This window comes from Muntiacus reevesi, chromosome 15 (assembly GCF_963930625.1).
Source record: "Muntiacus reevesi chromosome 15, mMunRee1.1, whole genome shotgun sequence".
Lineage (NCBI taxonomy): Eukaryota > Metazoa > Chordata > Mammalia > Artiodactyla > Cervidae > Muntiacus > Muntiacus reevesi.
The window spans coordinates 32,586,107-32,642,666 of NC_089263.1; the positions used below are offsets into that span (position 1 = coordinate 32,586,107).

Sequence of the window (56,560 nt, forward strand, 5' to 3'; positions counted from 1 at the left end):
ACTTGGAGGCGTGGTCTGACACCCCGAGGCTGACCTGCAGGAGTAGCTTACGGGCTCTCCATGCCACATGTGGGCCAGGCGGGAGAGCATCCCCATTTTGCTGATGGGGAAACTGAGGCCCAGAGGTGTTGCAGGCCTTGCCCAGTCACACAGGTGGTGAACAGGAGACCCGGCCCTGGAACTCACAGCCCTGGTTCTTGGACCAAATTTCTTTCCCTTTGTCACTACTGTCACTGCCCTGGGAAGGAAGGGAGCTGGCAGGAGGCAGGTGGGTGCAAAGGTGTTCCAAGGGCTTGTAGGAGGAGAAGGAACAGGGTAAGTGCCTTCCTTTGCTCCTTCCGGCCCGGATCCAGGGTCCAGGAGCTCAGGGTACCGCTGCCAGCACAGGAGCGAAAGGGCCACTGCCTCCATCAGCCTCTGCCAAGTAAACTCTTCTCCCTTCCCTTCCCGGGCTCCACCACTGTCCCCCGGGGCCGTCTTACTAGGGAGGGAATGTTTTCGCGTTGGGGGGTGCACCCCCTCCAGCCCGTGAGCAGGAACCGTCTCTGGCTCTAATGTGCGCTCAGTTCCACCGTAGGCTGGGCATTCAGTAGGCGCTCAATAAGCGAGAAGGGGGCAGGTGGCTGGTGGAGGGGGTGACTGTGTGAGAGCAAAGAGGGGGGGGTGGGTGGTGGTGGAGGATGAGATGCCGGGGGCCTCTCCCCACGCGGGCTTGGCGCCGAGAGAGGCCCTGTGGGGTTCCGGCGGGGCTCGAGGCCCTCTGGGTCAAGCTGTGGTCCTGGCGGGTGGTGGCTGCCCTTTCCACATTCTGCTGCGAAGGATGGAGCCCGAGCATGTCCCCTGAGCCCAGCCTAGCTCTGGTCATCCCGGCCGGCAGGCCACATGCAGAAAACCACGGATTAGAAAAACCTTGTTTTATTCAGCCCAGGCCTGGGCAATCTTACTCTGTGGTATGGCCAAAATATAAAAAATAAAAACCAACAACCAACAAAATAACGTGGTGGGGGAGAGTTAAGTACATAGTGGGGCCTGGCATCCGGAGTCCCTGTGGTTTCGGTCCCCGTTCGCTCCCTGAGGCGGGCAGGGAAGGATGCTCCCGCGGTCCAGCTGCCCCTGCCTGTGAGTGGGGGCTGGGCCCCTCGGCCGGGCTCATCCTGGCGGGAGGCTGCCTGGGGAGCAGGGCCTGCTTTGGGAGGTGAGGAGGTGGGCCGGCTGTATACACCTCCCTGGGATCAGGATCTAAGGAAAGAAAGAGAGCAGGTCAGCGGCAGGCTGAGGGGCAGGGAGACCTCACTCAACTGTCAGCCAGGCTCCCCGCCCCACCGACCACCACCTCCCCAGCTGAGCAGTTCCCCTCCACTCCCCTCAGTCATCGGGGCTCAGGGGAGGCGGTCTTGCACCCCCAGCTCTAAGAAGAGGGGTTTCATGGGCTCCCACCCAGGGTGTGGTCTGGGCAGCACACCGCCCCTTGCCCTGAGCTCCAGACTCTTTTCTGGGTCATTAGCAGAGCTGCTACTGTCTGAAAATACTTTCTTATTTCTTCTAACTCAGTACTTTTGGGGAAAAAAAAATGGCCTCCTTTTTCCTCTTCAGAAACATGATTGAAACCCACAGGCGTCAGTCCCGTGGCCTTTCTGGGAACGCTCCTTCCAGCTTCCTGTGTGCTGGCCCAGCCGCCTGCCTGCGGTCAGGGTCGCGGAGACGCGCTAATGAGACCTGAGCCTCTCCAAGCACTTATGTAAAGGGCTCGGAAGGAAGGGCCTTGGCATTCCTGGATTCCTGGTGCCCGCAGGCCCCGGGGGAGCTGGAGAGGGCGTGGGGCAGCTGCTCTGTCCCCCCCCCCCCCCCCCCCCCCCCCCCCCCGCTGAGGGGCCCAGCTCACCGTGCCTCCCGGAAAACAGGGGGCTGTTTGGATGCTCCCTCCCCAGCAGCAGGAGCGACAAGAGGGCGTGTGGGCCTCCCTCGCTCCCCCCTCTGCTCCTGCCTCCGTCCTGCCCGCCCATCCCACTCCTTCCTTCAACTGCTTCCCAGAAAACCTCTACTGTTTAGGTGACCCCTGGACTTTTAATGGATGAAAGAGACAAGCCCTGAGGAGCAAGAAGGTGCTGGAAACCCAGGCCTGCCCAAGGGCTAGGTTGCCAGGGATGGGGCAGGAGTCGGTCGTTCCCAGGTCACTCTGTGACCTGGATAATTCTGATCTAATCCCACTAATGAGGAACAGAATCTCTGAATTGAACCAGAGGCTACTGTTCTCACAGTGCGGTGGGGGGCTGTGAACAGTTAGCTTAGTGGTAGCAGCCAAGGGTGAAGGGGCTATCTGTAAACACACACGGAGCCCTCACATACCAAGCCCTGACCCTGGTCACATGCTGAGCCTTAATCCTGGTCACACACTGGGCCCTAATCCCGGTCACACTCTGAGCCCTGACCCTGGAGATAGGCTAAGCCTCTCATATCTGTGAACCATTAATAAGCAGGCGTGTTTGGGGAAAAGTGCTTCTCTGGGCCTTGCAATCCCTGCCACTTGTCCCCTAGCTGACGGACTACAGTTCTAGAAGACTATTCTTTTTTTCTTTATTTTTTTAAATGGAAGAGAGTTGCCTTGACCCGATCAAGCATTTAAAATTCACACAGAGTGTGACTGCATTTTCTTAATGAGTTTGTAAGCAGGCAGTCCCTCTGCAAAGTACTTCACATGAGGAATCAGGAGAGAGGCTGAGGACAGCCAGCTCGGGCAGCTGAGGAGCCATGTGCCAAAGGCCTGGGCGCAGAGTTTATCAGCTCCCTCCACAATGGGGCCCAGGGGCTGATGACCGACTAGAAGTGACTCCAGCCAGAGTCCCTTCTAATTTGGGGCTGCTGCATTCAATCCACCTTACAGGGACGCTAAGGCTCACACAGCTGCCTATTACTGAGCACCAGTGTAAGGGTTCTGGAACACACGGATACAGCTGTCAGGCCTTTCAATCTGCCTCACAAGCCTGCCTGGGAAGTGTCGAAGAGGAAAGATCAGAGAGGTGAGACGAGCTGCCTGAGGTCACAGAGCGAGGGAGTCACAGAATGAGGCCTGCAGGGCCCTGCACTTCCTCGCTGCCTCCTGCCAGTCTCCAGTTGAGAGATGGGGGGCCACGTCCCAGATCAGCGCCCGCAACCTGAGCGCCATCCCCATCCTGAGCACTGGGCTCGGGGTGGGCACAGACGAGCCTCCTCCTGCACAGCCTGGGGGCTGGTCCAGCTGCAGCCGTGCATGGCCACCAAGGTGACCCAGAGGGCACGCATCCTCTGTGTTTTGGGTGGCCCCACCTGCTCCTCGAGGAGGAGAAGGGCTGGGGCAGGGAGCGGGGTGGGCCAACACTTACTGGACGATTTTGCAGTTTGTTGTAGAAACATAGCGACCTGTATAATGGATGTTGCATCTCACTACATTGTTGGTGAAGTCAGACTCCAAAACGATGTACTTTGGGTTCACATGCACCTGAAGAAGGAAGGGAACAGATGGAAAGGGATCTGATCAGGGAGTTGTGCTTCACTTGGTCGCCAAGGAAGGTGGAGAGGCAGATGGGCAGACACAGAGGAGACAAAGGGAGAGAGACACAGAGATGGAGAAAGACCACGCCAGACCAAGAGACGCACTGATGCAGAGACAGGAGAAGATGCAGAGAAGACAGAGAGAGGAAGGAAGAGACAGCTCATAGTCAAACAAAGCATCATCAGATAACCCTTCTTGGAAGACAGGCGGCTTCCTCAGTCAGAGCTCAGGACAGGGGGCCTGGCATGGGGCATTCAGAGCCACTGCCCCAGGGAACCCAGCAGTGAGTGAGGGGCTGGGAGGGATCCCACGCCTAGTCTCCCTGACTATGAAGCCCGTACCCTTTCACCATGTGTGCCCATCTAGATGACCCACTGATGGCCTATCTGATGCCAGGAGGCATCTCCTGGCCTGGAGCCCAAGGCACCTGACACTCAACTGAGGTGATGACCCTAGCATAACCTGGCTGAAGAGGAGTTGTTGGGACACAAGGAAGTCTTTAAAATGTTGGACTGACAGGAGAGGGCTTCACTGGGTTAGGCCACACCCAGCCTTATCTGCAGAACATTTAAGAAGAGATGCAGTGATATTGTCTTTAAGTTACATTTATTAGAGGCAGGAACTGGGCATTACATGTCTTGAATCCTTGGAACCTAGAACTCAGAAGGGCTTTTGTGTGAGTTTGTTGAGTGGATAAATGAGGGAAGAAAAAAGATACCCTGAACAATGCTGGCCCCTGGGTGAGGCTGAGCAGAGGCCTCACCAAGCCCAGTGAGAGGTGCTCATTCAGGGCTGTAACCAACAGCTTCTGGGTTGCTTGGTTCTGAATGCAGCCGCCTAGCAGCCCATCTTTGTGCAGGTTAAAGCTGCTTTCCAGGCCCACCTTCTCTGCTCTTCTTTTACTCCAGAGTAGAGAAGAGCCCAAGGAGCTCTTCTCCTTGTGACAGAGAGGTCACAGAGTGAGTCCCACTCTGGCTTTGCACCTGCAAGGAAGAGGCTAAGATTTGGCTTCCCCAGGTAAGGCTGTGATGACCTGGCCCCTGCCCAGTCTGCATGGAGGCACCATGCTGGGTTCTGTGCCCCTGACGCACTTTTCTACTTGTGCCCCCAACCAAGGGGCATTGGGGTGATCGGACGTGGAGAAGGGGTTCAGGCCAGAGGGGATAAAGCCCTTGGCTTTGCAAGGGGTCCTGTGAGGAGCTGTGTCTCAGGGAAGGGCAGTGTCCTCTCCCAGACGGCACAGAGCCTGCCCTGCCCACATACAGGGGGATGGACTACATGGCTCTCCAAGTCCTCTGTCACTTAGGGAAGAGAGTCACCCCCTCCTCCAGCATTACCACACCTGGGCTGCAGTTTCCTTGGAGTTTTTATGGGAGGAGGCTGTGTCTGCCTGAGACTAAGACCTTCAGATGCGAAGTGCAGATCTCAGGGGACATCATTAGTTGCAGAGCAACAGGAGTGTGAAGGAGGAGACTTAGCCTGGAGATACTGGCCTCCTCTTCCCCCTACACCCTTCGTTCCCGCTTCAAATACTGCTTCCCAAACAGACTTAACTCTTTCACTTCTGTTCACTTGACCCAGAATCCACCCAGCCTTCTAGACCCAATTCAGGTCCCCTCCTGCAGGAAGTCTGCTGTGATTGCCCCATTTAGAGTGCTCTTGACTGCCTGTGAGATCTAACACCCAGAGGGTGTACACCCAGAACGTGAAGCTTATGTCAGGGGTGGGGGCATCAGGCTGGAGGAGTGCCTCCAGGGGCCCCACCTTGAGGATGTAGTTCCCGGGCTGTACATCGGTGATGTCAATCCACTGGCAATCGATGTCTGCATTGTATGTGTCGTAGCAGCCTGGGCTCAGGCCCTAGGAGAGGGGACAGGAGCAGAGGTTGGGGTGCTGTGCATTCCTCAGAGAGCCACCCCATGCCCACTTCAGCAGCCTGGGGCCTCCTTGCTCTGTGCTTTGTCCTGACCCTGGGCGCCCCACCCCCCACCCCAGGGAGCGGCTCAGCATGGCTCTGCCCTGTACTAGGCCCACTGGGCAGATGGACCAGAGCAATGAGAGATGTAATAACCAGAAGGAGGGGTGAAATGAAGGTGGGGGGATGCCTGGGAGAGACGGATGGATGAATGGACAGAGAGAGATAGGCAGGATAGGTGGACACTGGACAGAAAGATGGATTTGGGGGCCCAGCTGGACAAATAGAACATTAAGCCATCCAGACTTCCTTGGAATGTTTTCCTTCCATGAGCAGACACCCCTGGAAATGGAGGTGCAGGATAGGCCCCGAGGAGTCCTGTGGTGGCCTGAGGACTGGCGAGAAGACCTGCACTCCGGAGGAGCAGAGTGGCCAGGAGCCTCGGCGCTAGCTGTCTTCAGGGCGGCCCAGCCTCCCATCCCCAGGCAGCTCTGCCCCGTGGTCCGGAGCCCGGCCCCGCCTCTCCAGCCCGACCTGGCCTGACCTGTGTGTGAGAGGTGCAGGCATAGCGCTTGAGGTTGCCGAAGTCACAGGTGCTGTCCTCCAGGCAGAAGCTGGCCTTGTGGCCCTCGGCCACCTTCTTGCCTGTGGCTGCGTCCAGCAGGTCGTAGTGGCTGAACTCGTCCATGCTGTGGTAGTGCCTGGGGCGGGAGAGGAAGCAGGAGAAGAGGGCCTGGGCGGCCCTGCCCAGCCCGCTCCCCTCCCGAGATGGCCCAGGTGACCCTGCCTCCTGACCCGCCTGGGCTCCTGGGTCCCACAGGCAGCATCTCTGGTGTCCCCTCCGAGCCAGGCACCCTAGGAGGGCACCTCCGCAGGACCCCTCACCCCTCCCTATCCTGGCCTCCCTGGGGCGATGCCCTGCATTCTAGACACTTTCATCTCCTATCCAGACCGATCCTTCTATATCCCGTCTTCCAGCCCAGTTGCTGAGGCTCTGCTGAAAAGTTCTTGCCCCAGTGATGGACTCTCGGCAGAAAACCCCTCTCGGGGCCCTCTCCCCAGCCCCGCCCCTCCCGAGTGCTCGCGGGGGCACGGGTCCGGGTCCGCGCCCAGCACGGGGGCGGCAGCTCACTGGTGGCAGCTGTGCCACTCCCAGGTATGCCGCGGCCGGTTCGGGAGGAAGTCCGCTGTGCCCTGGTTCTTCACGCGCTGGGGGAAACGCAGCAGCACGCGCACGTCGTAGTCGGTGGCCTCGGGGCCGTAGGCCGTGCTGTGGGGACAGGTGGGGAGAGCGGAGGGCGCTCAGGCACCAGCCAGAGACACCCCGCGGGGGCCGTCTTGTCCCTGAAGGTTCTCACAGCTGATCCCCGTGTTGCCGCCAAGGCTCAGGCCTCCGCTCCTCTCTGCTGGCGGCCCCCTCCCCTCTGCCGTGTGGCTGGAGGCTGCCGGTGGGGACGCTCTAAAGCAGGGCCTGATAATGACGCTCTGAGGGTCCCTGATGCCTGCTTATGACTCTCAGTTAGGGACAGTCTCTAAGTGTGGTGACTCAGATGGTTAAGAATCTGCTTGTAATGCCAGAGATCCGGGTTTGATCCCTGGGTTGGGGAGATGCCCTGGAGAAGGGAATGGATAACCACTCCAGTATTCTTGCCTGGAGAATCCCATGGACAGAGAAGCCTGGTGGGTTACAGTCTATGGGGTCGCAAAGAGTAAGACACAACGGAGCGTGGGGCCATATCAAAATCTTCGGAGGGCTTTTTAAAAAATAGCCTTGTCCAAGAGATTCTGACTTTCAAATACTGTTTCCCAAACAGACTTAACTCTCACTGATCTCTACTTTTGTCTGTTCTGTTCACTTGACCCAGAACCCAATCAGCCTCTTAGCCCCAACTCAGGTCCCCTCCTCCAGGAAGTCAGCTGAGATTGCCCCACTTAGAGGGATCTTGACTGCCTGGGAGATCTAACAGCACTGCCTCCAGCACGCCCTGATACCACACGCAGCCTGAGCCCGGCCTGTGTGAGTACTCTCCGTGATTGTGTGGCTTCAGGGCCAGCTACCTGACCTGTTTTGTTGGGGGAACACTGGTTGCAGGCTGCCTGCTCACAATTCACTTGCTGTCCCCCAGCTGCCAACTGAGATGGGCCATGTGAGGAGGGAAGGGAAAAGAGAGAAAACTCGGGGGCAGCAGTGAAGGGACACATGTCCACACATCCCGTAGGTAGGAGAAAGGGCTGACTGCAGGCTTCCCCCTCTTCAGCTGACTGCGGACAGCTGTCTTGGCCAGTCTCAGGGGCACTTCCCTAGCAATCATTAAGGGCTGGGCCCTGAGGCCAGAGGCAGGAGGTGGCCAGTCATGGGGATTAGCTCTCTGTGAGAAGATGTCTGGACACCAGGCGCTGCAGGCTTCTGTCTGCCAGGACGTAAGTCCCTTGGCCTTGTCTGAGGGAGGCTTGGAATTTGTCTCTGTCTGCGCTGGAACAGAACATCCTCCTTCCCTCTGTTCAGCTAAATCCTGCCCTTCTGTTGGGCTCGGCACACCGTGGGAACCCATTAGGGTCTGGGTTCTAGGCCCAGCTTGGCCACAAAGCCGCGGTGAGACTTGGAGCAAGTCCCTTCCCTCGTCTGAGTCCCGCCTACTGTCTGTGAACTGGCACCGGTCTGTGGCCCATGCTTTTGGCCATCTCCGAGGGCCCTGCCGCTCCAGGGCGTCGGTCCTGCTGCATTTTCTAGGTCTGTATCCCACGCCCAACCTCCATGGATGCCTCAGCCCCTGCCAACCTCCCCCTCCTCTGGCTTCGCATGGCTCTAGCCTGCCAACCACCCCTTCTAGCTCTCCTCCACTCCCTGTCACTTGGGTCTGGGTGAGCGGCTACCTTATCCAGCTAGATCAAAAGAGCCCTCGGACGGAGCCCCGGCTGCCTCCTCCCCAGTCCACCTGGGGGCCCAGGTGTGGGCACACAGGATGTTCCATGAAGATGGAGTAACAGCTTGGTTTTGACTCAGACTCCTCAAAACTCAGCCTCAGTGGACAGCCATGGAGACTGCGCTCCTGGTCTCTGAAGGCGCTGTAGTAAGAGCAGCACTATGATGCTCTGCTCCCAGGCACGAGACCTGAGTGCGCAGGCCAGCTGAGGGGACTCATGTGTGGTCCCTGGACCTCTGCCAGCTGTCACACTGTCTGTGGCCAGTTTGTAAGGAGATAAGGAACTTCCATCAACATGTAAATCAGCTACATCACTAATCACACAGTCTAGTTCAGCTGATACTTCTGTTTTGAAGCAAGACTTTCTCGATGAAGGAAGTGGTGAATTGAGTGACATTCCAGTGCAAGTCCCTCATTTCATTACAGATAGACAACAGTCTGTGGTCAGCTACTCTTGAGTGGCAGTGAATGAGATGTTCCCTCAATGAAAAAATGCTGAGATCCCCAAGGGCTTCCCAGATATGCAGAAGTGAAAGGAGAGTTCAACTGCTTTAAAAAAGCAAATAATTAAGAAAAATAGGTGCTTTCAACACAGAGGGATGTAAACAAAAGAAGTAAGTCAATGTAACCTTTAACTAGTTGTTTTAGCATGGGGAGATGTCCTCAACGCATACATATTTGACCAGAACATTCGCCATCAAACTGAGAAGCAAGCTCTGCAAGAGGCAGAATTAATCAGGTATAATGGAGAGTCGGCTGTGCTCACCTCCTGGGTTCAAGTGAACTGATGACCTTCCCCTCTCTCTAGTGCAACACACAATGGAGGTCTCACTGTCACCTGTGCCCTTGGCCCCTTCCATCAGCCTCCCTCATCCTCTGTAGAGATGGCTCCATAATCCTGCCCTCTGTCCTGACAGCAGCTAGACTTGCCTGGGACCTTCTCACGATGCAATTCCTCTCCCTGCTCCTCAGTTACTGATGGGGCAACACAGACTCTTTGGGGTTGGTGTGAAGTTGCATGCTAAGTTGCTCAGTTGTGTCTGACTCTGCAACCCCAAGGACTGCGGCCCACCAGGCTCCTCCATCCATGGGATTCTCCAGGCAAGAATACTGGAGTGAGTCGCCATTTCCTTCTCCAGGGGATCTTCCCCACCCAGGGGCAGAACCCATATCTCTTATAGCTTCCTGCATTGGCAGGCAGGTTCTTTATCACTAGTGGGTGTGAAGATGAAATGTCATTAAGTTCCCTGCAGGGTGATGTGTACATAAAAGCTGGATCTCCCCACTCCCTTCCCCACCTGATACCCTGGGGGAAGACCAGGCCCACCAATGAGAAGGCCAGGGTGGTGCGGCCTGCAGGCAGGTTCTGGGTGACTCCCGACGACTGTCCGCACTTCATCTTACCTGGCCAGGCACTTCTCCTCCGCAGCACAGCGCAGGGAGTACAGGTGGGCTCTCTGGACGTAAGTGGACGCTTGCACGTAGTTGGGGTCTGGGACCAAGTCAGGGAGGCCTGGAGTCAGGAGTGGGAGAGAGAGGAGGGAGCGACAGCTTGGCATTGAGGAGGGTCGGGGTTAAAGCCCAGAGACCTCCCCAACCCCAAATGTCCTTGGTCGTTCTCAGTTCTCTGCACTGGCTGTCACCTCCTCCTGGAAGCCTCCCAATGTGTGTGTGAACGAGGTGTGTGACATGAACCATTCTCTCTAGGCTCAGGTGGGGGGTCAGGGAGGTCAGGGAGCAGGGGCTCACCTCTGGAGCCCCACGCTGTGGGGACCACTGAGCCTCCTGGGAGACTGGGGGGAGCGGATTTGGAGAACCTTAGGAGACAAAAGAGTGCTCTTGGCAGGGGGAGTAGCATGAACAAGGGCCTGGGGGCAGGACCGAGTGAACCAAGCAATTTCCTGACGCAGACACTCCCCTTGGTGTCCTTATTTCCCAGGCCACCAGCCCCCAGACACTCTCTGCTCCCCTCTCCCCTGCAGCTGGCATTCTTCGTGAACCGCCCTGGGCTTCCAGCCCTCAGCGGGTACAGAAGGCTGCTGGGCAGAGCCAGGTGAATGGCGGTTGGCAGAAGTGAGGGTGGCCAGGAAGGGAAGGGCTCACAGGAAAACACGTCCCTGGAGCAGGCTGCTGACAGGGCAGGATTTTCGGCTTGGGCACCCAGCCCGCCTTGCTCAGGATTCCTTTCATCCTGTCATTGGCCCCCAGAGCGGACCACACCTTCCCGTCTACAGCCTCTGGCCTCCAGTCTGAGGAGGGCCTGGGGCCCAGTGCCCAGGGGAAGTCTGGAGTCTGGTCCAGTCCCCGGATCACTTGTTCCTCCGGTCAGGCTGCAGCCAAGGGTCTGTTCATTCTGCTCCCCACCCCCACCCCCGTACATAACTTCATCCCAGTGAGTTATTAGGACTAAGCAGAAGCTGAACTCAGGTGTCCAGACCCTAGCCACACAGAGTAAAGACGGAAAGATCTTGATGTTGGGTGTGTGCAAGGGGTGGGGTGGGAGGTGGGCAGGGGGACTCCAGAGCCCTGGGCTCCATCCCAGCTCAGCCACCAGCTTAAAGGGGAACAGGCCTGGGCCTCCATGTCCCCTCCCCTCTCATGCCGCAGGGCTTCTGGCAGATAAATGATAAAATGAAGCTGTAAGCTCTTCTTAGCTTCTTTCAAGCCCTCTGGTTTTTGGGGGGCAGGCACAGTGAGGGGGCTTGAGTCACATGGACAGGCTTCTAGCCCCTTCTTCTTGCTGCCAAAACCCTCTTGTCAGCTTGCAGGTCCAGAAGATGAGACAGAAGAGGGGGACGCTGGCTTCTGACCCTTTCCCAGAGGTTTCTGCCTGCCTGTCACCCCTCTCAAATACATCTCTGGGGCTCCCAGACCTTACCCCTGTCTGCCTAGGGCCCAAGCCTCAGGCAGGAGCAGCCAGTGTGACCTCACCTGCTTGGAATGAAGAGGAAGCAAGGAGCACAAGGGTGGGTGAGGATGAGGTGGCTCCTGGCTGATGGGGGCTGTCTTGGCCAGCCTCAGCCCCGTTACTCAAGCCCCTAGGAATGCTTGCAGTCATTTCCCCAGGGAGCGTCAGGCCCTGAAAGCAAGGGCCACCTCCGTATCAAGCTGTTTCTCACTTTCTCGTCCATAGAAGCTTGTGTGTGGGGGGGGGAGCGGGGTGAATGGCCAGGAATGGTCCCCTTCCCATTATCAAAGAGGCTTTCCCTCAGCAACATGTGGTGGTGGGTCAGCTGGGCCTGAAGCTGCATGAGACCCACATTTGGCACCAGGCAGCCTGCCACCCCCACCCCAGGCCGGGTTTCAATAAACACTGCACAGATGACTGTACAGCGCTTTCTGGCCCGACCCTTCCTCGTCCAGGGAAGCTGGAAGAGCCAGCTAAGAGGCTGGGGATACTTGGGACTGGTGCCACTCCTGGCCTCTGACTGCGCCTTGAGTCTGACCACATACTGAATTCTGATCCTGGCCACACACTGAACCTTGGTCCTGGTCCTAGGCTGAGCCAAAGATGACCATTTTTCTCCTCCTGTTGAGGAACCTCAGGTTCAGGCAGGCGCCTCCTGCTCCAGGAAGGCTTCTCTGATTGGCAGTGACATTCCAAGCTGCTCACACTTCTGCCTCACTACTAGATTTCGTCATATTTACCTGTGTCTGCTCCCCTGCAGTCTGTACTCCCCGAGGGCAGGGCTCAGGCCCCACTCACACCCTCAGCGTGCTTCAGGGCTGGCTGACTGTTAAGCTGTCAGTCTCTGTCAGGCAAGCTTCTTTAATGATCAGTGGCTTCATACTTTACTGCTCCACTCATCCACCAGCATGCTCCTCACCCTGTCTCCCTCAGGAAACCACAGCTCACAGCGGTGCTAGAGGGAAGGGAGGCTCAGAGAGAGCAATGAATTTGCCCAGTCACACCGCAGGTCAAGGAAGCCCCAGGAAGAGCTTCCAGGTCCCAACCTCTCCTTCCAGGACTTGACGTGTTAGTTTTTCTTTTTTTTTAAGTTATAATTTACACAGAGTCAAATGCACAGATTTTAGGCATCCAGCTTGATAAGCTGTGACAAATGCACATAGGGTGTTAGAGCCGCCACAATCATGCTGCGGTCTGCTTCCACCATTCCTGAAAGTTCCTCCCTGCCCCTTCTCAGCAAATCCTCCCTCCCTCCTCCCCACGTAACCACTGATCTGCTTTTGAATCACTTTAGATCAGTTATGCCTTTTCTAGGACTTAAATGGAATCCCCCTGATCATTATTTTGTGTGCTTTGTTCTGCATCTCTGACCATCACGGGGGTCCTGTGACTCCCCTAACTGGCTTCCCCTTGTCCGCCCTCCCCTGTCACACCTTCACTGCCGTGGGGGAAGCTACTGGAAAAGGTAGAGTCTAGGCTGGGTCCCCCCAACCCCCCTTAAAATCCCCCACTGAGGTCTCTGGGAACAGCAGGCCCCCTCCCTCAGCTGGTATGTTTTCCCAGGAAGGAACAATGCCTCCTTCTCTGCTGCTCTCCCAGGAGGCATTCCACCAGCAGCCAGGCCTGCAGGCTTGGGCTCTCAGCCTCTCCATAGGGGCTTGGGTATGTGGGTGGGCTGTGTGATGCTGGAAGGGGGCTGAGGGAAGGCTTGAGTGTGCGCTTGTGGATGTAGGGGTAGGGGTACCGGTTTGTTCCCTCTGGCTTGTGGGGTACATCCAGGCCCTCCAGACAGAGTGGCCAGTGTTGGTTAAAGTTCAGTTCCAACAAGACCTGTGCTCACCTCTCTTCCCCACCATCCCAAGAAATGTGCATTTTAAAAGTAGGTTCCTGGTCATCGGGTCATCAGAAGGCAGGGAGAACCATCAGTCATGGGATGTAATTTTGTGTGTGTGTGGGGGGGTGGGGCTGGGACCTCTTATGCAGAATGTATGGAGTCAGTCAGCCTGTGGACCTGGCACTGGAGACATTATAAAATAGTGTAGTGGCAAGTTTTTCTGGAGACACTTGTTTTTATAAATGCAGATAACTGAATTCTCATTTCAGAGCAAACATTATCACTGGTTTGTGCAAGGCCGTTCTCATAATTAAGTTTTTTTAACCTTCATCCTTACCCTGACCCTTAGACATGTCTTTGAACATCTGTGTCTCTGTATAAAATTGGAAGTGGGTATTTATCCATGAGGTATATAAATGATATTACCTTGTGGGTCTCATTCTGTTTCTTGACTTCCAGTCAATGTTAACTTTTAAGATATGTCAAGTTTATTGCTTGTCATTATGAGTACGATTCCACAGTTTATACCCTCCATGACCGATCTAGCCAGTCTCCTGGGGATGGGGTTGACCCCTCAAAGGCTGGGCGATGGGCTTGCTCAGGTTACCCAGGGAGGCCTGGTCACCTTCAGTGCCCTGCCTTCCTTGCCCAGGAGGTAGGCAGGAGCCCGACTTCTTACTCTACTGTCACAGGCCTTCTGCAAGGCCCTGGGCCAGCCTGGCCCCAGTCTAGGCCTCACTGCTTCCATTAACACAGACTGACTGTCCTCTACCTCACTCAGGGCTGGGAGCCTGGGGCTGACCCCCTGTGAACACTCTTCCCCAGGAACAGTGTGCTGGCCACGGGGGTTCAGGCTGTACAGGCTGGACGAGGATTGGGAGGACTGAGTCAGAGGGCCAAGGCCCCTGGGATGACCAAAGCTAGGCTGCTCGGCTGGTGGGGGGGGGGGGGGCTGGGTGTGAGTGACCCAGGTCCCAAGGCCATCTGCAGGCAGCCTCTGGTCTAGAGGCAGTCCCTTGGCCTTGGGGGCTCCGTTGGACCCTCCAGGCCTGGGAGGACACAGAATGGCGGGACAAGGGCCAGCACTCGGCATTCCTGTTCTCCTCTCTGTGGGACCCAGGGCCCCTTCCACTGCCTCTTGGGGGTCTGATGTCCTCCTGCCTCCCCTGGGCTGAGCCTGGAGCTGCCGGCTGGCCCCCACGCCAGCCCGTGGAAGGCTGAGCACTGTCTTCCCGCTCCCTGGCAGGACGCAGCTGGGGCCTTCTGGTGGGATAGAGTCCAGCAGGCGATATCTGCCATCTCGCCCCGCGCCTCGTGTTCCAGGTCCCGGCCCTTCTTTAGGCTCACTTTCCCCACGTGGATGACGGGGAGATTAGAGTAACTGTCCCTTGAGAGCAGGTTTGATGGCTCCATAAACACTTGGGAGATTAAAATATTTTTCAGGAGCTATTCAGGCCATTCCCCAGCTTTGGGCAAGAGCCCAGGACCTCTCACAACCTCTGCAGACGATACTCTAGCTGCCAGGAAATTCTCCCACCGTCTGACCTAAATCCTTCCTGCTTTAGGAGGAATCTGTTCCCTCCTGCTCAGCGGTTCCTGGCGACCGCCCAGAGCAGAGGGTCTGAGGTTACATTCCCTCCGCGTGCCTACACCTCACCTGTTTTCCTCTTGGCTTCCTCTTTCCTGTGAGTTTCATAAACCTCGTCTCCTTTGAAATCCTTCTCCCCAGCCTCCTGCTCACACGAAGCAGCTGAAGGCAAATGGAATGCCAAAGAGCCCTAATCTCTGGAGCCTGGGGCTGCAGGATAAACAATGTCCAGCAGGAACCGGTCAGTGGGTTGTGAAATATGTACAGAGAGGGATGTTTTGGCCCAAGCGGCCCGACTCCAGAGCAGCCCCTCGGTGGGGAGAGCAGGAAGCTCAGAGAGCATGGCCTGGAATAAGGATGGGCCAGGAGGGCCTCCGGGGCGGGAGCTGGCAGCTATAGGTCCTAGGAAATGATGGTCTAATAATCAGGACATTAAACTGTCGGCGCCACACCTGGGTGACTAGTAGGCAGGCAAGGTTCTGCAGGATCCACTGTGGCTTACCGTGAAGGGCAATACAGTCCAGGCAAAGGAGCTAGGATGGTCACTGAGCCTAGCCAAGAACCTTCTGTGGCTCCCCATCACCTACAGAATCAAGTTCAGATTTCTCAGGGTGGCGGCCAAGGCCTTCTGCAGTCTGAGCTTAACCTGGCCTTCCAGGGCTCTCAACCCTAAGGATCAGGAGGCAGCTCCTAGCACAACTGACCTTTTCCGCCCCTGACTTCTGACCCCATAGCGCCCTTGCCCTGGACTTCTCGCTACACAGACACACAGACACACACCCTTATACTGGGTACAGTCTCGAGGCCCCAAGGCCTACCTCACTAACCCTCCTCTGCCACCACCCGGTTCCCCTCCTTCCTTCTTCCAGCACCCATCTGCTGCCCCCACCAGACTCGGAGAGGCAGTCCAAGGGCAGTGATGGCCTCGCTGCTCTGAGTGACAGTTCCAGACTCAGAGGAGGGCAAGGGTATTTGTTCAACTGCGCAAACTACCCAGAAGTAGCCGGGGCAGAGCTGGAGGAGGCTGCCAGGGAAGGTGAGCTGCCTTCTGCCTCCTGCTGCCTCCTCACACCTCTCCATCACTCACACTCCTCCCAGTGTGAACACGCCTGCCCACCCCACCCACGGGCCTCCTCTTGCAGGCCCTGCCTAGGGCCCTGCCCCCACCTCTAGAAGGCTCTGAAGATCCCGTGGTCTCCTGGGATCCCTTGCTACCCCTCAGATCCTTCTCAGTGACCTGAACTATTTATCTTTCTTAGAAAACCCATGGACTGCCCATCTCAGCTTATGGTGACTTCACCCTTTCAGCCACACAGGATCCTTTCCCGACATGCCTGACCCCTCTCTTTCTTTTACACCCCACATCCAATTCATCAGGAAAAGCTCGTTAGCTCTATCTCCAAAATATATCCTGAAACTGACTGCCCCCCACCAGTCGTTGTTATCCCCTGGCCCGGCGCTGATATCTCAGCCTCGATCTCTGTACCAGCCTCCTCTCAGACTCCCCCTGTCTGCCTCCACACAGTCCATTCCCAGCATAGCAGAGAGAGACCCTGCTTAAATGTCACTGTTGTGGCTCCCCCGTGAATGGAGAGTCAGAGTCCTCACAGTAGCCTACAGGACGTCCATGGTCTGGACCCCGTTACCTCTCTGGCCTGTCTCCTGTAAGGCCCCCACACCCATGCCGTGCTGCTCCAGCCACGCTGGAACACACCTGAAAGCTCAAGGAGTGCCTACCTCAGGGCCTTTGCACTGGCTGGTTCTTCTGTCTGGAATGCTCTACTGGCAGATAGCTGCATGGCTCACCCACTTGACTCCTTTAAGTTTTTGCTCAAACGTCACCTTCATGACACCCACCCTGACACCTCTGCAAGCTCTCCCAATGCTCCAGAACTCCTTGATTTCTCTCTGCTTTCTCTGCAGCACTTATCACCTTCTATTATTTACTTATTATGCTCACCCATGAAGATGCAAGATCTACAAGGACAGGGACTTTGTCTCTTTTCTCAACCTCATGAATGCCCAGCTCTAGACCAGCACAGTGTAAGGTACTCCATGAATATTTGTTGAATGGCTGCATTTCCTCATGAGATGGTGTCTGCTCTCCGCAGCCAGCCTTCTGCGGTCTGGCCTTAACATGACCTTCCGGATTTCTTAACCCTAAGGAGCAGGAGGCAGCTACTAGCACAACTGACCTTTTCTTCTGCCACTGACCTCTGACCCCATACTGCCCTTGTCCTGGAATGCCCTGCTATGCAGGCGCACACACACACACACACGCTTCACTGGGGTACAGTCTTGGGGTCCCAAGGCCTATCTCGCTAGCCCTCCTCTGCCACCGCCCGGTGCCCCTCCTTCTTCCCCCTCCCACCACCTGTCTGCCGCCACCCCGCTGTGGCCCAGGTCTCTGAGAGCTGGCGAGTTGGCGAGAGAAGGAAGTGGACCTGGACCATGGCATCCTGCCTGCCTGGGCTGAGGCCCCGGCGAGAACAGGGATGGGTTCAGGGTGCCCCTGAATTCCCTGGACCCCAGCTAGGGGCCTGGCACCTGCACGCCCTCAGCGAGCCTGAGGACAAATGCCAGCACCCCACAAAGGGCCTGCTGGCACTGCCTATGGGAGCACAACCTTCATTACCACGTAGAGGCTGGGGCTGACTCCAAAAGCCCTTTCTTTTCAGGAAGGATTAGCTTTGGGGCTGGAAAACCATGGTTCCCTTGGCCCATGGCAGGGAGGAAGGGCGGCTTCTCTCCTGAGACTCGGGTGGCTGACGTTCCTCTGGCCTCGACCTCCCTCTCTGAGCACCCTCCTGCTCTGGTGTCCTGATGCCCTCTCCCCGTTTTCAGGTGATGCTGAGATGCCCGGTTTCTGGGCGCCCGTCAGTAACGGGGAGAGGGACCCAGGTGCAGCCGGGCCCTGTAATCCTGAATCCAGACAGCAAGGCCCTCTGGCTCCCGCCGCCTGTGGGGAGGAGGCTGTTAGGTCAGAGCAGGGGAGGGACCGGACCAACCTCTCCTTCCGGCCTCCCTCCCTGCCGGCTGCTGCTCCGCAGGAATGCCGGGCACAGAATTGGAAGCAGGTGTGGGCTGCTGGGGCCACCGACCACCGGCTCCTCCCCCGCCCTTCCTTTCTGCCTTTCCAGCCACTGCCCTGGGGACTTTTCCATGTGTTCTTGGCTTGGACAGGAGTCGCGTGGACTTGGACTGGGACTACTTGGGAGAAGTGCCCCTTTGGAGGTGAAGCGCCCCTTCGGAGGTGAGAGGGCATTGAGATGGGGGCACCTAGGGTGGGAGAAAGGCGGAGGAAGGGGGCGAAAGGCCAGAACCGCTCCCGCCGGCCAAGTGCGCCAGTAGACTGGTGCCTATAAGGCTTTAAGCGCCTTGCTGGGCCACCACCCCAACAGGCTCTGTGGGGCCTGCGAACTCAAGGCAAAAAGTCCAACTTTTTGTGTCTTAGAGGGTTTAGGTCTGAGAGAAACAATGAAGGTGGAGACATACCCTTCCTTGAGGGGCAGGAGCAGATGGGGAGGTTGGAGCGGTTTGGTGAGGGGAGTCAGCCTGGATCTGAGCTTGGCTGCTGATGAATTCTGGGACCCTGGATGAGTTACCGAACTTCTCTAGCCTCAGCTGCCTCCTCTGTAAAATGGGGGTGATAATACCTCACAAGTTTTCCGGGAGGACTAAAGGAGGAAACAAAAATAAAATGCTTGGCATGGTGTCTGGGGCATACTGTGCGTGCTCAGTCGTGTCACTCATGTCTGACTCTTCTGTGACCCCACGGATTGTAGCCCGCCAGGCTCCTCTGTGCATGGGGTTCTCCAGGCAAGAATACTGGAGTGGGTTGCCATGCCCTCCTTCAGGGAATCTTCCCCACCCAGGGATTGAACCTGGGTCTCCTGTATTGCAAGAGGATTCTTTATCGTCCCAGCCACCAGGGAAGCCCTTGATACACATTAAGTGTTCAATAATATCAGTTGCAATTATAATTATTTAAAACGGGAGCTGTCTTTTCCTGCAGGGATAGTCCAGTTTGAGAGCAGGGGGAGAGGATGTGGCCCTCAATTGGCAGATATGAGAGGAGACAGGAAGTCTGCCTGCAAGGAGGCTGTCCCTGACACAACTTGTTTGTTCCAACACCAGTGACCTCTGATTGCCAAATAGGGGAGCAGCAAGAGGACCCAGGCCCCTCTGTCTCCATAGCTTTCTGACCCTTTACCCAAACTTCCTCGGCCTGAGACTCCATTTCTTTCTCAAGGAGCAACTTGGGACAACTTCAGGGAAGGAAGAAGGAGTACTGAGCTGTGATTCTGCCTCCACCAGTCACCAGTTAAAGCAATCGTGGGCAAGGTGCTTAACCTCCGAGGGCTTCAGTTTCCTCATCTGCAAAATGGGAGTAATAGTAACAAGGGTTGTATATGTGCATAGTCGTGTCCTACTCTTTGCAACCCCATAGACTGTAGCCTGCCAGCCTCCTCTGTCCATGGAATTCTCCAGGCAAGAATACTGGAGTGAGTTGCCATTTCCTATGCCAGGGGATCTTCCTGACCCAGGGATCGAATCCACGTCTCTTACGTCTCCTGCACTGGCAGGTGGGTTCTTTACTACTAGGTCACCTGGGAAGCCTGTTATGAGGACTAAATGGCTCTAACTGTAAATTTCCAAGAACAGTGTCAGGGGCTGTCCATGTGCTTGTTAAATATTCTGGAGTCTGGAGTGGAAATGATTAGGCTTCATGTTAGCAACACACTGGGAAGGTGTTCTTTGCTTCTAAATCTGTGCACACTCTGTTTCATCTCACTTTGTCACAATGAGTGCTCACTGCCCAGAACACAGTAGGAGTCAAGTATCTGCTAAATGACTAAATCGATGTGAGAGGTAAGCCTTAATACATGAAAATTTAGGAAAAAAATAATGCATGGGGGTTAAGAACCCAGGATGGGGAGTCATGCAGACCCAAATTCTGGTTTCACTACTAACAGGTCATGTGACAATCAGCAAGTGAACCTGCCACCTTATCTATGAACTGGGGTGGATTATCAGCATCTGGCTGGTGGGGTTGCTATGGGAATAAAGAGAGATGATGTATCAACATAAAATGTCCAACATATGCTAGCAGAATTATTCCCCCTGGAGGTGGCTGGTGGAACTGAGGCCTGGCTTGCAGGTGGCTTGAGGGTGGGGTCCCCTCAGTGCCATGAAGACATGACAGGCTCAGTGCGAAGTCTTGGCTCTGCTGCATCCAGCTGTGAGACCTCCCCAGGTCTCGGTTTCCTCATCTGTACCACTGCCCTGTAATCCACACCTCTCTAGGAGGCTTGTGGGGTGAATGAAATTGCACATTGAGGCCTCTAAGCTCAGCAGGTGCTCCTCTGCAAATGGCTCGGGTTGTGAGCATCATTCCTGCCTGGGCGCTCTGACTCTGGAGGCTTGCTGGGTGGAGGCCCACTCTGTCTGCCCCTGCATCTCCTTCTGGCCTTGTGGAGGTGGGTGGGTGACCTGAGTCAGGAAGGCAGGTTCTGGTGGGGAGAGGGGCAGGCAGCAGGGGATGCAGCAGGGAGACTGGGCCACTCTCAGGGACTAAGGGATCCTGTCTGGACTCTTGGGTGCAGGAGGCTGGATGGAGAGAAGCGGACCCTAGAAACACCTAGATCTGCACCATCCCTGGGGGCTGTGGAGGCCTGAGAGAAGGAGGAGGAGGGGATGGAAGGAGGTGCCTCAGGTTCTGGAGCAATAGGCTAAGGCATTTGCGATTTTGTCCTGAAGGCCTTGGGAGCCCCAGAACCTCGTTGAGCAGGAGAGTAATGTGGTCAGCAAGGCAAGGGTGTAACTGCCTCACACGTAGGATGGACTGGAAGAAACCAGGGAGGGGGCAGTCACAGCTCCAACTGGCTGTGTGAGGATAGGGCTGGAGGAACTGTGCCAGGCACGGCTGGCACAGCCATCAGAGATGCCCTGGGAGGATGCCCTCCAACTGGCCGTCCTCCCAGGGCGGCTGCTCCGCCTTATTTTCACAGGGTGGCCAGAACCAGTGAAACAGGCCGGGGGTGTAAGGGGGAGCCCTGGGAGAAGAGGCATGGTTTTCCAGGGCCTGGAGTCATCTTAGTCCGCACAAATATCACCAGATCAGAGGAGCTGAGGCTGTGGGGAGGCGGGAACAGGGACAAGGAGGCCAGGAGGAGAGGGCCTGGCCATAGGAGAGGGAGGGGCACACCTCTGGGGTCTCAGCAGGGCCTGGGAAGCAGGCACCCCCATCCCCAGGCCTCTGCCTGGATTTGCTGGGACAGTCAGGCCAGGTATGTGACCTGGGCCTCTATTTCCTTGCCTTCCATCGAGTTACACGTTTCAGAGACAACGGTATTGCAGGAACCCTTGGGTCCCCCTCTCCAGGGTGGGAGGGAAGGGGGTACAGGCGCCCAGGGAGAAACCAGACTCCGGACAGGCACTTGGAAACCGCCCAAACGTGGAGGCCGTGGGCGGTGCGCACATGTGTTTGGTATTGTGAGGACATGTCCACGCCCGTACGCGCGCGGGCTGCCAGCGCCCAGCCTCAGACCCCTGGGTGTGCGGCCAGGAGGAATGAGGTCAGCCTCGGAGAATCCGCCCTGGACTCCCACACCAGGCCTGGGGGTCTGATCTCAAGCACAAAGCTTGGCCTTCCCTGAGCCTGGATTTTCCACGGTCCCAGCCTAGCAGGGTGGGAAGACGGGGAACAAATGATGGGGGAGAAGGTACTGCTCCCTCTCTGGCCTCTCTGTGAGTCCCGATTTAGCCTGCAGCCCCCACTCACACACCATTCCCCACCCCCCCCCAGGACTAGGGAAGGGGCACCTGGAGGGTGCTGACAGCTTGCAGCAATACTTGGGCACCTACTCCTCCTAGAAGTCCTCCCTGGTTCCTAGCCCCTGACTGGGGAGGCCCCTCCTCTGGCTCCCCTAAACCACCATCCTCTCCCCACCTGCCCAGTGCTTGCCTGATCACAGCACTGAGATGCCCCCTCCTCTATGCCTCCCTCGGGGCAGGGCCTGGATTCAGCTTGGCATCTCCTTCAGGAGAGAAATGTCTTTAATCCCAAATGAACACTGGGGTTCAGGGGCAATGGCCAGAGGCCCTCCTGAGGACCAAGCAGCCCCACTCCAGACACAGCCTTGCCCTGGTCAGTCTCCCTCTGAACCTTAAGACCTGACGGGCCACAGAAGGGCCTTAGAAAAACCCACTGGCTCGGGGCACAGACATCGAGTCCAAGGCCTGGCTCTGCCAGTACTGCTGTTTGAGGCCTGGGTTTTCTCCTCCGCCCAGAGGTGGAGCGCTTCTGGCTAAGCCCCACTTCGCGGTCTTGCATTCTAAGAAAATCCACCACAACAGTTTAGCCTATAGGTAAAACGTGCTCTCCTCCACGGAGCTCTAGCAAGGGTTGATGCAGAGTGGTACCACACACCGCTGCAGGGCTGCTGCGAGTCCTGCTGAGGATCAGATGCAGGTGAGGCCGCGAAATCCTTCATCACAGCATAGACGGGCCCTCTCTCTAGCTCCTGTCTTGAGCACCTGGAGGTTCTCAAAGTGGGATTCAGCATCCCAAGTTGAAGGCTATGCCTTGAATGTGAGGGAGAGCTGGAGCTAAGTTGCTTTAGTTGTGTCTGACTCTCTGCGACGCTATGGACTGTAGCCCACCAGGCTCTGTGTCCATGGGATTCTCCAGGCAAGAATACTGGAGTGAGTTGCCATGCCATCCTCCAGGGGACCTTCCCGACCCAAGGATTGAACCCGTATCTCTTACGTCTACTGCATTGGTAGGCAGGTCCTATACCACTAGCACCACCTGGGAAGCCCCTGAATGTGAGGGAGTGAGTACTACCACTGGGGACCCTTCCCTGCCCTAGCCTTGGGCTCCAGCAGCCCATAGAGAGACAAGAGTCCCCCACCCTTGCAACCCAGCAGCAGCCTCTCACCCAAGGTCAGTATGGCTGGAGACAAGGATGCATCCCCGTGTGGACAGAGGCAGAGGAACGAAGGCTGGAGCTGCAGCATCTGTGCCCCTGAGCCCCTCAATGCTTAGCCCTCACCTGGTGAGCCTGGTGCAGCCACCCTGGTGTGGAGCAGAGAAGCAGGAATAAAGAATCAGGAATATTAATTGCAACCTGAAAGAGGCAAGGCTGATGTGGAATGCATACACGTTGCGGTCTGAATGGAAAACCTTGACCAAAGCTGACTGTGGACTTGCAGAGACAGAAGCAGGAAAGGCAACTCTAGGACGGCAGAGGTTAGGTCAATGGCCGTTCAGCCCTGGCCAGGCCACTTGTGGGCCCTCGCCAAGGTAGCCTGCCTTCCAACAGCGTGTGTGGAGCTGCTCATCTGAAGAGGGAAGGCCGCCCCTTCCACTGTGCAGATAGCTTTCCCAAGGCTAGGTCATATCTTCAACCTCCCCTCCACTATCCCTGTCTACAACTGCCTCCAGGGACTCTTCCCAGCCTGGGGTGCAAAACTTAAGAGGGCACCTAAAAACTCAGTAACTAAGGGAAGTAGTATTTGAGGCAGTGTTTTTAAAATTCAGCAGTACTGCAAAAAAAGAAATCTGATGAAGAAAATATCAAAATTTCAAATAAAGATAGATCGCTACTGCTAATTTTCAGTTTTTCACTGGCTTGAATATAGTTTGGCACGGCACCATCACTGATTCTATTTCAAATTTTGATATTTTGTTCATCTTTTTTGGGCATGATTTTTGATCTAAAAATGCACTGAAATATTCTGAAGCCGATTACTTTTTGGAGCCCAGGCCAGTGCCTCACTTGCCTCTCTAGTCCAGGCCTGGCAGCCCCACGAAGGAACCCCGGGTGGTCCAATCTGCTCTCCTGTCAGGCCAGACCCTCTCTTCTAACCTCCTGTTCATTCACGCCAAGCCCACCTATGCCCAGTGACCGGGAACTTGTCACACCTCCGGAGGTGTCCCCGAGGCCTTTCTGACCCGGATGCTCCGTGTTTCACCCTGTGAGGCTGGCAGAGGGGCACCTCCAAGAGGGGAGGACGTGCCCCAGTGGGAACGAGGGAGAGGGGCTCCTTTATGTGTCCTCAGATGACCCAAGCGTCTCTTTCCAAAGCCTGTCCACCCCCTCCACCCCCTATCCCCCCAAGTCCGAGCCTTGGCCTGCCTGGCCAAGTCTTGGCGCCAATGGGGATGTATGGACGGCGGCGAAGGCCTGGGAAGCACTGGGGCTGCCGATGGGGGCCAGGGTGGGGGTCCTGCCTTAGCAGGCGGGGGAGGCCTTCTGTAAAGGATGCACGAGGCCCCGGGCGCCAGGACGGACTCACCTCGACCGTTCTGGTTGGGCCGGTACACGCTGCCCACGCTCAGGCGGCCCTGCTGCGCGCCGTTGCGCTCGGAGCCCGGCGGGGGCGCGTCGGAGCTTCGCACCGGCAGGTAGGGAGGCTCCAGCACGCGGAAGGGGGGCTGCGGCTCCACGGCCCGCGGCGGGCTGTAGGCCTCGGGCGGCATGTTGCCGTAGGGTGGGTACCAGCCGAGGCGGGGTTCGCCGCCGCCGCCGTACGTGCCGCCCCCGCCGCCCCCGTTGGGCTGCGCGGCGTCGGGGCCCGGGTCGGGGTAGGCCGGCTCGAGGCCCGCGGTGCCCTCGTGGTACAGGCTGTGAGAATAGCGCCGGTCCAGGCCGTCGGCGGGCTGCGGCGCGTATGGCCTCTCCGGGGCGGCCGGATAGAAGCCCTGCGGCGGGTACTCGGGCTGCTCCTCGCCGCCGCCACCTCCGTACTCCTCGTAGCGCGCCCGCGGCTGGAAGGGGTAGACGACCCCCGCCGAGGCCACGGCCGCCGCGCCCAGGCCGCCGCCCGCGCTGCGGTAGTACACGTAGCCCTGGTCGTAGGTCCGCGTCGCGGGGTCGTACGTCTCGTACTGGCTGACGAAGGGCGCCTGCGGGTAGGGGAACTGCTGCTGCGGGAAGGAGGACGGCTGGCGGTAGGTGCTGGCGAAGGCCGAGGCCGAGACCGAGGAGGCGGAGCCCCCGTGCCGTTGCTGGGAGACGGAGGTGCGGGCTCGGGCCATGCCCGTGTTGTCCCCGACGGCCACCTCGCGCCAGTTGTCGGGCACCTGGCCGAAGCCGAAGGGGTGCCGCGCTTGGCCGCGCACGGTGTCCGAGCCGACGCGCCCGGGCAGGGGCAGGGACGGGGCCTGCCGACGCCGGAGGCCCCCCTGGCTGCGCCGCGGTGGGGCCTGGGGCGCGCCCGCCAGCAGCACCCGGGAATTAGCCTCGGAGCCCTGAGGCCCCGGCGGCACGTACTCCGCGCCCGAGTTGAGCAGGCTGTACACCTGCCCGTTGTTCTCCCACTGGATCAGCTGCCGCCAGCGTCCCGGGTCCGAGCCCTGCCCTGGCGGCGCCTGCTGCCCGTGCACCAGGACGCAGACGCAGGCGCCCCACACCAGCTGCCAGCCGGTTAGGGCCAGAGCCATGGTGGCCCCTCTGCGGAGGCCCGGTGGACCGAGAGGCTCTCAGGAGTGGCCCCCCGTGCGTGCTTCTCTTCCCACGGCCTCGAGGACAGGACGGCTCCTTGCCCGCCCCAGCTCTAGCTTTGTCCATCCTGGCCTTGTCCCGAGCGGGACGGCTCCTCCGATGACAGCATTTCGAGGCCAAGGGGGTCAGGGCAGGGCAGGGGCGGTGCCCAGGGCTGCACGAGGCTCTCTGCTGGGCACCGGGCAGGCAGGGCCGCCTGGGGGCCTTACATGGCCAGCCCGGAGGTGGCTGGCCGCGCTGGGCTGGCGTTTTCCCACTCTGAATGAATAAGCAACAGGCTGGGAGCTTCGGGAGGTTTTTCGGGCAGCCTGGTCCGCCTGCTGGGGCCTCCTCCGCGGGGCCCTATGGCCCGCCGGGTTTTAGCTATGTGGTCTGTCCCACAGCTGCTGCGCCGGCTGCCTCAGCCCCTGGAGCTCCCAGCCAAGCCGCAGACCTGCCTCTGAGCACGGGAGTGAAATAGAGAGTAGGAAGGAGGCCTCTGGGGACTCAGGCCTGGTGAGTGGGGCCCTGGCAGGCAAAACAGGGCTGAGGTGTCAGCACCACTCTGGCCCGTTTCCTTTGCTTTGGACCCAGCGTCCTGGTTTCTTTCACCTTACTGATTTCTTATCTGGGCTTTAATGAACCCCCGACTCCTGTCCACTCCAGTCTCTGCCCAGGACGCCTGGGCTGCTAGTCTCCAAAGCAGTACTGAGACTTCCTCTTTGTTGGTGGGCCTTCTAGGGGCATATGCTGAACCCCACCCTCTTGTGGGGAGAAGCTGAACCACTCTAATGCTCGTCATCAGGCGCACCTTCCTTCACTGGGCCTGCGCACAAAGAAGATGGAGCTTCAGTCTTTTCCCTCGTGGCACACCCCCGGGCCTTACTCTCCTGGCCTGTAGAATGGAAGTTTGCCTTCGTGCTCAACAGAACTTGTGAAAACATGGGAGAGATCAACTTCCTGCCTATCATATGTGGTTTCTGTCACACATCTCTGAAGTTGACATGGCCTGGAAATAGCCTGAGTGTGCACCTGGATAAATGAAATTCAGGGGCTGTCTTTGATGTGGGCTAGGAGTCATTGGGAGGCACTATGTGTTATTTGCATGGAGCAGCAGAAAAGAGGATTTGGGAGAATGGGCCTACTCCAGTTGCTGTGGTTAAGTTGCTGGATCAACTTGGGCAAGTCTTTTCCCTGTTCTGATTCACTCACCACATCCGACCAGTGGAGGATTGGACCAGATGGTCTTCCAGAGTGCTTTGGCAGGTTCTCTGTTCTCTTGGCAGAAATAGCAGGGGCCTCAGAAGTTTGAACACTTTGGAGTCTAAGAAATCTCTCTGAATGCCTCCTATGGGCTGCCTTCTCCAACTTTGATCCTGGGAACTGGAGGGCAGAAATCCCCTTCTTGGACTTATACATTCAGGAGGAAAAACCTGCCCTTAACTTGGTCTCTCCAGATTCCCCTCCTACTTTGGGAATGCCTGGAGACCACTTTGGGAGGAGACAGCCAGAGTGGACATTCCTCAGAGACCCAAGGCCCCTGCTTCCTCGTCCAGCCTGCATGTGTTCTCCCATCACACTGTGCTTCAAGATGAGGCTTGGTTCTGGTGACTCAGGGCATTCGTCTACCCTCCTAGTCCAGCCAGCAATCGCTCAACACCAGCCCCTCTGCTCCCTCGTGTGGGATTTGATCTCCGTCTCTAGACAGGACTCCCGCAAAGAGCAACCCATTTGGTGCAGGGCCATGAGCCAGATGCTGAGGGCCGGGACCGGCAGGGTTAAGCCTTCCCTCCCTCCAGCCTGCCCCCCTGCAGTGCTGGCCTCAGCTGCTTGGAATCCCTGGGGTCCTGTAGGGCCCTCCCGACAGCCAGATGGGCAGCAGCGCCAGGAGAGGAGGAGGAGGAGCAGTGGAAACAGGCCCCAGGGTACCCCTGGGCAGGGAGGGGAAGGGAAGAGAGGAACAGAGGGAGGAGAGAGGATGGCTGTGTGGTACGGGAGCCCCACTGGCAGAGCAGAGAAGGCAGGACCCTTCTTCTTTAGCCAGGTGGGGAGACAGGGGTGCCTCCAGGCTTTGGAACTGTGGGGAGTTCAGGGCACAGGCCATTGTGCTCAGCCGGCCTCTGCCTGGGAGCCAGCTCTTGGCGTGAAACCCTACCCAGTGCTGGCTCCTGCTACTCTTTCTTTTTTCTTAATAAGGTCGAATCAGAGTGAGTCAGAGGAGCCAAGTTTCCTGTTAGGCTCTGTTTGAATAAACTCTGCTCTGAACATAGCTTGGGCCTCTGCACAAGCTCCTGGGGCCAGGATTGTAGCCCTGCCAGCCATCTCTGCTGAGACTGGAGACCTGGGGTCCTGGCCTGGCCCCCAGACGCTCCCCAGGGAAGCCTGTTAAGCTCTCAGAGCTTCAAAGTCTTCAGCTATAACTTGGGAGTAATAATACCTTTCTCGTGGTATATTTGGGAGGATGAAATAAGAGGATTATGAAGAGTACCCAGCACAGTGCCAGGCATGTGGCCACTATTTTTTTCCTTCCTCTGGACTGATGAGAGAAGGGAGGGCTTCATCCCCCAGGGTGTTCCTCCTTCCCCATTTTCTCTGTAGCTTTCATCTTTTTCATCTGTCTTCTGCATCCTCTTCTTGTACCCAGCCCAGGGCACACTCCTAGGGCCGGTCCTCTCCTCCTCTCCACTTCCTTCCTTGCCCTCCTTCTCTCTTCCAATCTGGATCTCCCAAAGTGACTGATAAGACCCTCTTGGATCTCTGAGCCCAGAGGAGCCTAGCTGGTTCCCCCTCTGCACATACAGGACAAGACCTTGCCTGAGTAGCTGAAGGTATCCTGACATCCTTTGATTGGAAGCAGCGGAGCCAGGGTCTGAGAGAGACCCCGGGCAGGCAGCAAAGGATGCAGAGCTGGGGTCAAATGAGGGCTTCGAGTCACCAGGCTGGGCCTGAGCCGTCTGGAGGTGAGGGGCGGGTGGCAGGCAGCTCCTCACCAGGCCCTGTTCCTAGGGGCTGGGTTCACACCCACAGTTTTAAGACCTAGCCCTGTGGTTGAGGCCTGTTGCCAGTCCCTGGCACTCAGAACCAGGCACAAGTGTTCTTGGAGGGCTGAGGTATAGGGCTGCAAAGAGTTTTTGGTAGTGTGTGACTTTGTTAAGAATCTAATATGTTCTGGACGGGGGCTGCTCCGCCCCTGGGCTTCCCATGGGACACAGCCAGTGTCTTTTGATCCTGTGCTGGAACTCCAGGCTCTGGAAAATCCGGAGGGAGTGAGGAGGCCTCGGATCCAACCAGCAGAGGGTTTGGGAAGCTGAGAAAGGGCAGGAGCCGTGGGATGCCTTACTGGTTTGCAGAGGAAAGGACCAGGAGGCCCACTGTGGGTCAGAACGTTTCTGTGGTTGGGGGGAAAAGATGAGGCAAACTCCGGGTGTCCCTGCCCTCTATCCCCCACCTGACATGGGTCTGGGCCTTATCCCCCAGCTGTGATCCCTGGCTGCTGAGCCTAGGCCCCTGGCAAAGGCTATTGATGGGGTTTGTGCGGACCTGGGGGTGGAAGCCCCAGCCCAGCTTGCAGTGAACTGTGCAGGCCCCTGCTGCTGCTTCTAGAAATTGGGCCAAGGAAGTGCTGCGTGAGGAGGCCTGGCAAGCTGGCATAGAATGCGCTGACTCTGCAGCAAGAGGACCACCAAGTGACCACTGCCAGCTGGGCCCTGCGCCCACCCCTCCCCCGCAGCCACATCTGGTGCAATGGTGGGGAAGGCAGGGGGGCTTCGGAGATCCCCAGAGCCAAGGCAGCCATAGAGGGGCCCGCAGAAGGGGCTGGGGCCCTTTGGTTTGGAAGTGCCTCTCTTCAGGGCTGGAACTCTGGAGAAGCCCGGAAATGGGGGAGGTGAGGTCAGAGCCTTTTGGAAGGACAAATGGGGAGGTGGGGCTCGGGGAAGGGAAGGAACCCACCCTGCTCTAGGACCCAGGGGAATTTGGTGGCCCTGGCCACCTCCCACTCTGCTTTTCCTCCTAGCTTTCTGGGGCTCCCGCCTCCATACTTCCCCTGGGAATTGGAAATACCAGCGTGGATACAGGGGTCCGTGGAGTCCCAAAGAGTCGAACATCACTTTGTGACTAAACAAGGCTAAGGGAAAGCTCTTTTCTCTCTCTGTCTCTCTCTCCGCTTTTGTTTTCCTGCCTTTATATCTTTAACTTCCATTTGGGTCTTTCTGGGTTTCTTTACTTTTTTCCTCACCTTTTTTCAGAATATCCCTTTTTTCATTCATTCATTCATTCATTTCCTCTGTCACCCTCCATTTCAGTGGCTTGCAATCTCTATTCATTGTTTCTGTTCTTTCATATCTCCCTTACTCCACCTCACTTATTTCTCTGAATTATTCCTTCATGTGTCCACTCATGCAGTCACTCAGCATGTTCCCTGGGTGCCTGCTGAATGGAAGCCCTGTGTTGACTGGGGGATCCCCAAAGAGCCCCACTCTAGTGGGAGTGACACAGATAAACAGGTAAGAACAGAGTGGCCAGTCCTGAGTAGAGGTGCATCTTTAGGGTGACTGTGACCTTCGAGTCACCCAAAAAATATTAGTTGAATAACTGATCGAATGGTGAATTTCTGTATTCTTTGACTATTTCCTGTTGTAATGTTCATCTGCTTAGTATTGATTTATAAGATGTAGTATATTTAGCATCTTTTCAAATATCACTCTTTTTGTCATATAGTGTGCAAGTAATTTTTGAAGTTTGTCATTTACATCTCTAGTTTTTATACTTTCCTGATATATTGAAGTGCTTCAGTTTTAAGCTGTCAAATTATTTGATTTTTCTCTTATGACCTCAGACTTGATTGTTATATGACCTTTGCCTTCACCAAGAATGCATACATTTTCAATTAAATTTCAAGATTTCATAATTTAATTTCACCTTTATATTTAACTCTATTTTATTTTTGTATCTGGTGAGAGGTAAGAAAACAACTTTAAAACAAATTAAGCCACTGTCCCAGTATGAATGATAAATTAATCCATAAATGAATTCCTAGTGATCTGAAAGGCCATTTTATCATATACTGAAAAGTTTTCTGTTTGATATGCTTTCTATTCTGTACCATTGACTTATCAGATCATTTTTACATTGAGATTACCTTATTTTAATAGTTGTAGCTTTTAAATAATGGTTATTAACTGAGAATACAAATCTCATTTATTTCTTTATTGGCCATGGCTTGTAGAATGCAGTATCTTAGTTTCCTGACCAGGGATTGAACCCGTATCCCCTGTAATGGAAGCACAGGTATTTTAACCACTGGTCTGCCAAAAATTATTCTTAGTGCTTGTCATTTAGGTGAACTCTAGATTTTTTTTTTTCCAAGTTAAATACAAAACAAAATGTCCCTCTGAAAATTGGAATTGGATTACATTTATAGATGAATGTAGTGGTAAATAACTTCTTCGCAACACTGAGTGTTTCCATTCAGGAAAATGGTGTATCTTTCTATTATTAAGGTCTTTTTAAATTGTTGTTCTACAATAAAGTTTTATAGATGAATATATATGTCTGGTGCATCTTTTATGAAACATGGCAATGACATCTGTAGTTGGCAGCTTCTGAAATGGTTCTCAATGATCCCTGGTAGTCACTCCCTTGTATAATCCCCACCCTTTATGTGTGGATTGGGCCTAATGATTTGCTTCTAGTGACTAGAAAGTGGAAACAAGTGATGGGATGTTACTTCTGAGATTAGGTTGTGAAAAACTGTGACTCTGTCTTGTTGGAGCTCTCTTCCTCTCTCAGGCTCTCTCTCTCTTGCCTTCTCTGGTAAAACCAGCGCTATGTTTCGAGCTGCCGTATGGGAAGCCCATGTGGCAAGGAGCTGAGACCTTCAGCCCAGCAGCCATATGAGTGAGCATACCTACTTGAACCTTCAGATGAGACTGCAGCCTTGGCTAATGACTTGATCATAGCTTTGTGGGGGATCCAGAGGCAGAGAACTCAGCTCAGCCACCCACAGATTCCTGGCCCACAGAACCTGTGAGATAATAAATTCTGTTGTTTTTAAACCACTATACCTTGGGGGTAATTTGTTATGCAGCAATAGATAACTAATGCAGCATCTTTATTTATGGCTTAATCTGTGGCTTAATGTTTTCCAATAAGTTGTCAGGAAGTAGAAAAGATACTAACTTTTCTGTAGTTATTTTATAACTGGCTACTTTACTAAACTCATCTATTCTGATAATTTTGTATTCCTTTTCATAGTTTTTCTGAGTCCTATTTGCAAATAATTATTATTTACTCTTCTTATTTTTTTCTAATTGAAATAACTAGAATTTTTATAATATTTAGTGTTGAATAACAAGACAGTAGAAATCTTTATCTTGTTCCCATATTTGATGAAAATGCTTTTTGTATTTCACTGATTTGGTGTTGGCTGTGGGTTTGAGTGCTAGTATTTTTTACCAAGTGAAACAAATATGCTTCTATCTCTACTTCACTAGAGTTTTTTAAAAGAAAATCAGGAATGGATATTGAAATTTACCAAATATCTATTCAGCATGTAAAATGATTTTTTTTTTTCGCCTTTGACCTATCGCTGTAGTTAATCAGTTTCCTGCAGTTTTGACATAGCATTATCCATGCATTCCAGGAGTGTTTGCTCATGGTGTATTCTTTTCATAGTTCTCGATACTTTCACTGTAAGTATCTTTGCCAAGACATCTTTGTCACAAACATTTACATCACATAACTAGCTGGCTATAAGATAATTTTGCCATAAAAGTTTAAGAGGAACATTAAGAAGGACAGAGACATGAAGAATGAATAATGAAATCTAAAAGACTTTATTTTAAAATACAAAATATTTGAATACATTTAAAATATTATAGATTCATAGAAATACTACACAAAGAACTAATCTTATTTTGTGGATTGGACCGATATGCACCTGTCTTCCAGGTCTTCCATTCATAGTATTTTATGCATTTACTTGTTGAATTGTCTTCTCAGTTGGCATCACTCTTTTTCTTTCAGGCTAAAATTTCTTCCATCACTAGATGAGGATCTGTTCCCAAATCCTGGGATGTGTCTTTATACCTGAGCTCTGCAGTGAGCTGTGAAGGCCTCTACACTGTCACTGGCTCTTGGTGTAATGTCACCTGTCCATTGATTGACACTCCAGACGTGTGTGGGAAGAGTGGGCTCAACTGTGCCTGGAAGGCCTCTTTCTCCTCCAGTGAAGTGTGTTTCAAAATAAGAAACCAACTCTTGGGGCAAATCATTGTCTTCTGTCAGCTCCATATAGCCATCAATAACATTGCTAACTGGAAGAAATGCTAACACACTTCAATCAGCGGAAACCAAGCTGTCAAACCCCAAACAGCCAACCAGTTATTTGATCTTTCTCACAAAATTGCCTCACAGCCCTTTAGTTACAGGGCGAAAATGTTTGCAGCAGAAATCGCTTTCGGCAAAGATTTCTGTGGCAAAGATGCTTATGGTGAAAACACTGGACACATTCTTTTAATATGTTGTTGGACTGGGTTTGGACTTTAATCTGAGTAAATTTTTACTAGGACTTTACATCTCTATGAGAGAGACTAGTGAATGACTCATTCGTTCGTTGTGTTTTCCTTCGTGCCATTGGTCAGATTTTAGTGTTCGGGTTATTCCAGCTTTCTAAAAAGAGCTGGGAAGTGTGTGAGTCAGGGTCCTGGCAAGAAACATTCTCCCCACTGCCAAATGGTTGAAACAGGGAGTCCTTATTTTTATTTTTTATTTTTTTACTTTTAAAATATTTATTTATTTGGCTGCCCCAGGTCTTAGTTGTGACACTTGGGATCTTCCACCCTCATTGCAGGATGCGTTAGTTGCAGCTTGTGAGATCTAGTTCCCCCAACCAGGGGTCAAACCTGGGCCCCCTGCATCGGGAATGCAGACTCTGAGCTACTGGTCTACCAGAAAAGTCCCTAAATAGCGAGACTTTACTGAAGGGAGTCCCTACAGAAGTGTGGATAAGGTGCAGGGGACAAACGAGGGACAGTGAGGCACCCAGAGACTAGTACTGCTGCGGAGACACCAGCAGTCCCAGGGCTGCAGGGACGAGGGAGGCGCCTAGAGCTGGCCCCTGGGAGCACAGGGTCAGGCAAGTGCTGAGGTTGGAGACACTGCTGCTGGAGCGGTTTGTGGGGTCAGCCCCCTGGGGCTTGGGACCAGACAGGCAAGGATGTGGCTTCTGCTGCAGTTTCTGTCTTGTGACCAGACTCTGATGGAGACTAACATAATCATATGCCTGACAGGGTTTTAATACTTACTTCCACATCCATGCAACAACTTCCCCGTACTGATTTTTGTTGTTTACTATGATCTTGCTTATTTGGATTCGTCCCTGCCTGCTAAGACTGCATCCCTGAATGTTTTCCCCCATGAAACCTTACACATGGCACATGTCCTATGTTCTGGAGTACAGGAAAGTTTCTTTCTGTTGTCTTCATGCATGAGCGCACCTGGCAGATGGTGGGAATTTTAGGTCACAGCTGCAATCTTGAAAAATTCTGTAGAAGCGTGGTTTCCAAAGTGTGTTCCATAGAGCACCTGTCTTTCCACGCAGCCAGTGGAGAAGGGTTCCATTGCTAAATAAACTTGGAAAACTAATATTACTGATTTCACAAATGCTTTCCAAGCCCCGAGAAAGCCTCGGTATAGGATCTTGCCGCACTTCATTCTGCGTCTCCCAGGTCAGTTTTATGGCAGAAGCATTTTTCCTCCAGCATAACTGGGACACGGGGCCCTTTGCTGCAGTGGTACAGTGCTTGCACCGGACACACCTCTCCTCAAGCGACACAATATGAAGAATCTATGGGACTAAAAATAACTGCATACATATGCAGTTGGGACAACTTCTGGACCAAAGATACAAAGAGACGAAAAACCCAACTGCCATTTTTGAAGCAAAAGTAGGGTACTGTGCATGCCCCCTGCACTCAACATCACCAAAGGAGTGGGTAAAACACCTAAGCCACCCCTCTGGCCCGACCCCTGGACACACCCCTACCCTCATTCTGTATAAGGAACAAATTGGCACCCTGCTTTATGGAGCAAGGGAACAAGGGAAACTTGTTTGGTCTTGGTCTCACTTGTTGCAGCAAGGGTCTCAATAAAGCTTTGTGTGGATTTCTTGTCTGGCTTCTGTTGATTGGGGAAGGCCAAGAACTCTGGTTGGTAACATAGGTACTTCTCAACATTCCCTGGAATGAAATTTCTCTTCCAGTTAAACATGATTCCAGAATGTTGTAGATGTTTCCCCCATCTCCCTCTCTGTGTGGGTGCTTACCAGATTACTCTGTTGTTGTTGTTCAGTTGCTGAGTTGTGTCCAACTCTGTGATCCCATGGACTGTACCCGCCAGGCTCCACGGCATTCTCCAGGCAAGAATACTGGAGTTGGTTGCCATTTCCTTCCCTGGGGGATCTTCTTGGCCCAGGGATCGAATCTGTGTCAAACCACGTCGCCTGCATTGACAGGCAGATTCTTTACTGCTGAGCCACCCAAATGGACAAAATGCTGCATAGTATTTCTAAGTTGTTTTTTTTTTAAATTAATTTGACATAGAGATCAAAAGGAACCTTTTAAATGTTTAAGCTCAGGCTTTCCATCAGGAGTATCATCTCCTTTTTTGATTCTTGCTTTTGTTTCATTTGCTCAGTTTCTTCTTTGGGCCTCTACGTCTACTGTGGTCTCCCTGTTTGCGTTTATTCCTTTGGGCTTTTCCTCAGCCTTCTCAGAGGACTTAGGTCTGTCTCTGCATTTACAGATTCAGTCTTCTGTAGTTTCGATTCTGTCCATTACCATCATAATGCAATTTTAAATCTACTGCTGCCTTTGTAGTTTCTTTACATCCTTTTCTTTCTTTCTGTCTCTCTCCTATATGATTTGCCTATGACTTCCACCTACCTCTCAGCCAGCAGCCATCTCATTTCATTCTTCTCATTTGTATTTCAGCTGTCCTTTCTTAGAGTTTGTGTTTTGATTACATGAAGTGCATACAAAGCAGATGTGGTCTGAAAGTTATTTGTGTATCTGCGATAAATCATCTTCAAAGGAATGGTTTTTCTCTGCCTTTTGAAGGACTTGTTCTTTCCCTTCATGATAGAGAATCTTTCAAAGACTCTGTGTGTTTGAAGCATTTGTGTGTGCATGTGGGTGTGTGTTTGCTTTTACTCCTCCTTAAAAAATCAGTGTTTTGTTAAATCTTATTATTGTCCCCCAAACAAGAGGGGAAGAATTGGATTCTTTTTGCTCGCCATTCACCTGGATATTTTTCCAGGTCCTGTCATCTTTTAGGTTGAGGGACTGGTTAATGCCAACTCATGTCACCAACTGGCTGTGAACACAAATTGTCTTTGTCATTATGTGCCCCCGCTCATCTCCAGAGTTGACTTGCAGGTCTCCCTGGCTGTAGGGGGTGTGTGTGTGTGTGTGTGTGTGTGTGTGTGTGTGTGTGTGTGGCTGTAGGGTGTGTGGTCTCCCTGGCTGTAGGGTGTGTGTGTGTGTGTGTGTGTGTGTGTGTGTGTGTGTGTGGCTGTAGGGTGTGTGTGTGTGTGTGTGTGTGTGTGTGTGTGTGTGTGGCTGTAGGGTGTGTGTGTGTGTGTGTGTGTGTGTGTGTGTGTGTGTGTGGTGTGTGTGTGTTTGTCCTGTTCTTTGTCTACTCAAGTAGAGCCTTCCAAAGGCTATTACCCGCTCAGGGATCTAGTTAGGGGAAGGAGTGGGAATTGGCCGTGACCCAGTGGGGACTCTTCTGTCTGCACCAGGGGCCAGTGATACGCCAGGCTCCTCCACCAGGTAACTGATGCAGCCGTGATAAGACTTGAGGTCACCCTGTCAAGGAAGAGGAAACGTGGTATCAGGGAGAAACCGATTCAGGGAGGAGCTCCCTCCCAGTTATACACGTGGCCTAGCAACCACAGGCACCCCAAAGCCTTCCAGTCAGCTCTTCCCAAATGCTATTGATCCAGAGCCCCGAAAGAGCTTCTGAATGACATATTCTCTGCAAGCCCCACATCCCACCACCTGCTCTCCATTTCAGGGGCAGTTGACAAACACTGCCAGGATCTCATCTACTTATTTCTCTTGAAGGAAGTTTACCTTTCTCAGAAATTGGTGTTGTGAACAGCCCTTGGGGGGGGTCTCCCTTCAGCCCCGATGCTGCGTATTTTCTGCAGATCTCCAGCATTCCTGCCATGGAAATGTGCTTCCCCTGGCTTCTAGGCTGACTCAGGGCTTGCCCTTATTTATTTATTTATTTTTAATAAAAAAATTTAAGGGGACTTCCCTGGTGGTCCAGTGGTTAAGAATCTGCCTTCCAGACGGTATGGAGATTCCTTTAAAACCAGGAGTAAAACCACCATACGATCCAGCAATCCCACTCCTAGGCATATTCCCTGATGAAATAAAAGTTGAAAAAGACACATGTACCCCAATGTTCATTGTAGCACTCTTTACAACAGCTAGAACATGGAAGCAATCTAGATGTCCATTGACAGATGAATGGATAAAGAAGTTGTGGTACATATATACAATGGAATACTACTCAGCCATAAAAAGAACATGTTTGAGTCAGTTCTAGTGAGGTGGATGAAACTAAAGCCTATTATACAGAGTGAAGTTAAGTCAGAAAGAGAAAGATAAAAATTGTGTATTAATGCATATATATGGAATCTAGAAAGATGGTACTGAAGAATTTATTTGCAGAGAGAGAAACAGACATAGAGAATAGACGTATGGACACAGGGAGAGGGGAGGAGAGGGTGAGATGTATGGAGAGAGTAACACGGAAACTGGCGTCACCGTGTGTAAAATAGTGGCCAACAGGAATTTGCTGTGTGTCTCAGGGAACTCAGACAGGGGCTCTGGATCAACCTAGAGGGGTGGATGGGGAGGAGATGGGAGGAGGTTCAGGAGGAAGGGGATATACGTGCACCTACAGCTGATTCAGGGCTTCCCTTGTCGCTGAGCTGGTGAAGAGTCTGCCTGCAATGCAGGAGACCTGGGTTCGATCCCTGGGTCAGGAAGATCCCGTGGAGAAGGAAATGGCAACCCACGCCAGTATTCTTGCCTGGAGAATCCCATGGACAGAGGAGCCTGGCAGGCTACAGTTCATGGGTTCACAAGAGTCGAACACAACTTAGCGACTAAACTGCCACCATAGCTGATCCATGTTGAGGTTTGACAGAAAACAACAACATTCTGTAAAGCAATTATCCTTCCATTAAAAAATGAATAAATTTTTTAAAAAGGCTGCCTTCCAGTGCACGGGACACGGGTTCAATCCTTGCTAAGGGAACTGAAATCTCACACGCAGTGGGGCAGCTCAGCCCATGTACCACAAGTAGAGAGAGGCCCAGGCATTCAAGCAGGGATCCCCCAGGCCCCAGCTAAGAGCCAATGCAACAAAAAGTAAATAAATACCATATTGACCCAGAGGGAGGGGATGGGGAGGGAGGTGGGAGGGGAGTTCAGGATTGGGAACACATGTACACCCATGGAGGATTCAAGTCAATGTGTGGCAAAACCAATACAATGTTGTGAAGTAAAATAATAATAAAAAAAGGCAAAAAACCTTTTAAAATATGTTTACTTGTTGAGCTTTCCCTTCTACATTCTTTTGATCAGCTGGGCTCTGGGAGGAAGGAGAGCCCTGCGCCAGCATACCTGGGTGCTGTGTGGGACTTGTCCTGTCCTGGATGCAGCTGAGACCCAAAACTGCGTATGAAAGACACCAGGAACCCATGTGCCTACATTCACAGAGCCTCCAGTGAGGGCCGGGAGCTCACAGCATCTCCCCTCTGCAGGGCTTGCACGGGGGCTGGACTGGCTCTTCTCTCATTAGCACCAGGGCTGCCCACAGCGACTGGGAGAGGAGCTGGCACGGGGGCGGGTCATTGGCCACGTGGGGAGCGCAGCGCAGGTGGCAGAGGGTCCGCCCTTCCCTCTCGTGGGGGAGATGGGGACGGGTGTTTTCCCTCCCCAGGGCCACAGGGGATCTCTTGTGAGGCGAGACCAGCATGTTGCCCCCCAGGTGGGTGTCCGCTTTGTCTGTGGGCTCTGTGATGAACCTCCGGGCCGCCTGAGGAGGGGAGAGGGGAAATGAGAGGCAGATGGTGGGTGGGGAGAGAGCACAGAGGGAGGCAGCGGGGCTCACGCTGAGTGCTGCTGCTGCTGCCTCGCCCCAGGGCCGCTCACAGGCTGCAAGGCATGCACAGGCCTTCCAGAGGGGCTCGGCTGTCTGCGAACAGAGGATGGGTCGAGTAGCCAGAAAGGCAGTGACGATCCAGCCAGGAGAGGACAGGCTTGTGGGACTTGCTTCCACAGCCCTCTCCTGGCCCCCCAGTCTCAGAGATCCCGGAAGAGGGAGGAGGAGGATGGGTGTAGGGCCAGATTCCCCTTCATGCAGCTGGGGTCTCACCTCTGCTGGAGGAGGCAAGGAGGTCTGAGTGTTGACTGCGGAAATGGGACTGTTTCAACAGACGAACATGGCTGGGGAGCAGGCGGTGCAGCCAAGATGCCATTAAGAGCCCTGCCTCCCAGTGGACATGGGCTTTCAGCAGGACACAGCTGGGTGGGGGGAGGGGGGGTTGGTTGTTAGAAGACCATTTCGTGTTTATACTCCAACAGATTGAGACTCTACAATGCATGTGCTACACGTGAAAAACCCTTTCTTAAAAGTAAAAGGGGGATAAAACAGCTTTGAAACATTCTGGGAGTAGGGAATGTATAGAAATAGGGCATGGGAGCTTCTGTGAGTGCAGATGAAGAGGGAGGGCCATCAGCAGGGGACCGAGGGCGTCAAGGAGCAGGTCTTTGTCCTTTTGCTTTCAGGGGACAGAAGTCCAACTCATGCTCGCTTCTGCAGAAGTGGGGTTTTATAGGGGGGATCCTGGAGCATCTCATGGAGTCCAATAGTTGAACTGGGGGCAAGGAGGCGACATAGGTGGGCATGAGTGATGGCAAAATCAGCCCCCTCCCAGTCCTCATGCTTTGCTTCCTGCTGTAGGTCAGCCCCAATCTTTCCTCTCACTGTACACAGGTTTGGTCCAAAAGACAGAAAATATGGCCACTCACAGCTTCCAAGCATTGTAACATGGAAACTCTGCCTGGAGAACCGACTCTCAGGCCCCAAATCTAAAATCCCAGAGGATGACCTCACCGGCCAGGTCAGGACAGTGGACAGTGAGGCTGGCCAGGAGGGCAGCTCCACAGAGGAGCAGGGAAGGCCCCTCCCAGGGGAAAGAGGATCGGGGCCGTCAGGCAGTCACAACTGGTGTTCCTGGTGGAAATCAGACTGACACCATGTCCTCTGTAAGGAGGGGGTTCTGACGACCCCACCATCCCACCACCTGCCAGGGTGCCATGCAAGCTGCCGAGGTTCTGATGGTGCTGTGGCCTTCAGCCCTCATGAAACCCATGGCAAGGGAAGCAACCTCAGAAATCATAATAGCTGGCATTTATTGTCTACTTACTATGTGCCAGGCCCTGGGCTGTGCTCTGTATGGATTTTCAATGAATCCTCAGGGCAGCTGTATTATTTCCATCCATATCGAGGTCGAGCAGGCAGAGGTTATGTTGGAAAGGTTAGGAACCCAAGGCCCTGTGGCTAGTGGAGGCCAGGCCTGGCTCTCCGCCCACGTCTGTCTGGCTTTCAAGTCCACGAGGTTTTAATATTCAGCTCTCCTGCCTCTGAGACTGAAGGTCTGGGACATGGCATTCCCAGTGACAGTAGAAAAGTCTTCCAGGCCTGGGGTATAGTTCTGTCGTGTAGACCTTCAGGCGTCACAACCAGAGCGTGAGAAGCTTCCTGGGGACTGGCTGTGTCCCCACGAGGTCTCCAGGAGGTCGTGATGAGCATCAGAAGAGGTGACGGCTATGAACAGCTGCTGTGGCTGATGGAGGGGCTACAGAGCCGGATCCTCCAGCCTGCTGGTTTGGAGGACAGAACAGGTCCAGGCTCCACTCCCCCCTTCTTATTTTGTCCCTCATCTCCTTTCTCTTCCCTTCTGTTTTTCCCTGTTCCTGCACTAGAGGCAGGGGAGTTTCCCCGGGCACTCAGGGCTTATTACCAAGGCTCAAGACTCTTGCTGGCAAAGATTGAAGGCGGGAGGAGAAGGGGGTGGCAGAGGATGAGATGGTTGGATGGCATCACCGACTCGATGGACATGAATTTGAGTAAGCTCCTGGAATTGATGATGGACAGCGAAGCCTGGCGTGCTGCAGTCCATGGGGTCGCAAAGAGTTCAAAATGACTGAGCGACTGAACTGAACCGAGTTAGACGTAGGCTGCAGGCATCGCTGTTGTCAGCAGAGGGCGCCAAAGCCTCTTCCCACACCCAAGGCCCAGGCCTGGCCCAGGAGGGGAGAGCAGAGAGGCAGGTTGGCAGGGGGTGGTTATGGCATGCTCCCCGCCTGTTCCTCTTGCCTCAGTTCAGCCTGTCCTCTGTATGCCTCTACGCAGAGCTGATGAATGTGCACATGCCTTCCTGTGCATGTGTGCGTGCGTGTGCACATCTGGTCTCCCTGTGTCCAAGAGGAAGTCCAAGGTCACGGCATGGGACAGATACTCTGTCCATAGCAAGCCATTGATTTTACAGACTTCAGTAACATTATTTTCTGGGCAGTTGTTATAATTCCTGTTTCTGTTCTATCATGGGACAGGCCAAGAATGACTGCATGCAGGGAGGGGAAAGAACAGTTATCCAACTCTCTGTCTGTACCAGGTCTTGGCGAGAAGCTTTGCACCTATAAGAGAGAGAGAGAGAGAATGGGAATGAGGTGCCAGCTGCCTGGCCTGGCTCCTCACTCTCAGAGTTGGGTCTCTGTGGCCAGCTTTGTAAGGATCATAGCTGGTTGGGGTCTCTTCATGAAGGGAAGTCCCAACTTTATCAGGGCTGGTGGGACAGAGAACAGGGCTTTCTGAGGAGGATCTGCTAGGCCTTTCAGATTGTCTTCTCCACGTATGTGATATTGGTCCAATGAGCCATTCCGGCTAGGGGGTGTGTGGGTCCACAGACTAACATCGGTGCAGCTCAGCTCCAAAGCACTGCAACAACCCCCTGGATGGGCAGGGGTTCGGTCTGTCCCTTAGAGTCGTGTGACCTCAGGTGCCTCTCACGGGCCAGGACATCCCTCTCCTTTCTCACAAGGGGACATCAAGGCACTTGCTCTGGTGTGCCTTGGTTTTGGTTTCCCCAAACATGCTGCTTCCCAGCGGAACAGAGAGAGAAGTTCCTCCCTTCTCCTCACATGTCTGTGGTTCTGTCTCCCTCTGCCCTCCTCCTCAACCCACGTTGTCCCCTCCTGGTGTAACCGATGGGGCTGGGCCCCACGCGTCTCCTCAAACCGCTCTCCACCCCCGACTCCTCCCTCAGATTTCACTCAATCAAAGAGCAAGGCCGAGTGTACTAACGATTTGAGTGGTAGACCTCGAAGAGGGTCTCATACCCCCACTTGAGATGCATTTCTTTCCACCCTTCTACCCACGTAGGTCCCCGTCTGCCTCCCCAGACCCTTCAAGGTGGGCAGCACAGAGGGCCCCCAGGCACCGGGGCGCAGCTCCCGAGAAGGCCGTGCAGAGTGTAAATGACAGTGACGCTGGTCGTGTAGAAGGAGCGCCAGGGCTGCGGAGGGGAGGGCGGGACGAGTGGGGAAAGTGGGTTTGACGTAGATTCACGACCCCGTGTGAATCAGGGAGCAGGGAGAGCTGCTGAGCGCAGGGAGCCCGGCTCTGTGATGACCTGGGGTGGGGGGGATGGGGGGGGCCGGGAGGGAGGCTTAGGAGGGAGAGGACGTGCATGTGCTCACAGCTGATTCCCAGGTGGCGCTCGTGGTAAGGAACTCACCTGCCAATGCAGGAGACATAAGAGACAGGATTCGATCCCTGGGCCTGGAAGATCCCCTGGAGGAGGAAACGGTAACCCAGTCCAGTATTCTTGCCTAGAGAATCCCATGAACAGAGAAGCCTGGCGGGCTACGGTCCATAGGGTCACAGAGAGTTGGACATGATGGAAGCAACTTAGCATGCATGCCTGTGCAGCTGACTCACAGTGTTGTAAAACTGAAACTATCATCACACTGTAAAGCAATTATACTCCAAAAAAAAAAGAAGTAGGGCCACAAACCTTCTGGGACTCTGCGTCTGAGCAGCTGAACAAGAGAGGCTCCAAAGCCAGAGCACAGGACACCTGCCTGAGCCTGACCCCCACCCTGGCCACACTGCAGGTGACCCATGGCCAGTTACTTCCCTTGTGGGCCTGGATTCCCTTGCCTGAGTTCTCTTCCCTGCAGACCACGCTGCCTTGAGGAGAGGAGCACAGACCCCTGGGCCAGGCCTCAGCAAGTCCACACAGACCCCGTGCTGCCCGCTTGACCGCCCCCATGGATTCTACTCTGAGTTTCCCCTGGTGTGCTCACAGCCAGGACCTGGAGCACGTGCTATAAATCCAGCGAGTGCTCCGATTTCAGCTCACCTGGGAGCCATAGCTTGCTGGGGACAGAACCGGTAAGTGAAGGCACTGGTGGCTTTCTGAGGAAGAAAAGAAGCTCTGGTCTGTAGCAGTTGCCAACCTCCATGTAATAAATACTGCCCAACCCCCCATGACCAATGTCAGGCTCCCAACATGAAGTGCAGAGTACAGAATTGGGAAGAGATGTGGAAATGTGTTTTTTTCGAGCCAGCACCAGCCCATTTCTGCACTCCATCCGGCCAGGGGAAGGGTATGAATCCAGGTACTCTAACCTCAGGGATGTACTGGCTTCTGCTGGGGAGGAGCCAGTGAGCAGACCCCTAACTCTTTGTGTTCCCCCCACAGGTCGACTTAACAAGGGAGAATTAAAGCTCAAGAGTGCATTTGTGAGTGAATCTCTTTCCAAAACAATCGGACCACTTAGGAATTTAATCGCCTAAATGTTTTTTACCTAATTTAACAATTGCTCATCCTAGAAGTATTTGGACCACATGTTATTGAATTAGAAGGATTTAGTACCTAAATTGGGGGCTTTCCTGGTGGCTCAGTGGTAATGAATCTGCCTGTAATGCAGGAGAACTGGGTTCGATCCCTGGGCCAGGAAGATCCCCTGTAGAAGGGCACAGTAACCCACTCTAGTATTCTTGCCGAATTCTCGGACACGACTGAGTGAATGACTAAGCAGCAGCAGCAATGCCTGAACTGAAGAAGCAATCAAACGTTTGCATCTTTGAATTGAGTCGCTGATTCACACTTGGCTGGGCTAGGGGCAGGGGACCTGGTTCTCTAGCGAGCTGCCCTCGCTCCCCTGGAGCCCAATGCCTGGAGCAGTTTTCGTGGTCAGCTAGGGCTGAGCCTACACCCTCCTCGGCCCTCTGGTGCTGCTGTCTGTGCTCATCACTCCTCAGTTTCCACCTCTGTCCCTAGGTTCTTCCATTTCTGCCCCTGACTTTCTCCATTCTGGACTGTCCTCCTGTCATTTCTGCCTCTGTCTCCACTCACCTTACCCCTCTCTGGCTTCCTCACTTCTTTGTGTTTTTTGTTTGCCTGTGTTTGCTTTATACATCAATGTCTCTTCCCTTCTGGTCTCTGCTGTCTGTTTTCCTTGGCCTCTCTCTTACAGACACACACACAGACACACAGACACACACACACACACACACACACACACACAGACACAGACACACACACACACAGACACACACACACACACACACACACACCTGGCCCTGTCTTCGAGCCCCAGTTCCTCCTTGTTTTGGTTCTCCAACTGCATGCTGGTCACACACACACACACACACACACACACACACACACACACCTGGCCCTGTCTTCGAGCCCCAGTTCCTCCTTGTTTTGGTTCTCCAACTGCATGCTGGTCCTGTCCACCTCCACCCTGGCACTCTGTGGCCTGATTGACCTCCCTCCTCCTGGCTGATCTGCTCTGCCTGCCTCTTGAGGGAAGATCAGAGCCAGAACCTGTGCTACAAACCCCTCCACACACTCAAGATTTCATTACACCCGGGAGCCGCAGATGGTTGGGGTGGGGATGGGGTGCACGCAGTGGAGGCTCTCTGAAGGAGATGAAATCTTTGCTTGGTAGCATTTCCGATTTCCTTGGTGTAAATACTCTCATCGTGGCTGGTTCCAAGCTACCGATGCAATGATGATTCGTTGGAAGAGATGCACATGTTGGTTCCTCTGAGCCAGTGCGAGATGATTTCAGCATAGCAGCAGGCGATGGGGTGGAAGGAGATTTGACAGGACCTGGCGGGGGCTGCTAACAGGGCTGACCACAGAGCAGCCCACCGCAGCCTTCACAGGGCGAGGGCTCACGGGGCCCGACGGGCTCTGCTCTGGGCTGACAGCCGACTCCATCCAGGCCACTGCTACCTTGAAGCTGGCTTCACAGTACGCTCACCTTAGGGTGAGGCAGGGCGCCCGAGGACTGACCTTCACAGTCACCAAGGAAGGCTTCCAAGTGAAATGCCTGCACTGAGCTTCAGGCAGAGGGACAAGGGCGCACGGAAGGGCATTACGGCCAGAAGGCGTGAGCCAGACTGTGCATGTGTGTGTGTGTGTATGTTAGTGTATGTCTGTGTAGGGGGCAGGGACATGGCTGCTCTGGGTGGTATTGGTGATCACGAGCAGTTCAGTGTGGCCAGAGCATGACGTTTGAGGCTGGAGGGGAGAAGTGGTCCAGGAGAGGCAGACGTGGGTGAGGATCCTGGAGGGCTCTGAAGAATGAGGGAAAGAACCTGGGCTTTCCCGGAAGGCAGTGAGGAGAGTCAGGTGATCTGTTGTCTTAGTTTGGTTTCCAGACCTTTACACAATAATTTGGGTGAAGTCATTTGTTTTTCAGGTGATCTCAGGAAGCAGGTGAGGGGTAGGGAAGTAGACAGGATGGAGATAAGTGGAGAAAGCGTGTATAATGAGCAGGCTACTGCTGTGAGCAATCGGGACCCCAGCCGAGTGGGGTCCCTGTGAACATGGCCCAGAATTGTCTAATTGAGGGTGAAAAGCAGGGGTATTAATCTGCTGTGACTCGTCCCTTGTTGGAAGGTTTCTCTTGGGGTGTCAACGCCCCATTCTTCCAGTCTGGCCCATGTGGGGGCCAAGTTCACTCCAGGGTCAGACAATGCCCTTATGAAGAGAGATAAGATGCTGCGGGTCTGCGTCCCAGGCCAGGAGCAGCAGAGAAGCCTGTTCTGGCCAGAGCCTTTGGACGGCTGCCTCTGCATCGGGAGATACCGGGGTTGTTAGTGACCCTGGGGAGGGCGTTTCAGAGGGATAAAGGGGCAGCAGCCAGAGAGGGCTGACATATGGGGAGAATGAGAGTTGGTACAGAGGACACAGACTACTCCAAAAAGCACAGATAATGGGGAAACTGTTCCAAGGCCTGTGGGCCTGGGGCAAAGGTGAGCCGCACGTGGACAGGGGAGCTGCTCAGAGCCTGGGGGGAGCAAGCAAGTGGCCTGGCCACTCTACCTGCTGCCAGACCTGGGCAATGGAAGTGTGTGTGGGGCCTCCGCTGAGTCCTCCAGACTCAGATAGAGTCCTCCAGACTTGGCCCGGGCACTAGCTGGCACCTTTCACTTCCATATTTCTCCTTGGGTGTCACGGATTGGCTCAGCATGACCGGTTCTGCGAGCATTTATTGGATTGATGGGAAGCAGACAGGCCTGTCCTCTCCAGGGGGAGCAGACCACAGGTTAGGCATCAAGGGGGAGAGGAAAGGAGAAGGACCTTCCTGTCCGCTAGTCTGGGAAAGTTACACCTGTGCAATGACAGATACAGGCAGTGGACTGGGGCAGGTACCAACGGAGGTGTCAGGGAGCGTGTAAGTCAGAGAGGAGACAGCTGTTCCACCTGGGCTGGGGCAGCCAAGCCTTGAGTGATGAGGGATAATTAGAGGTAGAGAAAAGAGGGGTCAGGCGTTCCTGGATCTCAAAGACGTCTAGCCTGTTTACCCCTTCCTGGTAACTGAGTATCACATACCTTCAAGATTAGGGACCCACTGCCTACAGAAGTCATCCTTTCATAGCCGGACCCCAGTCACCATCCTTGGATGGATCAGACTGCCTTTGCTAGGGATTGACACAGAGGATGTTTGGAAGGAGTTGAGGCATGTCGTACTGGGCCCCCAGCTTAAAGGAAGAGGCTGCTTTCTTAGGTTCAGTTTCCTGGTGTGTAGGCTGAATAGCAGCTCCCACCCAAAGATGGGTGTGCTGTGTGCTCAGTCGCTTCAGTTATATCTGACCCTTTGCAGCTGACTTCCCTGGTGGCTCAGATGGTAAAGCGTCTGCCCACAATGCGGGAGACCCAGGTTCAATTCCTGGGTTGGGAAGATCTCTTGGAGAAGGAAATGGCAACCCCCTCCAGTATTCTTGCCTGGAAAACCCCATGGACGGAGGAGCCTGATAGGCTGTAGTCAGTTCGTGGGGTCGCAAAGAGTCAGACACGACTGAGCGAGCCCACCAGTCTCCACTGTTCATGGATTCTCCAGGCAAGAATACTGGAGTGGGTTGCCATGCCTTCTCAAGGGGATCTTCCCGACCAGGGGATTGAACCTGCATCTCCTGCATTGCAGGCAGATTCTTTACCCACTGAGCCACTTGGGAAGCGCCCTAAAGATATCAACATCCCAGTCCCCAGAACCAGGATGTCACCTTACATGGCAAAAGGGACTTTGCAGATGTGATTAAATTAGGGATCTTGAGATGGAGAGATTATGCTGGATTATCAAATGGACTCCAATTGTCATCCCAAGGGTCTTTATGAAAGGGTGGTAAGAAAGACCAAGGAAGAAGTAGGAAGCAGAGATTGGAGTGATGTGAGAAAGGGGCCACCAGTCAAGGAGTTCAGGCGGCCTCCAGGAGCAAGAGAAGACAGGAACCAAACTCTTCCCTGGAGCCTCCAGGAGATACCAGCCTGCCTGCACCTGCACTGTAGCTCAGAGAGGCTGAATCTGGACTTTTGGCCTCCTGAGCTGGAATAGAATAAATGGGTGTTGTTTGAAGACAGTTTGTGGTGATCTGGTTCAGCAGCTAGAGGAAATGAATATGCCTGGGAGGCAGACTTGGTGATAAAGATTTGCATGTAGGGGTTTGAGTAGGGAGTGCCCCTCACCTGTAGGGTGAAGGAAGCAGAGGTGGGCAGAGCAGGCTGCCGAAATGCTGTGGAGTCGCAGATAGTCACTGGCTTCAGTGCACCCTTAAAATTCTCCCACAGGTGGTTCTCCCAACACAGCCTGTGAACAACCCTGAGCATGCCTACCCTCCCCATCTTCTTTACTGGGTATCCTGGTGCTGTGTCCTGCGGTTCCTCTGCTCTATGGGGACTGTGCTGCACAAAGGAATGACAGGGATAAGATCACATGCTGAGCATTTAAGCAGTTTCAGAAAATACTTTTTTTCTCTGCATTTTTCAATTTTTTGGGTCATTTGCAAACCTATAGAAATCATTTTAAAGAGAACAGGTAAGTCTTTTGTTTAATTACAATTCTAATAATTCTCCATTTCAGAATAATTCTGTCTAGTTTGTCCCAAAATGTATAGTACTCTACAGTATTTGCAATCACAGTGAATGTACATTTTTCAATATCCTGCTTTCTTCAAGTCACATTGTGTTGTGTTTTTGACTGGATTTGAAGTTAGGACTCTGAAGCTGTGAAGCAGGAGTAGCAGGATTGTTGGCAGTTGCTCAGTGGCTGTGGAGGCAGGAAAGTTCCTTCAGATGGGGAGCCAGGCAGGAAGGCCTGTCTTCCTCGTCTCCTGTAAAGTCTGTTTGATGAACTGTGACCCGCTGTTCACCTGTGGCACTTTCCAGCGTTCCTCGTCCTGGTTGCAGTGGAAGGCGGTGATGAGCATCAAGTACGTGGTGAAGATCTTCAACAAAGTATTTGTTGGGAGGCCTGGCTTAATTTCAAAAATTCTGGCTAGCATTCTGTAGAAACCTGGGGTCACTGATCTTAGTGAGGTTTGGTTTCAGGTGCACTCAGAGATGGCCCTAGGGCCAGGTTTGGCTGAGGCCCACGGGTCCCTTTCCTGGGCTGGAGAGGCCCTGTCCTATACTGGCCTCTCATTCAGGGCCTGAGACCTCTCATTTAGTGTGGATGACTTAATTACATCTGAGACTCCAGAGAGCTGAAGGCTCATGAGGCTTCCCACTTTGTCCTGAGACCTTTGGCACAGGAGAGTTCACTGATTTTTTAGTCACACATATGATTTTGTTGTCGGTCAGAAGCTGGAAGGGATAGAGGCTGCCAGAAGCCATGGAACTGGAGAATCACCTTTAGGGACACCACTGATGAACTGATACTGGTTTATCTGTGATACGGCCTCCTTTGCGTAGGTGTGGGAACGATGGAAGGGTTGGAAAGAAAGAAGAAGGGGGATGAAAAGTTAGAATAGGAGGAGAAAAGGTGAGGGCACTCTCTTCCATGAATTGTGGCTCTGTTACTTGCTGCAGCTTTCGTTGGGGTTAGATAGAATGAGGAAAGTTCAAAGCCATGTTGCTGGGATCCAAATATTTGGGAGGAAAATGCTTTCACCAAGGGAGACGGTAAAGGCTCTGGGAACTGGAGGTTGTGACTATCACCTAGCCATTTTAGGCTCCTCGTATCAGTGGACCAACAGGCAAAGAAAGGAGGTACTAAGCCAGTTGGAGTAATTGACCGTGATCCCATGGGAGGCTAGGATTCTTGTGTCCAAAGAGGGAAGAGAAGAACATGACAAGCCAGGAGATTCGCTGGGGGCATCCCTTCTCCTTTTGTGCTCAGTGATAATTGTAAATGGGAAATGGCAACCTCTCAAACCCAACAAATAGAAGGCGACTTAAGACTCAGCCCCCCTCAGAGTTAGAGGTCTGGATCACCCCAGCAAACATACAACCCAGTCTAACACAAACATTGGCCAAAGGGGAGGGAAATCTAGAATGGGCAGTAGAGGGTTCAGATGAGAAATATCGGTTAAGACCTGGGGACAGCTGCAGCCGAGGAGCCCATAGCTTGATTTGTGGACCCTCCATAAGTCTTTTTAGGAGACTGTGATTGGTCATTGCCTTGAAGATTTGAACTTGTACCTTCCCTCTCAGGAAAGAAGGATGGGCATCCTGTTCTCAGGCAAAAACCAGATACTGTAAGAAGGTGCAAATGGGACTTCCCTGGTGGTTCAGTAGCTAAGACTCTGAGTGGCCAGTTCAAGGGGCCTGGGTTTGATCCCTGGTCAGGGAAGTAGATCCCACCGACTTCAACTAAGGATCCCATGTGCCTCAACTAAAGAGACTGCATGCGGCAACTAAGATCCCACATGCTGCAACTAAGACCAGCCAAAATAAATATTCACAAAAAGAAAGTGAAGGCGGATTCGGGTGGCATAAGAAAAGCTTCGTCAGAGCCATTTTGCTACTACCTCTGATCAGCTCAATCAGTTATATTTCCCAGCTCACACCATTCCCATGGGTATAAATCCCAGGCCACCATTACTTTTGCTAAAGATAAAAGAATGTCCATGCAAGGCAGTAATTGACAAGGAGACCACCATGTCTGTGCACTGGCCCAAGGGATCCCTTGAAGGCTTAGATTCTTTCGCAGCATCCTGAATGGGCTGAGTGATGCGATCTGGAAGTGCAAGGGTATTTACTCCTCACAGAGCAAACCTTGACCAACGGGAGAATGAACAGCTGTATGTGCTTATGTATGGGTAGGTCTGTGTATGGTATTGAGTCAGCAACAGTTAGAATACCTGGGGTTTAGAGCCAGCATATAAAAGAAATAAAGACAGTTATTAATCCTAGCCTCTAAAATTATATTATTACAATAATTATTTGATGTTAATTATTTCCAGTTTTCTTCCTATGCATACATCAAATACTCAACCATAATTACAAAAATTGAGATTCTACTATAGAGAGATATTTATATTATTTTAAAAAGCGTTCTTGAATTGCATTTTCCTACATAATTCAATGTTTTGAAATAAATTTTTAATAAATTCAAAATATTAAATCACATGAATCAGTCTGAGAACGGCTTCCTTAAGGCCAAGTATCGTCTCTCCCTAAGGAGACCCAGCCCCAGGAGCTCCCCCTCAGGCCCCAGGGGCTGCCCTGGTTGCTCCCCTGGCTGCTCACCTCCCATTTGGGGATAAACGGGACCCATTGTCTCAGCTCCCTGCACAGTGGGCAGCCGTCAGCACGAAGTCCCTTCTTATCAGGAAACCACCACAAGCCTCCTGCTTTCCCTGCAAGGTGATGATTTCCAGGTAGGCCATGCAGGGGCGGGAGTGTGGCTTGCTCTCTGCGCCCCCGATGATCTCCCCTGGAACACAGAAGCCCAGGGCCTGAACACAGAGGGTGCACCAGCTGGCTTCTAGTTGGGACAGGCGGCTTTGGAATCCTCTCTTGCCCGTGACACTGCCCCTCCCACCCCAGTTCACCTTCATCCATCCCGGGGGAATGTGCTGGGTGGCTGGCTGGGGAAAAACAGATGTGAAGGAACCAGCCTCCAGCACTCTGCAAGACGTGGAGCTGAGAATCGTGGAGCCCCGGGCCTGGAGCCACTTCCCTGCTTTTGACCACAATCTCCAGCTGTGTGTGGGCCATCCCCAGAGCACAAAATCTGCATTTAAGGTGATTCTCAGACTACGGTCTTCCCCACACATCACTGTCCAGGGTGCAGACACCTTTGGAAGGAGATGGAGTTTGGAGTGTCAGCCAGTGACCAAGTATGAGACCTCTGCTCTGAGGACTGGGACTGTCCCTCTTCAGATCCTCCTCCCTCGGCCCCATGGGGTCTCTGACCAGGGTCTGCTCAGGGTCAGGGGGTGCTGTCCAGGGTCACGGGGTGCCAGGAAGGAAAGGAAACAGCATCAGAGACATATCACCTCATGAGGAGCCACTGTTCCTGAGCCTGATGGCAGGTCTGACAAACTCAGAGTTGGGACCCCAGGGAGGTCGGAGTGGTTTCCCAGCTCACCTTCTCTGTCTCCCTTTCCTTCTCTGTCCCACAGGGAGACATGGGGGGTGCTCTGCTGTGTGCTGGGGTGGCCCAGGGCATTGTCTCCTATCGACAGTCCAATGCAAATCCTCCCGCCGTCTTCACCCTGATCTCCCATTACCGGCCCTGGATCGATGAGGTCCTGAAGAAGAATTAACCTGGAACCCGGGCCAGACTCAGGGGAAACCAGAGCAGGACTCCGGCAGGTTCTCTGTGCCACTCACCCTGGATCTGCCTCTGGTTTTTCTCTTAAAGCCCTGTCACGTCCCTAATCCTCAGGAAGGCCCCTCCAGATCTCAGAATTCCCAATAAATCTCAGGGAACACCTGGCTTCCAGAACTAAGCGTGTGTCTCCTCTCTTTTCCCAGCATCAGGCATTCCCGAAGCCTTGAAAGGAGTGAGTGTGTGGTGTGTGTGTGAGAGACAGAGAGGATACAGTGAAGAACAACAGGGAGAGAAAGAGGAGAAAGGGGTTTCCTGGAGTGGCAGGACCCCTATGTCCACCTTAAAGAAGAAAGTACAGCAGATCCTTCTCTGCCTTCATCAACTCTGAGTCATCTTTAGGGCTCTTCAGAATCACTACGAACATGCTGAATTGTAGGGTGTTTAGAGTATCCCTGACCACTCCCCTTTAGGTGCCAGTATCAACATCCCCCTCTCCTCTAAGTTCTAAACCAAAGATGTCTCCAGGCTTTGCTAAATGTCCCCCAGTGGAGATGTCATGTCGGCGGGGATGTGGTTGTGGGGGGTAGGGGCGGTAGGCAGGGCGTTGTGAAGGAGCTAGGCAGGAATCAGCCTCAGTTGCGAACCTCAGGTTTAGCATTTGGTTCACACTGGGCCCTCCTCACTGTCCACCTCGATAAGAGAAGATCTACCATCTGTGCAACTTTGATGTGAGATGCAGAGAAGATCTTGTGTCACTGACTTCTGCAAAAGGAATACGTGGAGCTGATAAGAGGAGGGACAGCATCACAAGTCCTGCACGAACCACAGCCACAAACGGCTGCTCCCAACCACACTAGCCGGTGTGACCTCCACCACGTCCAGCACTGTGGGCAACACGGAGGGAAAGGGTCAGCCTGTGAGGACAGGGGACACTAACTCTGTCTCCTCGGCCCAGGAGGAGAACCGCCTTGATGTGTAGGATGGAGGCTGCCCCCTGGGTGCTGTGTAATTACCTGCTGCCGTGAGAGCACACCTGAATTGGGAAATAGGCTCGTCCTTCACGCTGAGTGTCGGCCTGACCCCTGCTTCTGTGTCGTTGGAGACCAGCCTGGAGTCAACAGTCCCCCAGTGTCTTCCTGTGGAGCAGATCAGGGACCTGGGGGAGGAGATGGAGCTGCCTCCTGGGTGCAGTGAAGCACTGACAGTGTCCAGGCTCCCGGCTTGAGAGCTGAGCAGCCCCCAGGGGCCTGCCCTGGGCTCTGATGGAGGCCCTGTAAGGCCAGCATCGCCTAGAGGGTCTTAAGATGGGGGGGCAGGACCAGGAGGAGAGCGGGCTCAGTCCTTCCCCTTTCGTGTCCTCAGGAGGACTCTGGGGTGTGACAGTGTAGCCCCCGGGCATTGTCCCCTGTGGACAAAATAATGTGTCACCTCCAGAGTCCTGCACCACAGTCTCAAGTTTCCTGCCCTGGATAAAGAAAACCATGAAAGGCCTCTGACTGCGGGAACCAGACCATCTCCCTGGGGCTGATCCAGAATCACACTGCGGGGTTGGGGGTGCCCGCAGCTCAGTAACTGTCTCTCAGCTGGGCTCCAAGGGCTGGTTGTATATTTATTCACTGACTCCTATTCACAAATACTCACTGTGTGTTTAGAAAGGCAATGACAGGATTCTGCTGTTTTCTGCTTTCTCTTCTCTCCCCTCCCACCATCTCTTCCCCTAAATCCCATGCAAAGCTGTCACCCAGGTCTGCTTACCCACACCTGTCTTCCAGGGCCAGTCCTCCTGCAAGGGCTGAAGCTGAGCACCGTCAGGGGAAAACACGAACCTCTCTGGTCCTGGGGCTCAGGGTGAACTCCTTACTCCTTGCTCTGGGTACATGGCAGGAGGGAGTGGGTCACACCATGGGTCCCCGACACCAAGAGCACAGTCTGGGCTGCAACTCCAGGACAGAGGCCTGCCTACTGGGGAGGGGGGCTACCTGAGCTGACCTGTAACCCCCACAGCCAGGGGAGCTGGCCCAGAGCAGGGCTGGGCCTCCTGAGAAGCCCCTCGTTCTCACCCAGACTGAGAGGAGTGTTATTTCATGTAACTCTAGAACATCGGTCATTCTGTTTCTAGACATGAAGATAGTGCTCTATTCACTGGAGCATCCTCGCCCCGGGGGAGGGGGCAGCAGGGAGGGAAGAGAAGGAACAGGGCAGCCTTATTTTTTACTCTGAATGTGCTGTGCTTAGTCAGTCAGTCGCTCAGTCATGTCCGACTCTTTGCAAACCCATAAACTGTAGCCTGCCAGGCTCCTCTGTCCATGGAATTCTCCAGGCCAGAATACTGGAGTGGGTAGCCTTTCCCTTCTCCAGGGGATCTTCCCAACCCAGGGATTGAACCCAAGTCTCACCACATCGCAGGTGGATTCTTTACCAGCTGAGCTAGCAGGGAAGCCCACTCTTAAGATAGCAGGTAGAAATACATTGCACACGCTCAAACGGTAGGAACACCCATTTGAAAGGCAATTAGAATCTGATTCTAAACACTCATCCATTGGATGGACTAGAAACAGGCTCCCTGTCAGGGAGGCAAACTCCTGCCTGTGGAAACCAAACTGCAGTCAGTGAGACCCACGTGGTCTGGACAAATGGAGAAATGCCTCTGCTCTTAGACCATCACATTACTTCTGCTCCATAGGGTCCAAGATGACCTAGACTTTCCATCCTTGGGAAGGTCTTGGTTTGGAGAGTACGTGATTTTGCTGGGCAAGGATCTCCCTGTGCTGCTCTCCCCTCGCCAGACACTTCCATCCGCCATCCCTCCAGGGTCTTGACGGCTGTGCTGAGCTGCCTGGGAGCTGAACCCGAGTTCCAGCTCTTGGCTGGTGCTACCCTACCCCTAACACACAGCACTGTGCTTCTCTGAGGCATGTGTAATTATTCTGGGATACAGTTACCCTAAAGGCCGGCCCTTTCCCCGTGGGTGGTGCACAAAACACGCAGCAACACAATCTCCTAGTGACCTGGGGCACGTTTACAAAGGAAGAGCAGTTCTTCTCTCCCGCTAAAGACACAGCTTCTGATTTAGAGCTGAAAAAATCACCAGATGTGCTAGGACCCAGCTCGTTGATTGGAAATCATACAAAAGGAAAACAAAGAAACAAAAACATAGTGTTTAAAAAAGGTGCCCAACCACATACATATTCAGCTCCATATAACATTTACTTTGAGGAAATGGTTCTCTGGTTTGAAAAAGTTTAAGAACATTTGTTGCAAACTCTTGTCCTCCTTCGAGAGATGAGGGGGGACAGAGTCCCACGGGGGACAGTGAGCGCCTGGAGGCCCCACAGAGTGAGGACGGAGCCTGGGCTCAGCCAGGCCCCTGAGAGTCAGGCCAGCAAGAGGACTTCCATGTTTTCTTCCCCTGCCCACTGATGACTTCCTGCCACCCCTGGACAAGACAGGAGCCTCTGCTCAGATACCTCCCTCCACACACAGCGAGCCCCTGGGCTCCCAAGGCAGCCGTCCTCTGACATGTACTCAGACAGCTTCCTGGGGAGCTGGTCTGTCTGCTCACGGGCACAATCAGAAGGAGGTGGGTAAGCACCTAAAACATGCTGATTTCTTCAGATCTTCTGGTCTGTGGAAAGGTCCTCCATCCCTTAACTTGTCTAAAGATCGTTGCAATGAAAATAAGAAACAAAATAAAATAAAATATCCCTGGACTTCCTTGGTGGCCCAGTGGATAAGAATCTGCCTGCCAATGCAGGGGGCCTGAGTTCGATCCTTGATCTGGGAAGATTCCACACGATTCAGAACAAGTAAGCCTATGCAGGACAACTACTGAGCCCACATGCTGTAACTACTGAAGCCTGTGAGCCTGGAGCCAATGCCCTGCAGCAAGCAGAGCCACCACAATGAGAAGCCTGCACCTGAACAGAGAAGAGCCCCTGCTTGCCACAACTAGACAGAGCCCATGTGGAGCAATGAAGACCCTGCACAGGCAGAAATAAATAAATAAGTGAATACAGTTTAAAAAATATCTGTAATGACCTCCAGTGAAATGCCTCTACTGACCAAGGCCTCTCCCACCACTTTTTCCCTCCAGAACCACAAGAAGATTCAGGTCCCAATATTCCTGGGGAGAGAACCGCCAGGCCAGCTCTGGGGATGATGGACCTGAAAGGTCAAGCCCCTGCTAGTTTCTTTGGGAGTGTGCTTAGAACAGGAATGGCTCTGCCTTCCCCGCCCATGACCATGCTGCTGTCGGTACCACTCACTGTGGTCTGGCAGGGTTTATTTCCTGTCTCTGTATCCCACACAACTCGACTTTTGGCCAACAAATGTTTTACTGTGGAAGAACGCTGAAGCCGTGAGTTCACGTCCCATATCACCCAGAAATAGCTGGCCTGAGCATTGTGTAAGACTTAGTAATGTAGATAGTGGAAAGACAACCCCCTTCAAGGTTGGGATGCTGTCTTTCAGGATGTGGTGTATGCTTTAAGCCAGCAGTGAGTATAGCGTGTTGTTTCTCTTATAGCTAGAATACATGGTTCTAGAGACAAAGAAGCGACCACGGGAGTGACTCTCATTCCTACTATTAAACTGATTAACTCAGTCTCAGAAGTTTTACTTCTGTCTCTATGACCTTGGACTCTTCTGATTTTTAGAGGCCTTAATTTGTAGGAAAGCAATCACAGACTGATAAACTCACTATGCAAGTTAGGTGGGTGATCCTAATTGCCAAGGGAAGATGAGACTCCCTGTGTTACATCTTGGTAACTTGGCATTTCTGTTCCTATTAGTGATGGTCAGTGAAAGGCTACTAGCCCAATAAACATAAGACCACTAAGATCCTTTAAGAGTAAAGTGTTGAATCACCACACCACATAAAGAATCCCACTAGCTGAGATACTTGAGATAAGATTCCTCTGTATGCTTCTCAGATGATAAAATTCCTGTCCTTGTAATGACCTTCCAGTGTCCTTGGTCAGGGACCCTTTCAAATTTCCTGGAGAAAGAGATATATGTTTGTGTGTGTATATATGTATATATATGATATATATATATCCATCTTCTAGTGTGTTATTTAAGGCCTTTGTTTTCTTATTTATTTTTTATCTGAATGATTTGTCCATTGAACTAGTTGGGGTGTTAAAGTCCCATATTTTTACTGCATTACCGTCAATTTCTCCCTTTATGCTTGTTAGTATTTGTTT

General features: G+C 53.5%; 1 protein-coding gene across 1 annotated transcript; it reads right to left on the reverse strand.

The window, feature by feature from the left end:
- Positions 1 to 899: 899 nt before the first annotated feature.
- LOXL1 (lysyl oxidase like 1) lies at positions 900 to 25,501 on the reverse strand. The gene is made up of 7 exons (XM_065905947.1): positions 24,002 to 25,501; positions 9,773 to 9,881; positions 6,577 to 6,714; positions 5,989 to 6,145; positions 5,294 to 5,389; positions 3,360 to 3,475; positions 900 to 1,239 (listed from the first exon to the last, which is right to left on the reverse strand). The coding sequence occupies exons 1-7, from the start codon at positions 25,146 to 25,148 to the stop codon at positions 1,233 to 1,235; spliced, it is 1,770 nt and encodes a 589-aa protein (XP_065762019.1). The 5' UTR covers positions 25,149 to 25,501; the 3' UTR covers positions 900 to 1,232.
- Positions 25,502 to 56,560: the final 31,059 nt, after the last annotated feature.

Excerpts from the sequence above, each read along its gene's own strand:
- LOXL1 (XM_065905947.1), bottom strand. The coding sequence starts at position 25,148 with ATGGCTCTGGCCCTAACCGGCTGGCAGCTGGTGTGGGGCGCCTGCGTC. Across the intron at positions 6,146-6,576 it reads GAGTGGCACAGCTGCCACCA|GCACTACCACAGCATGGACG; the intron begins GTGAGCTGCCGC and ends CTCCCGCCCCAG. Across the intron at positions 3,476-5,293 it reads CCGGGAACTACATCCTCAAG|GTGCATGTGAACCCAAAGTA; the intron begins GTGGGGCCCCTG and ends TTCCTTCTTCAG.